We start from the raw sequence: 72089 nt of genomic DNA on the forward strand, positions 1-72089 counted from the left end.
TCCGATGATTTTTTCGCTCCCTATTTCATTCTTGTTCTTCGTTAAATTCTCTATGGAATCAGTGTGAAGATTCCCATGAATAATTCCTAGTGATTGAGTTCTCTGTAGAATTTTTTTTCTAGTTTGATTTTTAATTAACATAAATCACTATTATGAAAAATATTTAATTAATAATTATCTATCAAATTATTCATATACATAATTTAAATTTATTAGAATTCAAACATATAATTTTTTTACACTAATTCAAACATATTCATTACTTTGATCATTAAACAATAAATCTTGAAAGTTAGATATAATATTTATATAATAAAATAGATAAATAATATTAAATTATTATAATAAATATAAGAAAAAAAAGCCTAACAGAGCAGGGACAGGGAACAGGACAGAGGTAGGGACGGGGAATGTTCCTGTTCTCGTCCTCATTTAGCTTTCGGGGAATTTTTCTCCACCCAATTTCCCACCTCTCCCATTTTTCACCTAAACGGGGAATCTCTACCTCATTTAGGGCGGATCCCCATGGGGCACGGTCTTCGTTGAAAAAAAATAGACATCTCTCTCCGCTATTGTCGTTCCTCTTTCCCTTCTCTTTATTCTTTCTTTTTTCTTCATTTTCCCTCCCCCACCCTGCTCTTTGCATCTCCGTTGGCGTCGCCTTCCACTGCATTAGGTATTATATGTTTTTTTACTAAATTATTAGGGATTTGAATTCTTTGATTACTAGTTTTAGGGATTTGGAGTGACTTCACTACATATTTAATTTTAGTTACTAAAATGATTTTAAAGATTTGATGGTTTTAGTTACTACTTTTAAAATTTTCAAGTTCTTGACTACTAATTTTAGATACTTCAAGTTCTTGGTTTCTAATTTTAGGGATTTCAAAATTTTAAGTTACTATTTTTAGGGATTTGAAGTTTTTTGGTGGTTAAGTCTACGGATATAATTGTTATTTTAGTATTGAAATTAATTTGAGGTCAGTATAAACTTGATTTGTAGAGTGTAGTTTCTAAGTTTAGGTTTTTGTTAAATGGTGAATAAGCCAGAATTAGTTTTAGTTAAGTTTAATATTTTTATTTAAATACTATTGAAATTAAAAATTAAATTTGTTCTTTGTAGGTATTTCAATTTTCAACTCACATAATCTGAGAGCAAGTGAACAAGCAAACTTTTTTTTTTTTATTTGTAGAGATGTTACGTAATTTTATTTTTGCCTTAATTAATGTCATGAATAAAGTTTGGATTTATTTTTAATTTACTTTCACTTTATATTGATTGATTTTTACATGAATAATATTATAATTATATTAAACATATTAGTTGGTTTTGCACACAACTTTCTAATATTAATAATATAAAAGAAATAAAAACAAAAAGAGCGTTGGCTTGGCATCGGGAGAGGGTGGATTTTTCGACGTTTTTTTTTTTTTTTTTTTTTTTTTTTTTAAGAATTGAGCATTAGGAGATTCAGCCTCTCCCAATGCCATCCCAAAAATTTCATTTTGGTGTCGAGAGAATTCGATCTCCTGATGCTAGTCTATTTTGGAGTAGGTATAACCTTTTTCGATGAGACGTTTCAATCGAGGTTGAAATAGCACTGGAAAAAATTTTCCCAACACTTTTCAGGCCTACTTTTTCTTATAGTTTTTGTGGTTGGAAATGGTCAAATTTCTTGTAGTGAATTTTCATCTATATAGTAAATGTAAGAGCATTTTTTAATTTTTTTTATAGGTTAGGTAAGAATATTGATGCAATTGTTGAAAGTTTAGTGATATTTTTTAGAGATATTATCAAAGGCATTTTTTTTTTAGAGTATCAATGAAACTTTGAAAGTTTAAAATACTTTTGAACTGTGAGATAACGATTTCCATTAAAATTTATGGGTTGAGTAAGAGAATATGTATGAACATTATTTTAAAATTTAAAGATACTAATACCACTTTTGAAAACTTTGAAATATTTTTTTAAATAATTTAGCCTAAAATGAATGATTCCATTGCTTTAGACGATTCCTAAAGAACCACGACAATTTGTCTTTTGTGTATCCCAACGTTTCTCATGCATTTGTCCCTCTTCTCTTTTACCTTCTCTCTCTTCCCATTTCTTTATATTGAAAAAAAAAATCTTATAAATATTTATATTTTATAGCAAAAAGTTTCAAAAATATTTCGTACTTTTTAAATTTTTTACTATAAAATGTAAAGATTTTTAAATATTTTTTATATTTAAAAAGGTTAAAAAAATCCTTCTCTAAATACTATAAACTTAAAAGAAAGATAATGACAAATTGTTATGAGAAAGATGATATGAAGAAAAAAAATATTGATGAGAAAAAAAAACACAATAAATTATTGAAACGAGTTGTTGCTGAAAAAGAGTAACAATGTACTGATCTTTCACATGTGGACAAGAGAGGATAATCTTTCATGATCTTCATTGTTTCTTTCCAAGAAAACAATAATATAATATACAGTCCATTGAAAAATTGAAATGTGGTCCTATTAAGTAGTTTAATAATTCAAAATGAAGATTTCTTAAGCGTCGTTTGACAATCATTTCGTTTTTTTGTTTTCGATTTTTTAAAAATAAGTTTTCTTTCTCCCTATTTTTTACAATGATTTGCATCTTTCTTAAATATAATGGTTGAATTCTTAGACATATTTAAAAAATAAAAACCACTTTTTTTTAATTTTCAAATTTTGGCTTGATTTTTAAACCATTAATAAAAAATAGGTAATAAAAGAAAAAAATTGGAGGTAAAAATAATGTCTATATACTTAATTTTTAAAAAGAAAAAATTAAAAATCAAATCGTTACCATACAAATGTTAATTAAATTATTATTAACATGTTGTAAGATAAAAAAAAATAGTATAATTGAGTAACTATTAACGTGTCATCATTATAGATAGAAGATTTAAATCTTCAAACATTTTCATTCGTTGTATTGGAAAACAGTTAACGTGCGAAATAATATATATATATATATATAATACTTATCATCTACCCACCATTCATTTGATTCAAAATCATTTTTGTTTCTACGTGGCAGAATATGGTTGGTAAATTCTTTGTTTTTTTTTTTTTTCTCCTCTCTCATTTTTGCAATGTTTCTCACGTGTGGATAAGGTTTCACACTTTTATTTAAAGAGAAAAAAGGAAAAAAAAAAAACAAAAAAAACTTGCTCCTCATATAATATTTTAATTAACATTCATCTTTCACAATAAATAGGGGAGCTATCTAGAGGGAGGAATAGAAGCAAATAACTAAAGAGAAGAGCAAGAGAAGAAGAGAGCAAAAATGAGGGAAAGAAGCTAGCTTTGGTGGTGGTGTTGATGATGATGATATTTACGAGTTATTTAGCTCAATTCATCCCGAACGATGAATGTCGATTTGAGGAAAATGAAGACGATAACGATCTACTTCGCCTCTTCTCTGACGGTAGCAACGACACCCCGAGAAAAATGATGAAAGCGGCACCGCCGCGCCCCTCATGTTTTGGAAATTTCTGTGGTGGTGGACTACTCCCCTGTGCTGCACCTTGTGAATGCAACATTCCAATGGGTGCAACAAGGGGATATTGTGTTGACTTTTAATTCCTTCCATGTTACATTATTATGTAAGCTTAACTATTTGCTTTCATGTCATGAATCACTACAAATAATATAAATAAAGTGGAAGGGGTCAGTAAGAACTGATCTTTTGCTGGTTATCAAATATATAATTTTGTTTGATTTCCTTTCTCAAGCATTGTGTCGCGTGGGAATTCTTCCAAAGAGAAGTAATTGAATTTGAAATGACTTTCTAAATACTCATAAATAAATGTTTACGGGTAAAAGATATGTTTTAAACACTTAAAAAGACATTTTAAAATGACTCTAATATAAGTTTGTAGTTATAAAAATACACCGTTTCAAGTCCATTTGGGAATCATTTGGTTTCTTATTTTCGAAAATGAAGCTTCTAAATTCTATTTCACCTCTAAACTTCCTTAACATATTATTTACTTTCAACCAATCTTTTAAAAGCCTAAGCCAAAAACTAAAAAAAAAAAAAAAAAAATGATTTAAGATTTTTTTTTTTTTTTTTTTTAAAAATTTTGGCTCATGAACTCAAGTGTTTTCTTAAGAAAATTGAGAAAATCATAATAAGAAATCTGGGAGAAAAACAAACATAAATTTCTACTCATTTAAAAAAAAATTAAAAAATCTTAAAAGGTAAAAGAAAAATTTAAGAAATTTTGCCTTATTTCTAAAAAAAAAAAATTGCTATCAAACAAGGTCTTTAATTTTGGATAGAGGTGAGAAAGACAACCATATAGGGTTGGCAACAGGGTCGGGGCGGGGCGGGGGAGGGTCCCCCGTCCCCAGCCCCCTGCGGAAATTCCCCTCATCCCTGCCCCCGCCCCCGCCATTTGAAGGCGGGGACGGGGGGCAGGTGTTCCTCGGGGAAACGGGTCCCCGCGGGCCCATTCCCCATTTCCCCGTGGGGATTCCCCTACTAATTCCCTGTGGGGAATCCCCTATTAGATCCCCGCGGGGATTTTCTATTTTTTTTCTTTTAATTTTTTAAGTTTGGGCTCGACTTTTGGACTTAAATTTAGAATTTATATATTCAATATTGGGCTTACAACACTATAAGTCTATAGTATATATTATAAACATACATATAAATAAGTTATTTTATATATTATAAATATATATTTATAAAATATTAAAAATATAACTATATAAAATCAGGATTGGGGTCAGGGCGGGGATACCATCCCCGTCCCCGGACGGGGCCCCGAAAAAATTCTCCAGTTTGACCCCATCCCCGGTCAAACCGGGGATTCCCCGCCCCGGGGACCCGACCCCGCGGGGAATTTTGCCAACTCTACAGCCATATGGGTCTTGGTGAGGTAACTGAATTGATAGCACATTTTTGGAGGAAACGAAATTATTGAAGGAAATGGACACAAAGACAATAACGCCAAATTATACAAAGTACATATAAAATTTATATTTTATATCAAAAATATTCTCCAACTTTTAAAAAGTTTTACAAATATCTATTAACTTTCGAAATGAGTTAAAAAAATATAAATGATGCATGCATGCATATACTATAACATTTATATCATATGATGCATAAGCATGCTATAAAAATAAAATCATGCAACTATATATTATAACATTTATAATATAAATGACGCATGAATTATGCATAACCTATGGTGTGATTTTTACTATATGGCATACATTATGATATATAATAATAAATAAGAATAATATATTAAATGCTTAATTAAAAGTAATAATTATTGGACCGGGATTGGACACCTAAACAATTAATTAAATTAATATATCACTTATATTAATTTAATTAATTAAAATAGCTAACTATTATAAATTAATATACAAACCGTGAAACAAGTGAACCGAGTCTTGAACCGCACGAATCGGACTGCCCAGCACCCGAACCGCTCGAACCAACCAAATCGGACACAAACCAACTGAGCTACGAACCGAACTGGACGTGAATAAAAAAAAATTCCATCTCGAAGCGTTGTAACGTTGTGACCTAGTGTTGCAATGCTACAAAAATTTTGTTTGCCTGCCTATGCCTATTCACAGTGTTACAAAAGTATTATACAGTAGGCACTATACAGTTGCGATCTTGTTCAAATTTCCTCCGTTTTTTGCCTCGTTTTCTCCAGATTTTCACCGAAACAATCACGAACGACTCAAAAACAGTAAATTACAGACTCAAGTGCAAAAGTTATGCCCAAAACACGAGTCCTTACAAACCAATTTGTAAATCGAAAGCATTAAATCTAAATGGTCAATCCCAAAAATATCCAATAATTATAAACATTCACCAAAACATTCATCATATGAATAGAATTTTTATATAATGCAAATCCCACCATTAATTTGTAAATCAATTCTAGAAAAAAAAAAAAAATGGGACCAAAACCATGCTTTGATACCAATTGAAGGAACCTATGAAGCCCTGAGCGAAAACGTGGATCGTCCCAATTTTTGTTTTACAGAATTCAAAATTTTACAGAAGAAAATATGTATACAATCAACGATTTATAGTATGCAATAAAAGAAATTAGGGTTTGAAGAAACTCTCATCTTTGAAGAACATTTTCTTCTGAATTTTTCATTTCTCAAAAAATGGTCACGTATTGCCACATACTCGAAACCCTAATGGCCATCACCAATTGGAACCTCCTATATTCTCTATTGGGATGAGAATTACAAAGAGAGTTGTGGGCTTCTCTGATTTTTGGAAGAAGGGAAGAGAGAATTGAGAGGAGCGAAAGTTTGGGAGGAAAAAAATTATAGAGAGTGTTCTAGGTTCTATCTTCTGTGAAGAAGATGAGTACATGAAAAAAAAAAAAAAAAACTCACGTTCTTCCATCTCTAGGGAAAGGAGTTACAACTCCCCTCCTATAAATTAACTTCAAAAAAATTAAATTAAAATTAATTTAATTTAACAAATTATTTTAAAAAATTAATATATATATATATATGATAACTACCTTATCGTATAATATATTAAACTATATACAAATATAACATATAACCTATAATTTAATATTGTATCATATATAATATAATCTATAGTTTTAATTGTTTCATTAATGGTATTTAATATAAATTCAATTGTGTGAATCTAATTCACATAATTAACATTTGAATCACATTCAAACATCTATTTCCTTTCAAATAAATTTTATATTATAATGTACAAATACATTATATTAATTATATCATATATACTTAAATTAAATTAATTATATAACATATAATTAATTCCCTCATTGAATTTGAACAATTCAAATTAATCCAAAATTGATAACAAAACCCGAGCTAAAGAGGGGACCTCATGGACCTATAGATTGAAGCTCCAATGATACTTGAATAATTAATTAAACCTCTTTAATTAAATTATTCAACATCTATTAATTGTTGGAAACTCCCTAAAGACTGATATCTGAACTCTTCGCACTATAGATATATTTCTATGTCCATTGGATATAACTAGTCAACTATGCAATGACCTTTCACAAATTACTCGCAAGTACAGCTAGACCAAAATTACCATTTTGCCTTTGTAACTACATCTAACTCCTCAAGTACCACTGATCCCTCTAATGAACAATAAGATATAGTCTAACTATGATCAAACCATTCTCGGGTTAAGAAAGAGTGTGATACCACATTGTTCGGAATTAGCCCTTAAGGGAGCAATTTATCTACTTACCTCGATGTTGGGGAAGGAGTGAATTCCATTTTGTGTAACTGTGTTCCTAGCTCCCTAATCAAATGAATCCCCAAAATGGTAACTTATTGAGTTGGCGATCTAGCCACTCTCATCCACACAAATCAAAGGATCGCCTTCATAAACAAGAGCTCACAACTCACTCAGGATTCAGGTCATATCACCTACGGTCATCCTGGTGAAATGTAAGTTTCAATTATGAACGGTGTTATATAATGAGACTAGTCATTTCATGGTCCGGTCTTATACAAACTCTTTTGAATAGAATACCCCTACTCACATGCCACTTGAATGATTAGAATTAAATCATTTGTAGCACTTTACAACGATTGTAACATCTACAAAACGAGTTGTATTCGTAGTGTCACCATGATAAGGTATCCGACCTTATCCATCTACTACAGAACATTTAGGTTATCACTTACACATGATCCACCTGTATGTCTCTACATACATGTTTAAGCTACAGATGATAGCCTTGAATGTTAGTTTATTGGTTTGTGGGTTTAATACTACTAAATGTCAAATAAAACAATTCATATTTTATTAAATAAATCAAATGTTTGTACAATACAATTACAAACTACAGGGCTCTACGAGATTTATGGCATCAACCTCAACAAATACAATATTTATATTAATTTAATTAATTAAAAAAGGAATAAATTACATAGAAAATCAAAATATAGGTACAAAACTGCTTCAAGAGGGTTGAACCCACAATCTGGAGGCAACTGATGCGTGCGCGAGTCACGTTCGGAGCGTCGCTATGCTAGACTGGAGTGTAGCAACGCTGGCTCCAATTCCGCTAGTGTTATTAGGCTTGATAGCAACGTAGCTATGCTGTTTTGGGAAAAAGTCCATAGTTACACTTGGCTGGAACATAGCAACATTTCCCCTTTTGTATGTTAGCATAAAGAGTAGTATAATTACACTTTCCCATTACGTTGTAGTACACGATGCAATTTCAGTATGATCCTCAGCTCGTTCTTGCTCCATGGCACCAAACTCTTCAGTAATACTCGTAAATCGAGTGATACGAACTTACAGACTCAATAGCATAATTTAAATGCTCAAAACACCGGGCCTTACAACTTTAAACACTTTAAAGCGATAAAACTAATGCCAATTTTTGTAAACATCCAAGTACAAATCATACATTCAAAATGCAGCGAAACCACCCACAAAACTCTGAATTTAAGTTATGAAACAAAATTTAGAGACACGATTTAAATTCTTCTCATTTCCTCTCCAATAAATAATCACAAATAGTGAGATTTTCTCCACTTCTTACGAACTCAGAAACACAGTAAGGCCTCCAAAAGAACACTACCACAATGACTACCTTGTTATTCTCATGGTGAGAATCGAGAAGAGTTGTGGGCTTCGTTGATTAAATTTGGTGAAAGAGAGGGATTATGTTTTGGAGAGAAAATGCAGAGGAAGGAGAAGATAAAGATCAAGGAAGTTTTTCGGGGAAAAAAAAGAAACTTGTTTAACCTTAAGTGATCTCTTCCACTCCTCTATCTTAGGCCTTTTGAGAGATGTGAGGGAGTTATCCCTCAATTACTTGAAAACAACTCCTTAGAGTTAATTTTCAATTTTAATTTTAATAATATTAACTAACTTAATATAATTAAAATTAAATCATATATCCCATATAATATATGACCTATAGTTTATATTATAGCACATATAATATAATTTATAGCTTATATTCTTTCATATAATATGTAGTTCTAATATGAATCAAAATCACATTAATTTTAACCTATGAATCATATTCATATAAATAATATTTGAATCATATTCAAATATTTATTTCTCTCATTAAACTTCATAATATAATGTATTACATACATTATATTAATTATATCTTATACAATTGATTATCTTTAATTAATTTGAATAATTCAAATTAATTCAAAATTAATTTCATTCTTATAAATTTTTATTGAGCTAATAAGGGGACCTTATGGACCTATATTTTAGAAGCTCCAATGATACGAGATTAATTAATTAAATTCTTAAATTAAATTAATCCACATTCATGAACTGTCAGTCACTTTACTAAAGATCGCTAGTTGTACTTTTCGCATTGTAGATATATTTATGTGTCCATTGGATATAACCAATTAATAATGCGTTGACCCTTCACAAATTGCTCGTAATTACAGCTGGATCAAAATTATCATTTTGCCCCTGTAGTTACATCTAACTGCTTAAGTACCACTAATCTATTTAATGAACAATTAGTTATAGTCCCACTATAATTTGACCCCTCTCCGGCTAGTGAGAGGGTGGGGCGCCTCATTGTTCAAGATCCGAAATTAGTCCTTAAGAAAGCAATTTATCTACTTACCATAACTATGGGAAATGGTGAATTCCTTATTGTGTAGCTGTGTTCTCAAATCCCCAAAATGGTAGGCATATTGAGTTGGCGAATCTGACAACTCGCACGTATGCAGACCAAAAGAACCGTCCTCATAGGCAGGAGTTCACAACTCACTCAGGATTAAGGTCAAGTCACTATGGTCATCCTGGTGAAATGTAAATCTGTTCAAGTAACGATGTCACCAAAATAGACTAATCATTTCGTGATCTGGTCTTATACAAACTTTTTGTATAGGATACCTCTACTCACATGTCTCTACATGATTGATCAGAATCAAATCTTTTGTAACACTTTACAACAATTATAACAATTACAAAGTGGGTCATATCTATAGTATTACCAGGACAAGGTACCTAGTCTTACCCATCTACTATAAATCATTCAGGTTATTACTTAAACATGATCCACCTGTATGTCTCCACATACTTGTTTAAGCTACATGAAATAACCTTAGATATTTGTTTATTGATTTTGGATTAATGCAACTAAATGTCAAATAAAAGAACAAATTATTTTATTAAATAAATAATCTGTTTGTACAAATAAATTTACAAACTACGAAACCACGAGATTAAGGGCATCAATCCCAATAGTTATCACCAAGGTGGAGTTAATTTTAAAGTATTATCTAGTATTGCTTATTCTGATTTTTTACAGGACTTTAATCACTAATGAAGCAGCAATGCTGGCCACATGTGAAGTACAAAACAAAGACGTTACTTAGAAAATATTGCTTCTAACTTGTTTATGTACTCATCAATGGTCAAAAGTTCAAGAATTATCAAAAGAGATTTAGATTATTAACAGGTCATGACTACAAATTTGCTCTACAAGGTGAAAATTTAGATTTAAGGACGAATCCTTTCAAAGGATGAAATGATGATATGAATTGCCTAGAGCTCCAAGTTATTATTACTATTTTCTTATCAACTTAAGTATACTTTTATTGTTTCCAATTTTATCCTTTCTAAACATGTTAAATAAGGTTAATTTTATCATTTTATTAAATCTATGATATCATACACATTAGGATTTTGGGAGGCTATTTAAAGCCTAGACATTAGGTTGTAAAATTCTTTATTATTATTATTATTATTATTATTATTATTTATGTTTTGAGTTTTTAGAGTTTTCTTTGAATGAAAATTCTCTAGTGGTTGACAGAACTTCTTCACCATGCTTTATAACTCTTGAATTCAAGGTTAAACCAAAAACATTCAGGTAAATCTGATCACCTTACTTGTGGAGTGTTCAAACTTATAATAAAGAATTAGTTCTCCTTATCTCTTGGTCCTTGATCAAAAGGTAATCTGAATCTAGTCATTCTCTTTGGATTGTTGTCAAATTAATTGAGGGTTTTAGAATATGATATTAAGGGTTTAGCAATTCCTAACTTCCAAATCCTAGGATTTTTCTTATCATTGTGGCTTAATCTAAAATGTAGTTGTATTTTTAGTACAAGGTGTTTGCATTACTAGTCTATGAAATTTAGATGTTACAATATAATTGGTGCTGCTCAGGTTAACGATGATTTAAGGTCATTTCTAGTACCAAGGTAATTTTCATGGCAAGTATGATAAATGTTTTAGCTAGTTTCAATACATTGTATTTTTGTTAGAATCTCTAACGAAGATTCTAGTTGTTTTTAAGTATAAAGTATTTGCAAGGCTCAAATTGACGAAAATTTTATCTTCTTTTTTAGTATAATTTTTTTATACAAAGTAATCGCTCTTCATGCTAGAGGAAAGATTACTAGAAAAATATTCGAAACACGTTGATGAAAATGTGACTGGTACTTTATATAACAATGAAGATTTGGGGTTGAAAGGAGGAAAACATGTTTGTATGAATACAAGAGACTTCCAAGGTAATAAAGGTGTGTTTGTAAGAATGTAGAGCTCTTGATTTTTTAGAAAAAGTTAAGACATATTTGGGAGTGATGCTAAAATAATTATTGTGTTTGATGTGACGATCACATAGGTGTAGATTAATAGTTTAAATGATAATGGAATAACAATTGTCTGGGGAGATATAATTTGATATTTTTCTAACCTAAGTTATTTGTCTATCCAATGCCTTATATTTGAGTAATTATAGTTATATATTATTTTTTTTCTTTGAGGTATTGATGATTACAATTTGAGTTCATAGATTTCACAAGTTATTTGATTTTAATAGTCAATATACCTCTTTATTATTTTATTTCAACAATGTTTGATAACATTATTCGATTTCATTTGTGCGTGTATGTAAATAAAGTTATAAGTGAATGTAGTATTTATAAGCTTAACTAAATAATAATAATAATAGAAATAATATCAAACGAGACTTCACAATTTGTTGATTTAATTGATTTGAAACGGAGTATATTATAGGTTTTTTTTTATCAAACACACATAATAATAAAATCGTTTTATGCTTATATGAGCATAATTTAGCTGTAATTAACATGTAATACCTCCTTTAAAGTTGGAGGTTAAAATCACATATTCCATATTACTAAAACGATCATTTTGTCTTTCATCAAAAGATCTAGTTAAATATGAACATATCGACAATTTCTCTCTCTATTCTTAGGGACAGTTGCAAATGTAGCAATCAGACTAAAAAACTAGCATATCTAGTACAATAAAATTTTTTGTATTATAATAAAATTTAGATTCAGCTCTCAAAATCTATCAGTGATATAGTCTAGTCTATCACTAATAGATTTTATTATTTGTAGTAATAATCTTTTATCATCGATAGATTCATATCTCAAAATCTATCAGTGATATAGTCTAGTCTATCACTAATAGATTTTATTATTTGTAGTAATAATCTTTTATCATCGATAGATTCATATCAGCAGTAGACTTCAATAATCGATTGCAAAATCCATAACTGATACAATATCATGAGTAGACTCTATCAATAGTATGATGTATTACTGATAAATCTTATCAATAATATGAGGTATCACCGATTAGACTTATATGATTTGAAATCTATCAATGATAGCCAAAGAGAGGTTTCATATAACATAAAAAAAAAATCTCACTTATAAAGAAGGCTATGACTTATAGACTTATTTGAAATCTATCAACGATAGCCAATAATAGATTGCACATAACATACAAAAATCTATCATTTACAAAAAAGGCTACTTATAGACTATTATTTTGTACTTTTAAACTTCAATCAAACATAGTTTAGATGCAGTTTAGTTGTTTATAGTTCTTACAATTGTTTTGAGTAAAGATTGCATCAAATTACTTTGAATATTTTGTCGAATCATCCATGAAAGAGATGGAGAAAAACAAATGGGAGGAAGAAAGTGTGAAATGAGAAAGAAAACGAAAAATATTTGTCTGAAATTCGTCATAATAGTCTATCGTTTGTAGATTTAGGTAGAAGGTAAGAAACTGACCCGGACCGGTTCGATTTCGTTTTGTTCAATTTGAAGTAAACCGACCGACTGGTTCGGTCTGCGGTTCACCCAATCCATAATTGCGTTTCGTTTCATCTTCCATTCCGAAATCGCAAATCCCACCTCTCCCTCAGTCATCGAGTGCCGTCAGTCTCTCCTCACCGGCCACCACCGTTCGCGCCGTCACTATTCCCTCTCTCTCAGTTGTTGGTCATCGTTCGTCGTGGAACAGGTTTGCGTCGCTCTCTCTTCCCATTATTTGATTTTTTCCAGTCGTGTTTCAATTAATTAGAATCATCGTAGTTTTTGTCAGTTTTCATCGATAGAAACTTCTTTAAGGTTCTGTAATCCGTTGACCAGCCAATCACAATAATACCTAAGAATTTAAGATGTCATTTAATGGAATGATTTGAACTTTCTTCTTTAAGGTTTTAAGGATCGGGTAGCTAGCTTTGGGGATGTTTATTTCGATACTTGTTCAAAACTCTTAGATACGTTCTGTAGGATTTGAAGAATTGCTTAGTTTTGAGTATTTGCTGCAATACTTACTTGCTTTCTCACCTGCTGATAAATCCCATCTGTGAAGTTTCTCTTGCAAACTAGTGATACACTTTCCTAGCAAATAGACATTCTTTATTTGTACAAGTGAAAGGGATTAGTTTGAAGTATTTTTGGATTTGGAAATTTCAAAATAGTCTTCTCAGTTCAAAATAGTATTTGGATTTGGTAATTTCAAATTTGACTGTTCCTCAAAAAAAAAAAAAAAAAAAAAAACAAAAACAAAAACATAAAACACACACACACACACAAAAAAAAGGAGAATTTACTGATTGACGACGGAAAACATAGTGGGAATATGTTTATATATGTAATGGGAGGAAGAGGAGTGAAAACTGGAAATTTCAAGATAATGAGAAGTTTAAATATATATATATATATATTGGGAGAAATCAATATGAAATTCAGCATTTGGGTAGCTTGCTTTTGGATAGATTGGAAGAATGCCGTGGTTTAGCTTAGCTTCTTTTTATTAAAATTCTATTGTTTGGCTCAATTAAGGGTTCTTAAAAACTTGTCCAACATGATGTCCAGTAGCTGCTGTGTTCTCCATTGTTCTTTTTTTTCTTTTTTTTGGATAAGAAACATTTCATTGATGAATGAAATATCCAAAGCAATACATAGTGAGAATCATGATAGATACAAAGATACCCCAAAATAAAGAGGAGAAGACAACCCTAATGATAAAAATAGAAGAACATAAGAGGAGGGAGAGTCCATACAAAAAGGTCAAGAAATATTTAAAAGATACTCTAAATACAAAAGCAGAAGAAAGAGCAACATTGAGATGAAACGTCCAAAAAAGAAGAAGATTTGTCTTTGAAGAAACCCCGTGGCCAAAAGATGTAGAATCAAGCTGATGTAAAATCTTCTCTAAGCAGAGCTTTTGCTTTTTTGTCATATGAAATAGAACTTTCTAGATTCCAAAGCTCTCTCATTCCTTTTTTCCTCTTTGATGATAACCGGTTGGATCGTCTTCTAGCAGGAATCGCCTTTATGCAGAGGCCTAATTCATTAAACCAAGGAGCCAAGGCCATCAAGTGGGGTGCTGGGTCGAAAGATCGAAAACCATTTTGTGGGTTATAACCAGACCATTCTTCTCCTATGTGGTATGAAGGAGAGGAGGGCATTGGGCTAGATAGAAAAACATCTGAATCAGCATCTCGGGGCGAAAAATGGTGCGCTTGGGAAAGGAAGAGGGGTCGAAATCGATGTTCCTTTTTGACGAGTGGTTCAGTTTGGCATCTATTGTGGGGGTTGGTAGGGGAGGGATCAAGGTGGTTAAAGGTTTTTTTGGGGCTGGTGGTGTAGGGAGATGGGGAGGGGATGGTTTGGATGTCTGTGGAGGTGAGCAAGAAAGAAGGGGAGGTGATGGAAGGTAAATCGGTGAAAGATAAGGAAAAAAGATGGGGGAGGGTTGTTGAGTTGTCTGGGCGAGAAGGAATGACTTGGTTTATCAAAAGAGGGTTAGTAAAAGCTGAAAAGACAACTTGCATAAGGGAGGCAACTTGTTCTGATGGGACAACAACTAATGAGAGTTGAGCTAGGTCTATGGCAGCACATAGGACAGAGGAAAGATTAGAATTTTCCACAGTGAGCAGAGAGGGTAATAGTTCATTGGTCAAAGAGAGCTTATGTGTATTAGAAAGCAAGACTGATGGCTCTGTCTCACGCAAATTTGAGTTGGTAAAAGAGATAGGGGAGTGGGTAAAAGGACAACTGATGAGGAAGGGTTGGTTTCTCGATGGATGTCAATGTCAACCTTTTCTTCAGTAGAAGAGAGTGGTTGTATCCGCTATATAATTGGGTCTTCCAAGCTTTGTATCTCACGTGCCGATGAAGATAGGACTCCATGTTTTTCTTTCTGGTATCTAACGTGAAGAAAAGCTTAAAAAAAGGGTCTATGTTCACTGTAATTGCCTTTGTGGATGAAGAAGGGAGATGAACAGTAGTAGGCAAGAAACCAAAGGTTTTCACTTTTATGAAAACCTCCATCATGTCCATACGAGATAAAGTTTTTTTGGCTACGTCCATGAACCCTCCTTAAAGGTCACCAATGTATTTAAAAGATTCAAAGGACCATCTATCAATTGGTAGATTTCTAACCTTGATCCATCCTCCATAAGAGGGCACCTTTTGATCCTTGTAGAAAGTCTCAATGCTCCAAGGGTGGAATTTCACCATAAAAGAACCAACCTTGTACCAATAGCTAATCTTGCATAAAATCTCGCCTTTTTCTTTGTTTCTAACAGCTGATAAGGTTTTCTTTGGTTGTATAGGGCTGATGGAACCGAAATCGAATACCTCCTTTGTAAAGCTCTATGGATGTCGTGCCAATTGTCATGGACATTTTGTCTAATGAGAATGACAGCTTTTTCAGGGTAAAATGGCACAAATTCACTGGAAAGGGAGGGAAGAGAATGAAGTGAGATAACTTCTGTATCACGTGGAGGGGTTGTTTGTTGGTCGGAGGGGTTCTGGATTTTGTGGAGTGCATCCTTGTATGACTGAGTTTTTGAGCTATAGAGGGTGTGTTGTTTTTTGTTAGGTAGCGATTGTGGGGTACTAAGCAATTTGTGGAAACCTTTCCATCCATATTTGTCGATACCACTTGGCAATATCACCTTGTTTAGACCACCATTGATGCCAAGCTTAGTGATCTCTGCAAAACGGCCTCTACAATTAGAGGTTTTTTCCACCCACAGGTCATATTCATCCAAACGAGACTGGGTGAAGAACTTTTGATTCAAAGGAGCTCCAATCAAGGACGAGAAGGTTGAGTGTAGCCAAGAGAGGGAATCTTTCTTAAGAGAGAGAGTGAAAGACTTATCCTTAGAAGATTCAGTGATCTTAATTCCATGAGAGATTTCCAAAGAAAAGGTTTTCCGGTCAATGGTGAAGGAAGAAAGGAGTGGAGAGTGAAGCCAAGTCATCCCTCCAATCTGACCTAATTGGTCAGTGAAAGAACCATGATGGCTGAAAGTGGTGGGGAGGGGGGAAGACAGAGTCCTCCATTGTTCAATTAACTTGTCCAACCTGAGTTATTTTTAAAAAGCTCATGCTTATTATATTCTACAAGGTTGAGGAGTGGTGGAGGGCATTTTGGGAAGAAAAACGAAGCTGATGGGAAGGAGATGTGAACAGAAATCTAGAACTCCTAGTTGATAAAATAAATGGAGATCCCATGATAGAGCATTCTATATCATTTCTGGCTCATATATTGGTAAGATTTCTAAATTACCAAAATAATCAATTTTAGTTTATTTATTTTGAATGAAAGAAACATTGCGAAATAACACCTATATAATAGTTTCAAAATTGAAGCCCACAAAGAAACCTGAAAACAAATGAAGGACCTAATCTCACTAGGGTCCCTATCCACATATCTAAAGACCTTACTATTCTGCTCGCGCCACAAAACCCAAAAATAGCACACACCCCTGCAAGCCATAAAAGGTGACCCTTCTCCCTTCGAGGTGGATTGAGAAGGGACTCCTTGATTATCGCACTAACATCTCTGTGACGAGTAACCACGATGTTAAACGTCTGGTAGAAAGAATCTCATATCGAACTAGAAAATTCTCACCACCAAAGAATATGGTATATGTCTTCCTCTACCATCCGACAAAGAAAACAACAAAAAGGACCAAGTGAGGGCAACTTCGTCTTAAGCCGATCCATCATGTTAGCACGGCGGTGTAAAACTTGCTAAGTAAAGAACCTCACTTTCCTTGGGATCTTAATCCTCTAAAGCACCTAAAAGTCCGATAGACCTAGGGGAGAAGGATCAACCAAACTAAGAAAGAAAGACTTACATGAGAACCTTTTCAAAGGATCGGGGCTCAAAATCCCTGCATCTCTTATCTCATGCCTAAAAGGGTAACTCTCAGGTAAGGAAATAAGTGGGACCACATCCACCAGTGCTCTATTGGAAGGAGTGCAACGAAACCTAAAAGAAAAATAACAATAGCTCTCAAACGACACAAGAAAGTCGAAAACAAAATGATTTTTTATGGAAGACAAATGATACAGGCAAGGGAACAATGTGAACGGAGAGGTCTCTTCTCCACCCAATAGTCTTTCCAAAAATACAAGTCTCTCCCCTCCCCCACCACACAGCAAACCAAATGAATAAAAGAAGAGAGCTCATTTGAAATATTCTTCCACAAGTTTCGATGAGTACTTTTAACCCCCTTAAACATCAACATGAAAGGATCGGGGCCATGCTTACTAATAATAATCCTACGCCAAAGGGAACTAGACTCAGAGAAGAAACAACGTAGCCATTTAATCAAGTACGATCCCTTCCCTTTCCCTTCCTCTCCAGAGAAGAAACAACTTAGCCATTTAATCAAGTGTGATCCCATCCCTTTCCCTTCCTCTCCAGAGAAGAAACAACGTAGCCATTTAATCAAGTGTGATTTCTTCCCTTTCCCTTCCTCTCCAGAGAAATCATTTTTTATATCGATCTAAAAATTGAATCAAAGAGTGAAAGCGAGTTTCACAACCTGAGGTATTGCACAAGAGGAAGGGAGGGAACATTTGAAACAAGCGTAAGTAATAATCCCACAAGCTGCAGAATCTAGCGAAATGAGTATCATTGCCACACAACACCATAGGTTGATGATATTAAGTCACGGATTGATTGTTAGATATCTCATCAACATCATCAACCATGGGATGAGTGTTTTTTATTTTTTTATTTGTTTTTTAGTCTAAACCGTGGGATGAGTGTCAATTTTTTTTTTTTTTTTTTTTAGAGTCAACTTTCATTGAGAATAAATGAAAGAATACAAGGGCATACAAAAACAAGCCAACCATAACACGCCTACTAAAAGGAAGGGGTTCCAGCTAAGTAAAATGTTATCATGAGAATAATTACAAAAAAAAGCTGCAAAACCAAAGGCCAAAGAGACATATGAGACCTCGCGAGGACCAAACCTCATAAGGGTCCCTATTCCTACCTCTGAACACTCTATTGTTCCGCTCCCCCCAAATATCCCATAGAACCGCGCATGCTCCAACAAACCACAAAAAATGACCTCTCTCTGAAAGGTGGATGGAGGAACTCCCGGTCATCGCACGAACATCCCTTTGGCCGAAAATCCGAACGTCAAACTCCTGTAAGAAGCAACTCCAAACAGCCCGTGCATACTGACAGTCCCAAAGGAGATGATCAAAGTCTTCCTCCACCTTCCGTCGAAGAATACAGCTGAAAGGCCCCATCAGTGAAGTCATCTTCCTAACAAGCCTATCTAAGGTGTTCACTTGGCCAAGCAGAACTTGCCAAGTTAAGAACTTGGTTTTCTAAGGTATCTTCATCCTCCAAATCACGTAAAAAACTTGCTAAACCATGGGATGAGTGTTAAATTTAATTAAAATAGGATCCAGAGATAAATTTCTAAATATCATAATCTAGTGTAAGAAGTCCTCTCTGCAAACACAATCCCGTTTCAAACTTTATGGAGGGAGCAAAGAATAACAAAACAAGGACTAGAAACTTCCCTTAGAACATCGAGTATACTTTTGACCATCATGTTCACATCTTGAGCTCTTTCCATTGATAGCAAGACATACTTGACAAGGTTACAAAACCAGTAAGCATTACCTATCCATATCTTTTTCACAAGTATTAAATGTTTAGGAATATTTCAATATTTAGCACTTGAACCTGAAGCAATTTAGTCTTATGCGTCAATAGGTTTGGTTGACCAGGAACCAGAAGCAAAATACACGCACCAACCATTGCTGCACTGAAAACCATGTTCCCCCGATCATGAATACATGATCACAAGTATAAGAAATATTTCATTCATTGTAATTGAACCGAACCGGTCTGGTTTAGTTTGGTTTCTTACACTCCTACGTAACTATTAGCTCTAAGAGTGCTATCCATTGCAATTACCCCTATTTTTAGTCCATTCCTTTTCAGTAATGGGGCCATATGTAGCTATATAAAGCACTGACACGCCAGCTGGCGTGTCCATTATTTTATTATTATTTTTTGCTTTTTGACATGCCTAGTACACGCTAAGGACACTCCATATGCAAATATAGAAAAAAAAAAATAATGAACCAAGACTCGATATCAGCAACCCATTTAAGGGACATTGTAAGCCGATTAAAATTAACTGTTCAGCCCAACTTTTTCAAAGTTCTAGAGTTTTTACACATTTTCTCCATACTAACGCACTTTACCCTCAAGAACTTAACCCACAATCTTGTTCAAAAAAATGAAGAACCCACTATTCTACTCGATTCTTCTTTCTAACTTCATCGATAGTGGTGACTTCAACTTGAAGACCCACGACCGCCGATAACTTATGTGACTTCTCTTACTGTTTTTTTTTTCCTTTCCTCATTTCTGTTTTTTTATCTTTCCTTTTCTCCATTTCTATTTTTCTTACTTTTTGTTAAATATACGTGTGCATATTTCACAATATGTCAAATTATGTGCACGTATATTTATTTTTGTTAAAAATAAAAAATAAAAAACGTGTCCCCAACGTGTTGTGTCCTGCTTTTTTGTAAATTGACGCGTCGCCGTGTCATTGTCATGTTGTATTCGTATGGTGTGTGAGGTACTTCTTTTGGTTTGAAAAGGGGTCATCATTTTTTTGGTTGAAACGTGAACATTTACCCATAATCCATTGAAGTAGCACTAGCAACAAAGGTACAGGTTCCTTCAGTGGCAAAGGAAGTTGACTTCGGTCCTTCGTGAACGGGATTGAAAGGAGGTAGGATGAGCAGTTGGCTAGATCTAGTATGGATCGTACATGAACAGTAGTTGGAGTTGGCAGCTCTCTTAGGGTTCCCTCATCTGGGATCCCTGGGAAGAGGATCAAGTTGGCCCTTGCGAACAACTTGACGTCAGTGTTTGTGCTTCTTAGATATGCACTCAGATACCTTACAAGTCACAATGGTCCATTTGATTGGGTTAACCGAGGATGGTGATAGAACCCAAATTTATTGAGATATAATTGGCAACCAAAATATAAGATAAACCAAGTAATTTGAGGAACTTGGACCCTCCTAATCTTGAGATAACACTCAAGCCCTAATTCACTCACTGAATATTGCTTGTCTTTCTCCTTCCCTATTCACTCTATTTATAACCAAACTTCCTTAACAAACTACTTATCTAATTACTAATATACCCCTAATCCCCTAATAACCCCTAATATCGGATCCCGTCAGATCGTTTTCTTGATGTGTCTATATTTCCATTTTTCTCGTTTATCTGGATGAAGTTTCACAACAATTTCCTATTGTAACACAAATTTGGAGCAGCAAATGCATGGAATGGTGTAATATAAGTGAGCAAATCTCTTGTAGGAATGAAGGTGAGGATCGTTTTGAGGAAGGTTTATGATTACATTCGGTATGATTTGAAGGAAATTGCATTTCCTTCGTCGTTGCCAGATCCTCCACATGTAAAGAAGCGTCGAAAGCTTACATGGCACGAACGATTCTTGGTGAATTCTTAATCTCTTGATGTTCTCGTTTTCTTCTGTAGGTTTTGCTATTGTTCTGTTTTCTTTTGCAATTATTTAGGTATGAATTGATAAGTTCCAATCTTTGATTGAGAGTAAAAGTTAGTAGAGACAGGATTGACTTACATACGTATAGTTCACTTGATTGCTAATTGAATATATGCTCATTATTTAATAGATCATCATTGAAAATTTGGTTTTGTTAAGCTCTTATTTATGTGTTTTTTCTATGTCTTCTACTGGTTCATAAGTATGCTTGTATTCGAATGGTGATTTTAGGTGTTGAAGGAGGCTTCTAGGTTATATGCTGCAAGCTGGGTGCGGGACATTGGCCCTGACCTGCGACCAAATGACTATAAGGTGCAAGAAAGCGAAAACAAAACAAATTCTGGAAAAAGTGCGCCTAAGGAGAAAGTACCTTCAACACTTGAAGACCTGGGTAACTGACCTTTGTGTTATTGTTTGATCCAGATACTTCATATTGAAATGGAATATTTTCTTATACTTGTGGTCATGTATTCATGATATGGAGAGGTTGATGCACGGTTTTCTTTGGGAAGGGGTTGAGGAAGGGAAAGGGAAGCGATCACACTTGATTAGATCAAGATGGGAGGCTGTCGAGAGGCTTGTTTGGGCAAGGGCCTTAGAAATAAGGAATCCAAGGAATCACAAGCTCCTCTCACAGCATATATTGCCCTTTGTAATTTCATACGATCAATGAAATTATGATTGAATGTTTCTCATATAAAAAAAGGAATCGCAACAAAGCTTTTTTAGTCAAATGGCTATGACGTTTTTTCTCTAGGTCCACTTTCCTTTGGCATAGAATTATTGTTAGTAAACATGGCCCCCATCCTTTCGAATGATGGTCTCAGGGGGTTAAAGGTACTCACCGGGCCTTGTGGAGGAATATTTTGAACAAGCTCCCTTCTTTTGTTCATTTGATTTGTCGTGTGGCGGGGGAGGGGATATATATGTATTTTTGGAAAGAGACCATTGGGGATGGAGAGACCTCTTTGTTTATTGTTTCCTCACTTGTATCATTTGTCTTCCCTAAAAAAATTATTTTGCTGTTGACTTGTGTGGTCTGATAGCTCCTTTTCTTTTTCTTTTTGGTTCTGTTGCGCTCTTTCTAGTAGGAAAGTGATGTATGTGGCCCCTCTTCTTTTCTTACTTGAGAGGCACCCATTTAGGTGTGAGGATTTGGAGCCCCAATCCTTTGAAGGAGTTCTCGTGTAAGTCTTTCTTTCATAGTTTGGTTGATCTTTCTCCCCTAGGTTTATCGGTCTTTTTAGTGCTTTAAAGGATTGAGGTCCTTAGGTAAATGAGGTCCTTCACTTGACAAGTTTACACAGCTGTGCTAACACGATGATTAGAGGAAGTTGCCCTCACTAGTTGGTCCTTTCCATTGTATTTATTGTCGGAAGGCGGAAGAAGACATAGACCATATTCTTTGGTGTTGTGAGTTTGCCAACTCAATCTGAGATTCTTTCTACTAGATGTTTAGCATCGTGGTTGCTTGTCATAGAGATGTTATTGCGATGATCGAGGAGTCCCTTCTTAATGCACCTTGTGGGGAGAAGGGTCGCTTTTTATGGCTTGCAGGGTTGTGTGCTAGGGTTTTGTGGGGCGAGCAAAATAGTAGGGTCTTTAGAGGTGTGACCCTAGTAAGATTTTGTCTCTCCTTCGTTTTCATGTTTCTTTGTGAGCTTTGATTTCAAAAACTTTTTGTAACTGTTCTATAGGTGTTGTTTGCATAGTTGGAGCCCCTTTTATAGAACGGTTTGCTGCTTTTTTCCCCTCTCCTCAATTAAAGTTGTTTTCATTAGAAAAGAAAGAGAGAGAGAGAAAGAGGGAAAAAAATGATTGTCTGTGGTAATTTAGAAATCTTACCATAATCTGCTATCAGATGGGGCAAAAATGTTATAGGATGCTCTGTTCTGGGATTTCCATTTATTTTATCAAGTAGTAGTTGTAGATTGCTGTTCACATTCCTACTTGTCGATGCTCATCATTTATTATATCAAAAGTTATTTAGATTTCAAAAGAGAGGTCAAACAAAGAAAGGAACAAAAAGGAGCTAGCATTGAATAAATGGGAAATAGAATAATAAAGAATATTACAAAAGAGAGGTCCTGAGACAGTGACAGAGTATTTTCTTTAACACTTAATTAATATTGCATGTTTATTAGAAATAAAAAAGGGGGTGTATCTCAGAAAAGAAAAGACTCCATGTCCAAAGTGAGGTATAGAAGTATGCAACACTCGTAAGTCTCCTCCTACAGCCTCAAAGATCCTCTTATTCTTCTAGTGTTAAATACTTCACATGTTATGAAAGAAGCAAGTAGAGGCTAAACTTGAAGTTCACTAGAATCTATTTTAATTTGTGTCAACAAAATAATGCCAATAAAATGATTCCAATCCTCAGGAAAGCGAAAAGAATCAGACAATTAGATAGCGTCAGTGTGAGTGGTGTCAATTCCTCCCAGAGCCACTAATGAAGCAAAAAAATCTCTTACGGAATGTCTACATCTCAAAGCTTAGTAAAGATCTGGGAGCTTGTTATTAAAGAGTTTCTCAGAAAATTCTCAGCACAATTTTCAGCGCAATTTTTAGGGACCGCCATTTATAAAATGTTGGGTTCAGTATGAAAATATGGTTTAATTGTATAAATTGAGCACCAAATGGGACAAATGAAGTTCAGTTTTGAGGATTGGACGTGTAATGGAGATTCAAAGTTTAAACTACAAACTCGGTTGAGTTGAGTTGAGATGGATGATAGGTGGTTTAGAGCATAATAGTGTGTTAGACTTTATTGTGTGTGGTCTTTAATGTATTAAAGTTTGCTCTTTACCTGAATATTGAGGTCTAATCATGACAAACACCACTCACGTAGGATAGCCATTGTTTTCTTGATTTTAGTTAAACATGAATTTTAGGTTTTCTTATTCTGTTATCTCTTATTTATCTTCCAGGACATTGATTTGGGTGCATCTTCTGTTGCAATTGGATTTTCTTATACATTTTCTACTTTTAACCTTTTTTACGATTTTTCTGGTATTTATTGAATTGGATTATTCCTGATTAGATTGCCATTTTTCTTTTGTTGCAAAAATAAAAATCCAGCCGTGGCTGCAAGAGGAGGAATGGAGACATTAAAACCAGCTTTGCAGCGGGTGTATATGACTAGAGCTTCTGCATATAGAGATGCTCTAAAAAATTTTATAGATGGGTATCAAGAAGGTATTCAGCATGTCCTGGAGAAAAAGGACGTATCTGATTCCCAAAAGGGAAGTGATAAAATCTAATAAAATTTCTGATAGTTTTTTATGCTTTATGTAAAAGTTGCAGAACTGTGAATAAAATTGTTTAGAGGATTGGGCAGTTCAGTTTCCATTTGTAAAAATTGGTTCAGTTGAGATTTTGTGTTGTTTTTGCCAGTGCATTTTGAAACATATAGTCTTGAGCGTCTTCTAAATATGCACACAAGCACACAGTCGAGAAAAGATAGCAAATTAAACCTTTATGTTTTCTGCATAAGAACTATTCCCATGCTTATTTTCCCCTGCCATTGTCGATTATTTTAGAGTTCTTAGTGACCGTTTAATATTTGCTTACAAGAAGCCATGGAAAGATTAGTGTGGAGGAAGCTGCTTTTGGCTGCTAAATGAATGATTCAGTTGTTGTTTTTCTTGTTTCTGCCTATGTGGTCTTCCTCTTTGGGACTCTCAAGGCTTTTTACCTTTGGTCTTTTTGAGAACTGGATTGTTGATTCAAGATTACTCTCGCAAATTTGTGAACATGTGTGAAATTAGCGAAGATTACAGGAAAATAACTTCTGGTCCTGTAAGGTTTGGTTTACCATTTGTCTCAAGTTGGATAATTTTTCAACACTTCAGATGTAAATTCTAGATTGCAGCTGGCCCCTGCGTTCACATTAAGATCGTTCTGGCTTTTCAATCATGTCTTGAGGTATCTGCATGGTGGATTGAATTTCCAATACAGCCATAACTCTATGATTTGACAACAAAGAGCTGGACGCTGATTTTGCAAATTGAGATTGAAATGTTGTGGCAGAGTTGGGTCATAAGATGCTGTGGAGATGCTCAAGTACACTTTATTATGGTGAGAAGGAAGGTTGAAAATGACTGGGCATTATGGGGTTTGAAGGGCCCATTTAGAATTGGGTCCTTGCTTTTAGCAGATTAGCTCCCAATGTTCGAGCTACTACCATTTGGCTTTTCCCAGCGAAGCCTGAATTGTTGTAAGCGAATGAGGTACCGATTGCTCCATATTTTTTATGCTCTTTTTGGGACTGCAATTATAAAAAGGAATCAACAGTGAAGTTGCTCAATATCATGCCTACTGTTTAGTCTCATGCTTGGTGTTGCTTCTATTCTTTTCAGTTTTAAAGCTGATGGTTCTTGCTTTCAAGTCTTGTTGTGTTAATTGGTTAAAAATCCTATTTTAGAGAGAATAACCAGGTGATTTCCCTAAAAGATAGCATGAGAAGACCAGAGATTGATTTCGTTTGAATCGAATCATTGGTTAAGGTAGCATGAGCTGAACTCTCTTATTGTCTAGGCTTATCTCAATTTATAATCTGAAAGAGATTTGTCCAAGTACTTTTCAACTATTTAAAAAAAAAAAAAAAAAAAAAAGACTTGTACAAGTATAATAAGTACTAAAGATCCTGACAAAGAATCAAGTGACCAATCTCTTTATTGATAAACTAATGATTGTTTGATGCGATTCACCATAACTTATGCAGCCATTGAAATGTCTAATTTTCAGTTACCTTTGGGTTAGTACAAATATTGACTATGCTAATTTTGGTATTTTTGCTTGTTTCTGTGTTCCAAAGTATTCTGGAATCACAAATGAACGGATCGATGAAAAGATAAGTGGAATGGACCATGGACGAATTATCACTTGCTATTACTATATGTGTACTGTACTTAGTCATGCATAATAGAGTGTTGCTTTCCAAGCATATCCCCTAAGTAGGAGTCCTTTCATTCCTTTGATTAGCCATTTCTTCAATGCCAATGATAGCTTGCACACATATCTGGGGACCCCCCCACTTTCAAAGCCACTGATGAGGAAAAACATCAACCAGGGAGGTCAATGGCTATCTCTCGTTTGAACATTTACGGGCCCCGCTAGCAAGATTTCCTAACTCATCTTTTCATCATTCGCACAGGTAAATAATATGCTGATATTCTGTTTAATTCAGCCACTAGTTGATGATATGTTTATTTATAATTATGCAAGTTGTACTGAACATTTGCACCACATTTGATGCCTGACACAGAACACAATACCATGCTAATCATCAATGCATGATCTCATTACTTGCTTTTTCCAGAAAAGTAATTAAGTGGACAAAAAAAAAAAAAAAAGGAGACTACAATTTGTCTAACCAATTCATAGACACCTCATCTTTTACTGTGGTGGTTTTCATTTGTTCCTAGGCTACACTACAAATACAGAGACAAAATGTAACAAATAATATGTCAGCATACTATTTATACAGTTAATAGTCCTTCTGATAGGTACTGTGTTGATTTGCAAATGGGATAGGTATAATTGGTTCCGAAGTTTGCATAAGGTGTTGAAAAAAAACATATTATCTGTTTGAGAGTGTGACGATAGGACTGATAAATGGACTTTATAATCACAGTGGAGTGAATTGGAAGGGAACTACAATTTTTTTCCCCTTCTCTTTCTTCCTTGTATTATTCGTACTTAATCCAAATCCAACGTGAAATCTGATATGTTTCTTCCTTGCTGTAAACTTTCTAAAATATAGCCTTGCTCTAGCATTTCAAAGTGTAGTCTTAAAATTATTAACATACTCCCTTGATATATTTTATCTTTGTATTCACATCTTGATGCCAATTACTATGATCATGTTCGATACTCTCTTGATGTGTTTTACAACAAATTGGCTACGCATTGATGAGTACAAAGTGTGTGTGTGTGTGTTTTTTTTTTCTATACTTCATCCATAGTATTATTTGATTAATAGCATGTTTGTTACAAAGTTAGAGATGTATGGTGAGAAACACATGGATTTTCTTTAAATGTCCTTTCATCCAAAATTAATCTAAATTTCCCCCTCATTATTGAATGTGCAGGGGCAGACATAGCATGAAAAATTAACATCCGCCTCTCGAGCAGATCAGATCAGATGGATTCACAGAAAAGGGTTGAAAGGACACGACAACTGAGAAGGTAAATCTTTATATAGATGAGTTGAGAAAAGAAAGGTTAGATTTTGCTAAAACTTTTAAAATAGCAAGAGTAGAGGGCAGGCTAGTACGACGGGACTGTCACCGATCCATCTAATCCTCACCCACTCAAATAAAGCACTAAACACAGCCCCATACCCTCTCCTCCCCTTTTTCCACTACTCATATTTTTCGAGCCTCTCTCAAAAAATCTTCACCCAGAATCTCAACAGTAGTCAAATACATTCCTCATTCCTGACCTTCAACGGTCCTAGTCTCCCATTTGCATGTATGACGTCAGCCCTAGCTACCTTCCTTCTTGGACCCCACTTTTTTCCCCTCTTCACACCACATCCTTATCCATGATCTCTGTTTACACCCTCCACCCATAACCTTGGGAAGTTGGCCAGAAAATCTGGGATTTCCTTTTTTTTCTTTTTTCTTTTTCTTTCTTTTTTTTTTTTTTTTTGCCCTCTGTTTTCCCCTTCTTTAATGGGGCGACTTTTTGAACTGAAGTGGTGGGGATTTTGATTAAATAATTGTTTTTTTTTTTTTTTAAAAAAAAGTGGGTTTTGCAGTACAGGGACGTCACATCCACCCATCTCTATCCTTGATATTTCGTCTGCTTGACATCTTGTGAGAAAGTGAAATCCTGTTTACAACCACATTTTAGAACCCATGAAATGGCCTGTTAGTCTATAAATAAACAAAAAAAATTCATATATGTACATAATCAAGTAGAATTTGTTAGTTTTGGGAGACAGAGAGGGTTTTGCAGAATAGTTTTAGGCACACTTAGTTGTTGTTAAGAATTTTAAGATGGAAAGAGAAAAGAAAACATCAAAAATGGAAAATTTTAGAAAAAGCTCCAGAAAAAGGGCAGTAAAAACTGAATAGGTTTGGTCTGTATTTATTGTGTAGGTTTACTAAGAAGGGAAGGTTTTGAATTTTTTGTGGAAGTGATTTCTGAAAGTTAAGGCAGAGAGTGACCTTCAAGTTTCAGAGATTTGGTTTATTTGTGCAGAGTTTTTTGGTCCGATATCATTTCCCTCTTGCTGTCTAAGTACGATGTCCCCCTTACAATCTGGAAACCTACCCTTTTCTCTCTCTTTTTCTTTTGCCTTCTGTTTTCTTCTCTCCTTTTCTTTTCTTCTCCACCCCCCCCCCCCCCCCCCCCCCCCACCAATCTCTCTCAAAAAAAAGAAAAAAAAAAAAAAAACTGAATTTTTAGCAATTTGAGATATTTAAGGGTGATGGTAATGGATAACACTTTCAAGACTAATAATTGAGTAACATTTTTAAAGAATTACAAATATAGCCAAATCTATTAGTGATAGATTATATTATAGATAGATTCGAGATGGACAAATTTTGTTGTATCTGCAAATTATTTTGAGGCTAATTGCTATATTTGCAACTACCTCTAACAAAATGGAATACTGGTTGACCTTGAATTGATACACGATTGCTATGATGTTTGAAGCCTAAATCGTATTTTGTGATTTTTAAACGCTCATGTTTATTTAATCTTCGAAAATATTGACCCTACTTGTTTTTCTTAACGAAGAATTTTTTTTCTCTTTTTTCCTTGAATGTTTAAGATTGTGCTCCAAGGTTTATTTATTTAGTGTTTAGATTGAAAATTGGTGGCTAAGATGGATATTAAACACAATACAAAACCTTAAAAGCTAGAACCAAAATAAAATATTAATGAAAGCTAGGAGACTTTAGAGACCTAAAGTAGAGTGTTCTAAAAGTACAACAAAGAAAATAGAATTATGATTTAAACTAAATTTTAATTACAAAATTAATGTATGGTTTTAAGTGAATGGGTGAGCATATGACATTGAATCATCATTAATAATGGGCAATACTTGCAGCTAGCTACAATTTTAGATTACTTCACAGATTTTGTTGGCAAAAGAGGAGACCGTTATGTTTTCTTACTTAATTAATGCAATAAGCCATTTTCATCACTAATTTTCTCTCTTATTTTTTCAAAACTTCTCCTTTTTTTTGCCACTTTGACTCTCCTCTGTCTGATTAGAGGAAACAATTAAAAGAGGAATCAGAGATGCAACGTTTATATTTATATATGTGTGTATGTATATAAGTAGTAGTAGTAATAATAATAATAATAATAATAATATGAAGTTGAGTTGTCATACCATGTGATGAGGAAGAGGAGAAGAATAATGTGTATAGAAGGTGTGGCGGGTTGGATCTCGAACCGATAAACTTAAATTTGACCCGACATTGAGCGTCGACGGTGGTTCGGGTTCGGACATGTCGGTTTGGCACTCCAAGTCCACTCCGAACAGCCGCAGTATCTTTGAATTCCCAACCGACATTGTTTGACTCTGAACAGAGGACTCTGAAAACAATGCACATTAATCAAGTTTTTTTTTATAATTAAGAAATATAAATACCAAATATCATTATTAATTTCTGGGTTCTTTTCTTAAAAAAGAAAATAAATAAATTCTAGGCATGATTTGTGGGTGTTGAAATACATGAACATGGAAATCCCAAAAACTTATAAATTTAGAAAATCAATGGCATTCTTCATGCGTTCTATTGACTATAATTAATTATTAATTTTCGTTTTTCAAAATTATACTCGTTCGTTAGCCCTATTTTCTGGTTAAGAAATTCCACCTCTCCCCAAACAAAAGAAATTAAACCATGAGAAACCAAACAAGATTTTTCAAAACCAATGATTTTTTATTTAAAAAGGAAAAAGAAGAAAAAGTCATTTATAATCCCTATACAATTGGATAAAGTTAAACATTTAGGTATGCTTAGAATGATGGAATGGAATAGGTTTGTAATACATTTTAATTCAATACTTATGAATTGAACGTTGTGATTCGATTGGTAATATCAAATTTATTAGTTCTACAATTTTAAATTTAACCCTCTTTTTACCGTTTTGACACTCTATGATTCCATTTCGTTCTGCTGCGATTTTCAACTCATTTCCATGCTTCTTATTTACATTCCAATCTCTCAAATTTATTTTTAAAAGTCCAATTTCAAAAGATTGAGAAGGGAAAAGGAGCAAAGCTAATTTTAGGTGGAAAAAATGTTGGGCTTCTCAAATTTATTTAGAACAATAGAAAAACGTGAATAGATTTAGGATTTTAAAGGGGAAAAAAACCTGCATGAGGAGAATCAGAAGAAGATTGGTATGGCGGAGAAGGAAAATGATGATGATGATGATGATGAGAAGAAGAATATGGATTTGCAGAACAGAACATTTTAGTCCAACCTCCACCACCGCCAACACCGCCACTCGCAGCAGCCTGGGCAGTGTCTGCTGGAGACGGCGCCGACCTCTTCTTCCACCCAATAAACAACCTATCACCATCACGGCGGTGGCGTTCAAAAACGACGACATCTCCGGCGTCAAGGCGCTTCTCTTTGACAAATCGGCTCCACCCCTTCGTCAGCACATAGCTCTGACTACTATTCCAATAAGAGTAACGGAACCGCCATATCTTGCCGGACTCATCTTCGAAGCTGAGGAGTAACCCTTTATCGGCAGAGTCGCCGGCGGCTGCGGCGACGACCGCGGCGGAGGGGGAGAGGGGGAAGTATTTTTCGGCGTATTGCTTGGGGATGACGAGACGGTTGAGCTTGCCAACGTCGCTGGGTGTTAAGGGTTTTTCAAACATGGGGAGGTGGTCGGCGGCGGCGGCGGCGGCGACGGAGAGGGAGGACTTTTGGTTAAGCATGATGGGAAGTTGGGGAGTAGAGAAGAGAGGTTGATGGAAGTCAGGAGAGATGTTTTTTATGGACATTTTTCTTTTTCTTTTTTATTTAGAAGAAGTGAGTGAGGATTTTATGTACACCAACTACGCTTAATTCTTTGCTTTTCTTTACAATTTTTTTTTTTTTAATTCTTTTTCTTTTCTTTTTAACTGAAGCAAATCTACACGGCACTTCCCAACTTATTACTGCATTTTGTATTGTCCTTTCACTGTATAATCACACAACAATGCAAATTTTCAATTTTTAATTCAAAAAAAAATTGCATCCATCTTTAAGTTCATAAACAACTATTAGAAAAAAGAAATTTATCACCTAATAATTAAATGGATTGAACAAAGATAGAATTTATCATTCTTAAACACTCATTAGATAATTTAGGGTTGCACCATTTCAAAAATAACATTTTCTCATAAATTATAGTCATACAATTATATGGATTATGCCAAACTCGTATTTATATATAAAGAACATAAAGTTGAGGTGGTTCAAAGTGATCGAAATAGTCTAATTAGTTGAAGAAAAGACATATTTTTTTAAATAATATTTTAATTTAAAGGAAAAAAAGGTCCCAAAAGACATGACAGTGAGAGAGAGAGAAAGGGCGTTTATGAAAAATAGGAGATAGTACGAAAAGGAGAGAGAGAAGGAATTGAGGTTTTCGCGTGATCGAATGCATCAATCATTAATTTCAGTGAACAATATATATAAATAAATATATAATCCCAAATAACATACACCTTTCTTTTTTCCCTTTATTTTATTTTACGCTAAATTATTCAAACTATTCCCGAATTTCTATTTTTTGGGTAAAAAATATTCATGAATTTTCAAGTCTTTAAAAAATATCTTAAATTTTCAAAAAAAGAAAAGTTAGAAAATACATTTATTTTTTGTTTTGGATGAAAATCGTTAGTATTTTATGTAAAAAATGCTTTTAGACTTTACAAAGTTTAAAAAATATCCTTAAACTTAAAGAAAAGTTCAAAAATACACTTATGGTATTAAGAAACTATTAATACCTTTTACCTACAAACTTACAACTTCATTAAAAAGGTGAGTTTTGTTTCAATTTGATCCCTATGTTTCAATTTTATTTTCTTATATTTAACCCATCCTTACAACTCTAAAACGACTCATCTTAAAAGTTTTTGAGAAAAATATAATGAAGTTGAAAGTTAAGAGATAAAGTGAAATTTAAAACTTAGTTTTATTTCTAAAAAGAAATTCTTAGTCGGACATTGTATAGTTTTATTTCTAAAAAGAAATTCTTAGTCGGACATTGTATAATGGTTAAGTAATATGAGTATACCTTAGTGACAATAAGTAGATAAAACATTCGTTATTATTTCAAAGGTCGATGGAATTCAATCCCTCGGAATAATTGTTAAATAAAAATATAATGAGATAAACTAAGGTTTAAAATGATGTCCGCGTCTCACTTTTATATAAATCTTGATGGAAATATCAACATCAATAAATATTTTTGAAATAGTTATTAAAAAAAGTTAAAAATCCATTTAAATTAATAAAAAAATATATTTGGTCTTATTATATATTAACATGTTTTTTACTTATATCATAATTAAATCAAGAGGTATTTTCAAAAATAGAAAAATAAGGAAAATTACACAAAATAACAAAATTTAATATTATTTGATAAAGATTAATAGAGACTAATAGAAGTCTATTATTGATACTATCCATTATAGACATAAAAATCTATAAGTATCTATCACAGTATTTTTTTTTTTAACTATTTATATAAATAGTTTGACATTTTTTTTTATATGTATTGCGTTGTTTATATTTTATATTTCGTTAATTTTTTTTTCAATATAAATAGAAATAACGATTCATCCACTAAATCGATAAAAAATCTATAGAAATTTAAGAATGCCCATAAAAATATTAACATATGGATCGAATGGGGAAAAGGAAGACAATTAAATTAATTAATAAAAATATAAAATATTGAATGTTAGTGAGGAAACAAATGAGATAGTTGGAGGGTTTTCACTTGACGTAATGATTGTGATCTATTTCCATTATCAGTCCAATGCTATTACGCTTTGCACTGATTCTTATGCCATTTGACCTTTTTTTTTTTTTCCATTCAATTATAAAAATTATCCTAATTTGTTATTATTATTTTTTTCAATATGGAGCACAAAAAGATAATTAATTCACGTTTAAAATTAAATTGGCTTATTATGTTAAAGTTTAAATTAGGTAAAATTAGCTTTTAACTTTTTTATATAGGGTATGTTTTATAAATTATTTTTAGGACTTATTTATTGCTAGTTTTGACATTAAATTGATTGTTTTTACATAAATATTTGTTAATTGAGTATAAATTGAGCAATTGAAACAAAATGAAACAATTAAAAAGGTGAGGAAAATTGAGTCTAACTTGGAAAGAAAAATGGAACCAACAAATCCAAAGAGGTAGTGTCGCAATATTGCTAAAACTTTTTATCTAAAAAAATAGCACAGTCTTGCGATACTACAACAACTTACATAAATGAGCATTGCACACATTGTGTATTTATATAATGTTATGATCTTAGATAATCTTTTAGAGATACAAATACAATCTTATACTAAACATCAACTTTATCGTTCCTCTACTACATTAAGAATAGAACACATTACATGAGAAAATTATTAACAATCCGATAACAAAAAGTTTGTTTTGAGAAATTTAACTAAATGGTAGAATCTATGGCAAAATATGGAATGTCATGATGACCCATAAAGTATTGATGGAGATATTGGTAAGAGTTATAAAGTTAGTAATATCAAGTTAAGGGAAGATACATATCAATGTAAGAGCGAATATCATAAAGTTGATTGAAAGAAATGTGTGAATTGTTACAACTTGTAAGTGACTTAGCATAGTATATATGAATACAATAGATGGGTAAAGTATATTATCACAAGGGCCGTTTTCAAGTCAAGTTTGATCCGTTAAACATTTAAGATAAGTTATTAATAAGTAAATTACAAAAATTAAATCATCGTGAAAAAAAAAATTCAATAATCAATATAGGAGTAAAGAATCAAATTATCAACCTTTAAAATGATATAGTAACTTATGTACGTAACTATATTCGATAATAGAACCGAGACTAATGTTACAATGAGATGAAAGAGAAAAGTATAGAAGGGGAGAGTGGTCCTTGTTTCGAATTTGGGAAGAAAAAAATTGAGTCACGTGCATGACAACATTATTGCTCTTTTCTTTCTGCCATTTCCACACACATTTTGACATAATTTTCAAAACTATATATTAAATCCCATTTTTTCTGTTTTAACAGACAAATATAAATATATTAAAAATTAATTATAATAAATGGGAAACAAATCCCAATCTGTTGTTATATTTCCATTTCCAATAAAACCCACCAGAGATGAGAAGAGATAAGATTTTATTGTCCAGTTACATATAATATATATATAAATAAATAAATAAATAAATAAATGTAATATGTAAAATTAAAATTATGTATAGTATAGTCGTGTTTGAATTCTGTCCTTTCGATAATATTTCCATGTCTTTCATTCTTTCAGGCAAAGACAACAATTGCCTTCTTCTTGCCTCTCTGTCTCTTTCTTTTTCCCCCTCTCACTTTATTAATCATTCCAAATTCTATCTTCTTCTTTTCTTTTTTTTTTTTAATTATTTATAAATATAGCAAAACGTGTAGTTTTTTATTTTTATTTTTATAATTTTATCATTTAAATTAATTACGTTTTTTAATTTAAATATATGTTATAATCACTATATCGTTGGAATCCTTTATTTAATTTTATATTATAAAAAAGAACTAGTTTTATCCTAGTTGTATAAAATAATGGATAAAGGTTATGTGTATATATAGATAGTTGTATGTGTCTCTATTTAATATCTAGACATTTATAATTTAATCTATAATTAAAAATTCTAATATTTTTAATTAATCTCTTTGAATATTAAAATTGGTTGGATAACAAACTTATATAGTATATTACTTTACAAATTAGTAAAAGAATAGACTGTAAAAAATTGTAATAAAATAACTTTTTTCGAAATTTGGAGGAGAATTTGGAAACTCTTTTAGGTGAGTTTTCCCTTCTGCTAAGTTCCTTCCAATTTACTTACTTTTATCTCATGTAATTAATATATCTATCCATATTATCGGTCAATTTTAATATTTACTACTAGGACTAACTGAAAAATATTTAAAAGATGGATCAAGCGACAATATTATATTTAGATTAGTGATATTACGTGATTTGTTTTATATGTTTTATGAATACTTTTACAATATAACGAAAATTTTGATTCAACTTGGAAGTGAATATGAAATGAATAAAAATATTGATAAAAAATATTAGAGATGTGAAGTAAAATCCAATACTGTGTTCTCATATTAAGGTTTTGATCTCAACATCATGTGTCTGATTGGACAAGTCCCGGAATTCCATCCAAGAAAACGAGAGTAACTGGTAAAGGGAAACTAATTAATTTCTTTTTTTTTTTTTCTTCTTCAATTGGAGATCTTTGCAAATGATGGGATGGGACTTCCTTAAAAAAAAAAAAAAAAAAAAAAAAAAAAATCTATTTATATCCTTGGTATCATTTTAAACCAATGAGTATATTAATTAACACCTTCCTTTAAATGTAGCTCGAAAATTTCATGTGAAACGTATAATTGTTTTAATAAAACTTCTAAATTGTTACGAGTGAATCGATTTAGATCATATTTATTAAGATTACACTTAAAAGTCATCTATGTGTTCAATTTTTATACGTGTGTAGGCTTATTAAAATGTTGGATTAATAAAATGGACAATTAATTATAATTGATGTATGAATAATTTTCAAAGGAAATCTTAATTGATAATCTATATTTTTTTCGAGAAAGATACAAATGGGTCAATAGATGCACCGGAACATCCCAACTAGACTGAAACCCTCTTAGTACCTTTATTATCTGTCAGCTTCATTTATAGACAAAAGATTGGTACAGATAATATAGACATAGGGATAAAGCTTATATAAAAGATAAGGTTGGAGAGAACCCAAACAAAAAGAGAGAAAATATTATACAAAAGCATTCAAGTGTGAATCTATATAAATGGATTCGTTTACAAAGTTTAGCGGTTAATGTTATTGAAGGTGTTAAATTGATACACTTATAAAAATGTTAAATTTAAATCGATATATAATTATGAGTTTAAAGGTTTAAATCAATGTATATAAGAAATTTATTTTTCCTTAATTATTTAGTTGAAATTTGAAGGTGAAAAACCTGAAATTATATATATATATATATATATATATATTGTTAGCGATGGTGTGTTGGCCAAGTGGGAGAGTCCTTGACCACAAGGAAATTGAAAATTATTTAAGGTTAGGGTTAAGGGAGAATCTGCCATGTTGCTTCTTGGGCTTCAAAAATATTCTTAAATAACATATATTATTTATTATTTTACAATATGAGTTTACATACTTTCTTTTAAAATACTCAGATTTTTTCTTTAAAAATATCCAGAGAGTTCATAAATAATTAAAAAATGATTACTTCATTTGTTTCCTGAAATATATTAGAAGATAACAGACAACTTTCTTCATGGGTAGGGGCTTCTTTAATTTGTACTTTTTTTATTAAAAAAAAATTACTTTCTTTTACTTAACTATTTTATGTTTAAGGAAATTTCCATTAATGGAGTGATGTTCTAAAAAAAAATAATAATAATAAAACAATAGTTTCTAAGGTCCATTTAATAACAATTTGATTTTTTGTTTTTATTTTTCAAAATTAAGCATATTTCATTAACATTTCTTACAAAGATTTACATGTTTCTTAAGTATAATGGTTGAATTCTTAGCCAAATTTCAAAAATAAAAACAACTTTTTGAAAGTTACTTTTTTTTAATTATCAAAATTTGACTTATTTTTTAAACCATTGATAAAAAGTAAATAAAAACGAAGAAATTTAGAGGTGGAAGTAGTGTCCATAGACTTGATTTTCAAAAACAAAATATTTCTATATTCCAAAAAATCAAACAAAATATTTCTATATTCCAAAAGTCAAACTCACACACCTGGCCCTTCTCGATTTTAGGGTTATGTCATGTGATTTTTCCAATTGAATCATTTTGAAAATTGTTGTTATTAGAAAATGAATTAGAAAAAAAATGCTAAATATACAATTTTCAGAAAGATATTTAAGCAACTCTAAGTGTCTTCTTCTAGTTAATTCAAGGGCTAGTTTCAAAATATTGGAAAGTTTCCAAGCACACTAGAAACTTCTACTTTGAATGTTTTGATGTAATTAGTATCTGAAAAAAGTTGACATATTGTTCAAAGCTTTGCATTTTATATAATACACAAATGGAAAAGCAAACAATGTTGAACTAGATTAATGATCATATGCTAATTAATTATCAATGAGAATTAATATATATATATATATATATATTGAGTTCAAGAAATCAATTATTGATCATTTTTCAATCACATTTACATAAAATATATGATTAATTAATCAACAAGTTAACATCATCTTTATTTAATGTGTGCCCTATACATTAGTATCTTGTTAAAAGGATAAACAATAATCAAGGTAGAAATCATAATAAATAGTGGGTTGGTTCATTAATTTCTAAAACCACAAATTATTTTTTCAAACCTAATTTAGGGTTTTTATAAATATATATAATGTTTATTAATTTATTTAGTTCACTAACAATTGTCAAAGTCAGTTAACTCAATGGTAATTGACATGATTTTTCTCCTTAGAAATTAGAGATTCGATCTTTCATCCCACAGTTGTTGTACTAAAAAATTCATAAACATTTCAAGTAAATTTAAATTTCAAAGCAAAATGATACACACAAAGTTTACTCATTTATTCATTAGTCAATATTGAGAAACAACCCAATAATATTGTAGTACATACTACCATAATTCATTATTTGATATGTCATGAATGATTTATTAATTTATTATTAATTTATTTCGTAGATCCTAGGTAATTCTTTTAAGTACTACTTTAATACGAATAAATGACTATTATACTACAATTTCTAGTCGATATTTATAAAAAATATAAAATGCAACTTTCAAGAAATGATGTCATGGAAGCATTCGAGAGACACCTACAAATTTGTGACCGTAGTTTCATTTAATGCATTATTTATTATAACATCTGATGACTTCCATGCCCAAATATCACAGCAAACCGCAGAGATAGAGAGATTGTTGCTGCTGTCAGTCACATCGTGATAATCTCTTTGAATAATTTCTTGTCTTTTAAGATTTTCGAAAAAAAATAAAATATATCGATATTACTAAACTTTGACAAATATTTGTTTATCCTCATCAATTTTCGGAACTGTATCAATTTAAACTTTAAACTTTTATAAATATATTAATTTAAACCTTAAACTTTCATAAGTTTTTCCAAATAAAACATAATGGAGGGTTTATATCATTAAAATTATAAAAGTTCAGGGTTTAAATTGATACACTAATAAAAGCTTAGGGTTTAATTTAATACAATTATTAGTTTGAGGTCTAAATTGATACAACCCCAAAAGTTCAAGGATTAAATTGATACAATTATTAGTTTAAAATTTAAATGATACAACCTTCAAAATTAAGGAGTATAAATTGATATTTGCCTATAATTTTTTAAAAAAAATATTATTTCACAACCCGTCACAATATGAACGTGGATGTGGATTCATACAAATTCGAAATCTCGTTGCAATTTCTCTTTCTTATATCAAACTGTACATGCATAATTATCAATCCTATTTGTGATGATCTCTTCGAATAATTTCTCGTTTTTAAAAATACAGAGGGTGAAATTAGGGTTTTTTTTTTTGTTTTTTTGTTTTTTTGGGTGTTAATAAGAGATTGGTGGCATTAAGAGTGTTGAGATTTGTTAAGTTCAATGAAACAAGACAAAGGTAGATTATTGTGTTCTAAGGGTAATGTATCAAAATCCAATGGCGATTCGAATTTTTCTGTTTGTTCCCCAACTCTACTCTACGAATCAAACATTTGGAATATTAAATTTAACACAACTGGTTTTCATTTCATTAATAAACAAATAACTTTGATACAACCCGTCTTAGTGCATTGTTGATTTTATAGTTATTAAAATAATTATAAGATTCTTATCTCATGTTTTGACTCAATGAATATACATACAAACTTGTTTAAATAAACATATATCAATCTAATCTTATTAACACAGGGTTTAAATCAGATGTCGTGGGATCACAATACATTTTTTTAAGGTCCAAGTTAACATTATTTTCATCCTCTAATTTTGAGTTTATACTTTCAAATCAGCTTATGCGTTTTTCATATAAATCTTTAAATTAATCCTTTAATGTTAAAAGTTTCTATAGAGAAAATTTATAATAATTTTTCCTTCCTATATTTTAGTAAAATAATCCTATTATATGTTATTTCTTGCATGAAAGTTATTATAACTATTTAATCAGAATCAAAATAAAAATTATGACTAAATTAAGACCGTTTGGGAAGTACAAGGATCAAAATAGAATGAAACTTTAAAAGGGGACTAAAATAATATTTTAACAATTTTCAAAATTGTGTTTTCTACTTTTATTTTTGGAATTAGAATCAAAATGAAAATTATAAATATGTGATATATTTAAACTCATGTTGAGTATGAGATGAGAATTAAGTTAAATATACATGGAATAGAAAAAAGAGAGAAGGTATAGTAATATCATGTAAAATTTTTCTCAAGTGATTAAAATATTACATAATCAACTAAAAAAAGAGAGATGAACCAACCAAATATAAAATTATTTAAACTAATACATTAGACACAAAAGTGATAAAAGAGAATCTAATTAATTAAATTAGTAATCAAACCATTGGTCGTTTTGTATTGAGAGAAGGAATATCATACACATGTTGAAACATGTATTTAACTTTTTTTAATTATTGATTATCAGATAATTAGTAAATGCAGGTGGTCATCCCAACTAAATTGATATAACTTTTAGAATCCTAAGTATATTAAGTTATCTCAAAACATTATTAAATAAGTTAATTGGACTTAAAAAGAAGGGGTCCCATCTAAGGATAAGGCCTAAATTTAAAGAACTATATAGAAACTTAGATAAAACTAACTACAACTTTAAGAAAAACAATTTTGAATAATAAAAATATTTTTTGGAAACACGAAATGTCTCCACGAATCTCATAAATTCATATGAATTTTAATCAATTCAATAGAATTTGAGAACATTTAGAAATTTTGTATGGCTTGTATAATATGGGCAATACCAAAGATTTAAACCAAATTAGAGAGAATAATTAATAAATATTAAACTCTATAAATGTGATTAAAAAGCAATGGTGGGTGGTTGAAGCAAACAAATAAGTGTGGTTTTTGTGCAACATTCAGTTTTTTTTCTCCTTCAATTTCACATGAGTGGTCACATACAAACACAAGTGTTTCTTCTAACAGAACAAAACTCTGACGTGGATGCCACGTGGCCCTTATGATTCTTTTTTTAAAAAAATAAAAGGTGGTAAATAGTTGTAGGAAAAAGAAATAGTGAAATAAATAAATAAAGATATTTTAAACCCTTCTTTTCAAATATTTTTAGCTTTGATTCATTTTGGTATTTTGTTTTTTCTAATTTAAAAAAGTGACCATTTTGACCTATTCATTTTCATTAAAAATATTTTCTTTTAAGTTTAAGAATAAAAATGAATCGAAGTTAAAAATAAATATTTTAAAAATATCGAGATTAAAATAAATAAAGTTAGGACTAAAAAATAAATAAATAAAGGCGGAGTATGGAACAAATAGTATTTTTGTTTCCTAAAAAAAAAGAAAAAGAAAAAAGAAAAAAGAAGAAAGTAATATTTTTAGGGCATAACTACATAAAGTAGAAATGGGGAGGTGAAGTGTAATTGAGGGCCTGCAGTTTGGCCCGAAATGGCTTCTTCCAGTTCCCACCCGATCCGCATGCGAGATACCGGCCACTTCTGGGCCCACTCTTTAATGCACACCGGGCCCACCAGATCTTTCCAAACAATAATAATTTATATATATATATATTTTATAGAAAATGCGAGTTTATGCGTTTGAACAATGTTTGTGTTAGCTAAAAATATATATTTAGGTCTCATTTAATAATCATTTCGTTTTTTATTTTTTTTTTGAAAATTAAATCTAAAAACATCATTTTCATCTTTAAATTTCTTCTTTTGTTATCTACTTTTTACCGATGATTTAAAAAATTAAGCTAAATTTTGAAAACTAAAAAAAATATATAGTTTTTAAAAATTTGTTTTTGTTTTTGAAATTTGACTAAAAATTCAACTATTGTACCTAAAAAAGATGCAAACCATAGTAAGAAATGAAAAGAAAATAGATTTGATTTAAAAAAAAAAAAAAAACAAAATGATTATCAAATGAATCCTTAACTATTTGATTCCTATATTTTTTTTTACATTTGTGAGGATTTAGTCCAAAGTATGTAACAATTTAATTATACTTTATATATGTTGCAAATTAATCTTTCTTTTTAAGGTAAAGCATTGACTTTTATTATATAATGACTTAGTCCATATTAAAATTATTAGTGCAATACAATTACATATAAACTAATGCAAGATTTTAACGATTGATTTATGAACGATACTATGGAAGTGTGTATGTTAATAAAAATGTGGATAAGAAAATTAAAAACAGTTTTCATTGATTTCTTCAAAAAAGAAATCATCGAAGTGTTTTTAAAACTAAAAAAGGGTCGGTTTCGTTCGTCAAAAAAGTAGGGGAGGATGGGCAATTGGACAAGTGACACGTGGTGAACAGTGGATCGGTAAGTGTTTTAAGATGTAGGGTTGTGATTAAGTGGGACCATTTGTGGTAAAAGAAAGGAAAGTAATAAAATGGTCCCTTTGCGTGTGCCGAATTGACATTGTTTTTTTTCCATTTTTGTCAATTCTCAATATATTTAGAATAAATATATACAATATGATTCCATTAGATATTTGAATTTATGTAATTTCATCTATTTTATATCAAAATCTTTCCATCAAATCTTCATTTCAATAATGCATATAGAATCATTATGTGGTAGGAAAATGACATGACATTCCAAGCATCTCTCCGCACATAACTCTTAATAATTTTTGTTTGTTTAAACATGTATAGAAATGTAAATCTTCTATTTCAAAATACATAATATATGTCAATTATAAAATATAAAACGAGTTGGCTATTTAACTTTTTTTTTTTTTAAAAAAAAGAAATAGAAGCAACTCAACCAAAAACTATACTCATTTCATAAATAGTTGAGGTAAACCGTTCAGACTCAAAAAGACTCATCCTCCATCTTCTTTAGAGAAGGTCGAAGAGAAATTTCCAAAATAACACAAAAAATTTTCAAACTCATTCTCCGCATGCGCTAGGTAGTGGACAATTTTGTTCTCTGATCTCAAACACAAAACAACAAACCCAACCTGGACCACCTCATACAAGGAGATAATCTCCTCAGTAAATCTAGATAACTCCAAAATATCACCCCCACTCGATTAACTATGTTTATCGTATCAATACAATCAAATTCTACAATCAAAGAAGATGATTCATACAAACTAATTCGAAAAGGAAAGCTAGACAAGCTTTTAACAACAACTAGAGCTTCAAGGTTTTTGAGTAGATAAGATATAAAATTTAAGTGATGATATCTCACCAACAGAGTTATAAATTCAAGAAACACGAGTGAATTTTTAAAATTAGGCATAAATATTTGACAAGAAAAAAAAAAGCATGAGCTCATATAAAAAGTTTAGGTAATTAAAGTTCCAAGAAGGACATTCTACTATGTTATTTATTTATTTTTAATATTGAGATAAACTATTTATTTTCTTATCCAAAAACTCACGTGTCATTTTACTTTCTCCAATTTTTTATGCAAGATGGTTATGGTGTAGATTTGAACTTCCTACTTTGATGAAAGAAGTCTATTTCAATCACGGTTGAGATATGTTCATTTTGACCTTCGAATCTTACTTCAAATTTTAATATAATCAACTAGTTTAATACTCACTAATAACTTTATATCACATCACACATCTTTCCTCAATTTTGTCCTAAAAAACAGAAAAATTGTTAAACATAATTTTTGAATGTTGAATTAGATTATGAGAATCAAACTAAAAATTTTTAGGTGAACATAAAAATTTAAATGACAATTTAAATAAGATGATATATTTTATTATTTTTTATTTTTAATTTAACATGTGAGATAGATTTAAACTTTTAATATTTTGATCAAAGATATATATATCTTAATTAATTGAACAATGTTTGAAATTCAAGTAGGTATATTATATCAATGAAAGGATGAATTGTCATAAAATCATATTGGGTAAGATGAGATTGTTTGGATTGAGACCAAGTGTGAGTGGAAGAGAATAAAGGGAAGGTAAGAACAAAAAGCCCACAAAGTTGGACTTTATTTTTATTTTTATTTTTATTTTTATTTTTATTTTATGATTATTTTAAAGTAGAAAAAGAAGAAGAAGGAAAGGGGTTGTCTTAATCTCTTGTGCCTAACTTGGCAGAAGGAGGTGAGGAGTGATCAAAGTGATCAAAGTGATGACCACCTGAAAGCTAAGTCACTTTCACCGAAATAATAACAACAATAATAAATAAATTATAAATTATAAAAATTGTGGGTCATTTTCTTCCGACTCAAATTCACCCAAATTTAGTTTCTATCATTCCCCTTCTATTAGGAAATGTGTAACGATCTAAGAGTAAAAGAGATACATAAATAAATCAAGATCACATTCGAATGATAGGGATCCCAAAGACACGAAAACATGGTTAAAAAAGACTTAAATGAATTGAAAGTTACTATTTATTACAACAATGTGCACTTTCTTTTTTGATGACTCAATCATAAGAACTTCAAAGTTAAGCGTGTTTAGCTTAGGTCAATCTTATATTAGATAACCTTCTAGGAATTTTCCTAAGATAATGTGGGTGAGGACAAAACATCCTGAAAGGACCCATGTTGAGGATAGTCTTCACTTTAACAAGAAGTTCAAGACAAGCAAGGAGTGCCAGATTGCAGGGGATCTAGGAGAATGCCAGGACCATGAGGTGTCAAATTTGGATTTCGAATCCTGATCTGAATCTTGGATTTGGGGTGTTACAAAATGATTTTCTTACCGGCTTATAAATGAAAGACCATATTTAAAAGGGCTTCATTTATGTTTTGATATTTTTAATATGTTTATTTAATAGTTTTTTAGTTTAATAATTAATGATAGAGATAATAATCAAACTATCAACCTTATAAATGAATAATACTCTCATTTTACAAAACTCATTAAAGTTTGAATTAGATTAGAAATAAGATATATAATTCAATTTTACATATTTCTCCTAAATGAAATATCCAATAATTGTTTTTTCAAAAAAAAAAAAAAAAAAGAAAGAAAGAAAGAAAAGTACATATAGAATAAATTTTGGGGTCATACTTCTAGATGACTAATATTTTAGTCTTGAAATATGGTGAGGATTAGTGAGAAAATGTTAAACCTTTTCATGAACTAACAATTTAAAGAACAAAATCTTATATTCGTAGATTTGATTAAAAAAAAGATAAGAGGTTTAATGATTGCAATCTAAAAGTACCTCTAAAATGGGATTGACATAGTTGACCAATCCATCATTATGAAATAAAAAGCTATTTGACATAGAGCATAGGTGCTTCATGACACCTCTTTCCTTAGGAATCTATAACAATCTTATGAACCATTCAATTTTTCTTTTCATTTACTACAAAAATATTGTTTCTATAATCATCTTAAATTAGGAATGACAAATGGATAGGACTATGATAACTAAATTATAATGGAATGAAGAATCTTTAATTGGATCGAAGAAGAAAAATGTTATGATCTTTGTATCAATTTTTCTACTGTTTATGTGTAATAAATTACAGAGAAAGTCAAAATTTGATACTAAGTAAATGATTGAAACATGTTTTATGACAAGTATGTCAATTGTACCCTTCAAATGTCACAAGAAGATGCTATATTATGGTACCAATGTCAAAGAAGACTTGCTATATTCCATGGAGAGTTGCTACATTCTTGCTTTGTACAAATTTGAAGAAGCCCAAGCTACTTCTCCAAGCATTTCTTTTCTTTGGTGGAAATGCTTTTTGGAAACTAAAGGCTCCCAAACAAAGTATAAGTGATTTTTTTTTTTTTTTTTTGAAAAAAAATGAAATTTGTCTCAAATGCTTTGCTGACATACATAATTGTTACAAAATGAAAAAGACAACTTTCTCCAAGTCAATTATAATCTATAACTCACAATTCAATTAGAACACGAAATCTATGCTATATATAAAACGAGATATGATGGGAGAATCTTTACATCTTCATTTTGTCCTTGCATCTTTTAATAATTCTTATCAAGGTGTTTATATGTGAAACGATGTTAATATAAATGAAACTTTTACGATCAAACTGCTGAGATATGTCTAAACGAACAGTCACATCATTTGTTCTATTACAATTGTTTGGGTCAAATTGGTTATATGACGGAGTGATTTGTGATCTAAACCGTAGATATGAACCATCACCATCTAATTGAGAACATATGTTTGAAATGATGGTAACATTGTTTGCCTCCTTACAACTATTTCGATTGAAGTGGTGTATCATTATATATATGGGTGTGATTTAGACTATAGATATGAAACATCACGATTTAATGGTGTAGACTTCCAATTTCATGTCCAATAAACCTATGAATAGGCCAAAGACTTATTAGACACAAAATTGAAATTAAGAGATTTATTAGATACAAAAAGCTTAAGGACATGTTAAATATTTTAAAAGTTTAGGAACCTACCTAACATAAAATTGAAAGTTAAAAAATTTATTAGACATTTTAGAAAGGTTAGAGACAAACAAACACAAACCTCAAAAGAAAGGACCAAATTTAAAATTTTATCCACCCAAAAAAAAAAAAAAAACATATAAGCTTAGTTTGGAAGAAGATAACATCTCACCATTGTGGAAATATATGATGAGAATTGTTATTATACCATTAAGTAATAAAATTACAAACTTAATATCTCATTATTCAAAACATTCAAATATTGAAGAATTCAAGTAAATTATGTACAAAATTATGAGAGAATCATTTGGTGGCTTACCTGAATGGCTTGAATAATCCTTTTGGAAAACCATAAAGTAGAAAGAACCTTCTTCTTCTTTCATCTTATGAGTGGGCTATGTGTTTGGGCCTTTTATATAAACATGGGCCGGATTAATATTGGGCCAAGTCCAAGTAATATTGTGAAAGCCAATCCTGAATGATATTGAGCTCCTGCTTTCTCACATCTTTCAGCCATTTTGGATCTTCAGGATTAGAGAATCTCAAGTCTACATGATGAGCTCCTGTTTCATTCCAAATATAAAAATTTAAAGGTAATTTCATTGGATAACACTTTTAGGGATAATAATTAAAGGTATAATAACATGTTTAAAGAATTGATAGACTCTTAGTAATATGGTCTATTATTGATAAACCCCTACTAGTGATATGGACTATCACTTATATATTTCGAAAGCAAAATCTAAATTTTGTTATATTTACAAATTCTTCTGCATTGTTCTATATTTACAAATACTTTGGGTCTAATTACTGTATTCGCAACGAAACTTAACTTTAAATGGTTTGTGTTTGTTTCTAAGTTAGCAATAAAGTGAAATAATTATGGTCTCAATAGATTCATCAAAAAAAAAGAGAGAGAGATAACATATCAATACTATGACAGCCAAACTAAGTTTATATATATATATATATATATATATATATATTGATGTGATGAATGCTAACCTTCCTTTGCCACAATGGCTATTATAGTTGAGGATATGTTTTTCAGCACTCTGAAGACAAAGCATCAAAAGAAAATGACTAAAATGTTAACATTAAGAGCCAATTGTAAGCAATTAAATAAGAATTGCCATAAAGATATGTATAGAAGGGAAAGAGAGATAAAGAGTTACCCTCCACCACTCCAAGGATCTCTCAAGCCATTGAAGAAGATTATGTTGCTTCCAAACCTTTTCAGAACTCTCTCAATATTCTGCATCAATCTCACTTACAACTTACTTTTCTGCCCATGTTTAGATTCTAATTAAATTTCCATAATTTAGTGAAACATTTAGGTCTCGTTAAGTAACCATTTCGTTTTTTGTTTTTATTTTTAAAAATCTTTGAAAGCAAAATTCAAATCAAATGAATGATCATATATCGTCAAGTTTCAATTTTGCCACCAACAATTTGAAATTACCAACCAAATCCATATATATATATATATATTTTAATTCTCCCTCTTAGACATTATAATAAAGGTTCTTAAGTAACAAAGCAGAAGAAATTTAGGAAAAATAATGAAACAATATGTATACATAAGTAGTGTGTTTGGGTTTAACTTGTCAAATGTTAAATGTGGTGTATTTTAAAAAAAGAATTTAAATAAAAATGATTTTTTTTAAAAACAATTTTTTCTATAGTCATTCCAAACAAACTCACAGAGGTGGAGAATTGAATCACTAACTTTTTATTAAAAGAAATTAAAAGTTAAACCTTTCTCTAGTCCTGTACTCTTTAATTTGTGATAGTTTATGTCTCGTTTGTTAATTATTTAGTTTTTAGTTTATGTCTCTTTAATTTTCAAAATTTAACTTGGTTTTTTAAACAATTGGTAAAAGATAAATAGCAAATGAAGAAATTTAGAATTAGAAATAATGTTTATAGCCTTAATTTTCAAAAACAAAAACAAAAAAACAAAATAGTTACCAAACGGGACTTTAATTTTTGAACCTTAGTTAATCCATACCAATGAAAAACTTTTTAATCCATACCAATGAAAAACTTGTTATAATGGAGCAACCTAATCTTTATAGTTTATAAACAAATTTAGCCCCTAATTAGTTTAGATCTAACATATAATAACTTCTTTTCATGATAGAAACTAAATAAACCTTGTTTAAATTTTTTGAAGTATAAATACTAAATTTAGCTTGTTATAAAGTAAAGTATGGTGACTAATTAAATTGAATAACTTTAGTATACTTCATCATTCCTAGGGGGACCCCGGTTCACAAACAAGGATTTCTTGACCCTGGTCCCAACTGATAGACAAGATAGCAAATAATGGGGTAGAGACAAAGAAGAATGATGGTTGGTAATCCATGTCTAAGCTAAGAAGTAAATGGATGGGAAAGAAACTTACATGGCCCCCATAGTGTGTGGGGATCCAAATACGACGAGGCTCCACGTTATAGAAGCGTTTGCAGAAATGAAGTCGATCTGCAAAGTGCCATGTTGAAGCTGGAAATATGCTTTCTTCTGTGTTACCACCCGTTGGCAATATCATCTCCGTACATGCCTGCACTCATTCATACACATAATTCAGATTTGGATTATCCAATTCTTTCCAAAATCTGCCGAACTTTGCTAATTTCAATATGGCCCTTCTTCTAATATCACTCCACTCAACGGTCTTTCTTCCCGTCTTTGTCATATTGCCTCCAAGTTGTAACACAATTTTATGTCAGTTGAATTGTACTCATGTTAGTCATTCATTTTGAGATTTATAAAAATGATGAAAACTAAATTTATATAGGTAGGAAAGTCCATGACTTATTTTTGGAAGTCTAAAAGAGATCAACCCAACTTTTTGAAAATCTGTCTTTTTTTCACATTTTGCTTATAACATCATCGGATAAAATTTTACTAAAATAACAAAAAATGCAAGCGTGATGGGCTTTGCTCCTTAATTCTCACTCCTCACTCCAAGTCTTACCTTCTTCCTCTTTCAATCTATAACTTTTTTTAAGAAGGAAAGAGATTGGCAAGAACCAAGAAGTGAAAAAAATTATGGTCAAAGAAAGGAGAGCGATTGTGAATTGAGGAGTGGGAGTGAGATAGGGGAGCAAAATTCATCATATGTGCATGTGGTAGATAATTTCTTTAAGCTTAGAAATTTTCACCTGACGCAGGTAGAAGGTAAAAAAACAACTTCGATGATCAAAAGTTGGGTCAAATCTCTTTAAACTTAGAACTTCAATGAATGTGGTAAATAATTTCCTATTTCATGTACCTTATGTTATATCAAGAAAATCTTAGTCAAGCAAATCCTTTAAAATGAAATGAAAATCAATAAGATTGGGGAAGAAATAAATAAAAGATTTCCTTCCATTTCAAAGAAAGTGTAGTCTTATTTTTTTATTTAGAGTAGAAAAGGGAAAAGAAAGTGGAGTGTAAAGTTTTCTCTTCACATGAAAAATGTTGGCAATAGGTTGCGTAAAATCTCATATTCAATCAATATTTTGACCCATTTATAGCACTTTTTTGACATTGGATACACCAAACATCACATCATTTTCCATCATGTATTTGTCTTTATCACTGCCAAATCCTTATTTTACCTCTCTAAATTACTTCATTTGCTTAAGCATATCAAATCTTAAATGTACATTTACTCCTTTTCCGACTTCAATATTTTCAATATTTTCAAATTTATTTTCCTCCGCATCATCAATTTTTCAAAACAACCATCATTCATATGGATGTCATGTAATAATCATAATATTAAATTTATGAGACAGGTTAATATTTATACATTTTGAAAGTTTATATCAAAAGAGGTAAATCGTCATTTCAATTATATCATATAAAAAAAAACATAGAATGCTACTAGAGTAAAATGTTCATTTATTAATTTAACTTTTTTTCATATCGACATGGATATTTTCGTTGACATTTTTTTATAAAAGTTTAGTTCTCCACATTTTTGCCAAAAACAACATTTTAAACCTAAGTGATAATTCCTTTTTTCATTAGTAATTTAAACTCCAATGGTTGACATTTAGAATCAGATCTTATATGACAAGTGTTTGAATATATAACCTCTTGAACTAACTTGTTCTGATACCATCTTAAATCGTCGATTGACTCAAAAGGTTAAGCTAGTAGGTAAAGAAAAAATTAATCTTATACCATCTAATAAAGGATTTGAGGAAGATATTCAACCTTAAAAAATGTTAATTAAACGATGACTTTACTTAGCTATACCATTAAAATATAAGATGAAAATTTTACTAAACTTTGAAAACACACAATAGAAAAGAAAAAAAAAAGTTGAAAAAACAATATATATAATAAAAAGAAGGGAATGATATCTTTTTGATCCCTAAGTTTTGGCTTAGTTTCTATTTGGTCCATAGGTTTTAAAATGTTACAAATTTAGTCCTTAAGTTTTGGAATTTGTTTCACTTTAATTCCTAAGTTTCATAATATTACAATTTTACCTTCAAGGTTTGAGTTTTGTTTCAATTTGGTCACTAGGTTTCAAGATTTTACATTTTTAACCTTAATTTTTCATTTAATACTCAATTTCAATCATTGACAATATTTTTTTATTAATTAATAATAGTTATAAAGTGAAATTTTAAATTTAATTTAAGAGTGATAAAAATAGTAAAACTTAAATTAATTATAATTCTTTTAACGATTTTAAATTATCAATATAAATTAACTCTAAAGACGAAAAGTGAGTATTTAGTTAAAAATTGAGGTTAAAAATGTAAATCTTGAAATATAATGACCATATTAAAGCAAAATTCAAATGTCAAAAGTAAAATTGTAGCATTTTAAAATTTAGAAACTAAATTGAAATCAAACTCAAAATTTAAATATTAAATATATAATATTTTAAAATATATAAATTAAATAGAAATTAGACCCAAAAATTCGAGAACCAAAAAAAAAAAGGAGAAGGAAGAGAAAAAAGAGAGGTGAAAATAAAAAGAACCTGCCAAGTCCAATCTCCAAGATCGTGAGGATCAGAATCATCGTCGAGATCAAAACACGTGGCGGTCCCAGTGTAGTTATAATAGACGTTAGCCGCACCATACAACTTCGCAAACGTGTCGTTCCCAGTCGTTGGATCGTCAATCGCCTTGCACATCTGCACCATTCATTCCCACAACATTTTTTCTCTTTCATTTTATTTTTATTCATTTTCCTTAATGCAAATATTATTATCATACTTTTAGTTTTAAAAAAGGGCTGTTCTTAAATATAAATATTTTCATGGAATATTTTTAAAATTTCGTTGTCCATCAATGTAATAAATAGTGATTTGAAAAGTTATTTCCAACAATTTTGTCGTTTAAAATAGTCACCCTCTAAAAAATAGTTAAATAAAAGAAAGAGTAAGAAAGAATGTTATACCTGTTTAACTGGATAAGCTGGCAGGGGATTTAAGAAATTAGAGGGCGTGGGATAATCGGTCATTGCTGTGTACAAAATTGCAGTATACAACCAATTTTTAATCGATTCTGACTCCGCCTCTCTGAATTAATACACTCATTGCATATTATTTTTTTCCCACACATATATATTTAAAATAAGTACGTTATATTATAAATAATAACAATAGTCAAATAAAGCACTTACATAACAAATAGATAAAATTATTAGGAAATAAGTGTGCATTTCTTTTAACATGGAAAATAAATTCTAATTAAATTAATCTTTTAATAGTTGTTAGTACGAGAGAAATTTAATTGGTTAAGATTTTATAGTTTTGATTAAAAGATTAAGGATTCAAATCTTTACGATTATTAGATTTAAGAAAAATTGCTCTTTGAAATCATCCTTAGCTACAATTTCAGAAGAACTTTCTATATTTAAGAAGAAAAAGAGATGGTACAACATGAGAACTTCATTTTTATTCCAAACATTTCTATAATAGTTTTTTAGAAAGAAACAATATTTTATTATTTTTATATATTTCCTTTAAAAGCAACTCTGTAAGGAATGATTCATGTGTTTTCTAATATCTATCACTTTATCACTTTAATTAAAATAAACAAAAAGGTTATACAATACATTGTCTCTAGAATACTTTTATTTCTCTAGTTTCTAAATTTCATAAAACTTCACATTTAAACTTTTAAATCATTTCCTTTTGTATTTAGTATTGTCAACACTATAACGAGTCAAACATAATTTGACTAGCCTAAATTTATTCTAATTTTCATTGTAATTAATTGTTTGGAGTATATGTTACAATAGTACTAAAATTTTCTTTGACATATCATTAATAATACTAAATATTAATAACTAAAATTAAATACGAACATTATTCAATATTAAAAAAATGTAGTTAAAATAATATAAAAAATTTCACAGATAAAAAAAAATGTCAAATTATTTACAAAAATACAAGAAAAAAAACATTAATAAACATTTATATACTTCTATCAGTGTATCACATAATATCAATGATAAGTTTCTATCAGTTTCTATCATCGGTAGACACTAATAGACTTCTATCAGACTCTATCAAATAAGATTAAATTTTACTATTTTGTGTAAATAATTTTTTTTTTAATTTTTGAAAATTCATTTAAAATTTAAGGATTAAATGAATACTAAGCTTAAAAATAAGTAGAAAGTAAATTTATAATGGTAACTTTTTTTAAAAAAAAAAAAAAAAAGAAAAGAAATAATGGAAATATAAAAGCATTGAAGAAATGATATTGAAAAGAGAGGGAAAGAGAAAAAGGATACATCTAGTAAAAAAAAAAAAAGAAGTAAAAGTAAAATAAACTTACTTGCAAAATTTGAATGAGTTACGAAGCAACTGGGGGCCTCCTGGCTGGTTTGAAGTAATATCAATCTGCTGCCATGACCCTTTAATCACTCTGTAACAGTTCTGACTTTCACTCTGTACAAATTTCCCCCACACGCAATCACTTTCATATTATCTATTTTTTCGTTCATTAAATTAACCTAGTTTAGTTCATAAATTTTTAAGGAGAGACGGTTATTAAGTATGAATTTAATAAGTTTGAGTTTTTGAGATATAAAATTATAGGATAAAGTTTCTCAATAATTATGAAAAATAATTAAGAGGAGAAGATGAAGTCGTCCATAAATGTGAAAAGTAGAGATAGAGAAGAAGATGAAATTACCAGTTAAATATGTAGAAAAAAATGGAAAGATGGAGTTAATCGATCAATATATAAACTTTAATGGTATTTACTATTTAAATTGAGTTATTTATACCAACTTAAAAAGTTGGTGGGCAAAATGACTCTATAAAAACTCCGCCATGAACTAAAAAAAAAAAAGAATTATCAAGTCTAATAGATTTCTATTTTGTGTTTATGATCTATAAATCATTTGAAAAATTAAAAATAAAAAATCACTATAAACTCATGATGTTAAATCAATTTAGACCATAGATTTTCAATTAATCTCTATTCAATTTTGCTAATTTACTTACTAATTTTAATAAAAAAATAATGTTAAAATCTTCGTAAACTCGTTCATTTCAATAAAATAAAATTTTAAATAAAGTAAGTTTGATCAATGCACAAATTAACTATTTAATAACTTTGCTAAAGATCATAACTTTCAACAATTTTTTTTTAGTTTTATTGTTGTTTTTTCTTTCAAACTTAATCAATTTCGTATCGTACCTACGTTTTATAATTCATTGAACAGATAAAAGTAAACTTAACGACATTTGAAGCAAGAACTTATTAGAGAGTTAAAATTACAATACTTTCTAAAGTTTAAATCTAAGATTGCAATACTTATACAAGTATATGGTCCAATTTGATCCAATCGAAATTTAGGTAAAAATTGCTTTTTTCTTAAATATTTTAAAAAATTCACAACTCTAGTAGACACAAAATGGAAAGAGTTTCTTAGACATAAAATTCAAATTTATATATAATAGATCATTACCTTTTAAACATAAAATTAAAAGCTGGAGACTTTTTAACCACTTTTCAAAGTTTAAAAATACAAATTCCAAGGTTTAGGGAATAGATTTGTAATTTAATAATTTTTTAAATACGTCTCTATAAAGAGGGTTTTTTTTGGTTATATAATTAGCATTGTTGTCGTTTTAGTTGTTTTGTTATTTGTGTCGCAATGTTGATTGGCATATTCGTTAATAATTTGTTGCTATATACAAAGACACAAAGCATGTGAGGTTGTTCTTAATTGAATGTAAGATGATTTTTAATTATATTTATAGCTCTTAGCTTTCAACCTCAACCCCAATGTTACATCATCATATTATTACGGGACCACATTTCATTTTTTATTGTTTACATTATTCTTTTCTTTCTCAATTCACATTAATTCATTTTATTTTCTATATTTACTGTCAATTTGTTTCAACATCTTTTATCTCCTTTTCATCCAGTTTTCAAAATTATTCTCTTACATTTAGCTAATTACATCATGTCACTTTTTTTTTTTTTTAATAGTTTTTTGAGGAAAAAAAATTGTATTAGCAACATAATAGCTTGTAAAGTTCTTTAAAGTTGAAGGGTAAAAGTTTGGATTTCTCCATCTACCTATGCAGTTAAAATTAGCCTAAAATATAAACTTTAGTCCCTAATATTTTGACAGTTTTTTTTAATCTCTTATGCTTTGACTCATTTTTTAAAGTTCAACAACAAGTGAAAACAGTCGAAGCTTAGATTTTTGGGATGGTTGAAAATATCGCAATCAAACTCAGAATATTTATAAATATAGTACGATGCAAAAAAATTTGCATATATAACAAAATTTAGGTTTTGTTTTCGAAGTCTATCAGTAATAGATCATATCACAAGTGAGAGTTTGTCAGCAATAGAGTTTATCACTAATTGATTTTGCTATATTTACAATTTTTTAAAAATAATATCATTACACTTAATTATTATTCCTAAAAAGTGCCACCCAATTTAATTATCTTAAATCCTTTTTTTTTTTTTATCAAAGACACAAGTATTGACCAATTGAATTATACTTAAGTTAATTGATAATTTCTATGACATGTTTTTTCTTAGACTATTTTCAAATATAAGAATATGAACAAAAATATTTATAAATATAGCAAAATATCACTAACTGTTTGCGATAGACTACGATAAACTATTATTTGTGTCTATCTATGTCATGATAGACATAAATAGTAGTCTATCGCGGTCTATAAAAAATATAATATACTATTTTACTATTATTTATCAATATTTTTAGCAGTTTTATCATTTAAAATAATTTCTCATTTTTGATGTAGCATTATGCCAGGTCAATTTTAACATTCATTGTTGAAAAAGTATTCCAAATTGAAAAGGAAAAGTAAAGAAGAGAGGGCAATTTGCCAAAAAGAAAAGTAAAGAGGGGAGAGACCTTGAAATCTTGGGTGATGATGTTGGTGAAGGCATAAGGAGAAGTAATGTTTTCAAGCTGAAGAATGGGAGCAGATGATGCTAAAGCTCCAATGGCAACGTGAGGGTATTTCAGTCTAAACCATGCTGCCAGCACTACATTACCCACCAAAGCAAGAGTAGATGTAATAGGGTTAAAAAAATACACTTTTTTACCTTAGTTACTCCATATCTTTTAAATTTGTAACAATTTAATGTCTAAAATTTTATAATAGAGGTAGTTGCAAATATAATCGTTAGTCCCAAAATATTTGTAAATATAGTACAATACAAAAAAATTTTACAGATATAGCAAAATTTAGATTTTGCTTTCAAAGTCTATCAGTAATAGACTTTATTGCGAGTAGGAATTTATCATATCATATCACTGGTAGGAGTCAATCAACGATAGAATCTATCACTATTAGATTTTGTTATATTTGCAATTCTTTAAAAATGTTGCTATATACTCAATTCTTATCCTTAAAAGTACTACCCAATAAAATTACTCTTAATAGTATGTAAGGATTTAGTTCCTATCGCAAAAAGATATTTTTAAGATTTTGTTAAATATCATTTACATAGTACCAATTGATTAGGAATCAAATTAGTTTATAAACTACAAAGACTAAATGTTATGTAATGAAAATTGACAAGTAAGTTTAATGAGTTTTTTTATGGTAAGGATTAGATTATTACATATTTAAAAGTATAAGAACTAGATTGCTACAAACTAAAGTTCAATGACTATATTATTATTATGTGAAAGTTCGAGGACAAAAATGTTTTTTCAATCATGTAATATATAATGATAAATGATAAATATTAAATAATATGTACAATGATCAATAGAACAAGAAATGTCTAAAAGATGATTGTTTAATTATTTTTAAGTAAATAAATAATTTAAGCATCATTCAATTACTTAAGATAGATGTTAGATGTTTGAATCTTCGGTACAAGAAGTTAAAAACTCCCTTTGTTAATCACCTTTTTTTTTTTTTTGTTTAAACATTTAAATTCAAATTGAAGGATGATACTATATGCTAATAAATTGTTGATGACTCAGGCTATGGCAAGGATGCATGACAAATTTTAGTAAATATACATCTATATAGATTAAAATAACAACAATATTAACGATAATAAATTAATTTTAATTTTTTTTTTTTTAAAAAAAGCTCAAAATTAAGAACTTGAATTTAAATTTATTTCAAATTAAATAGTTTATAATAGATTAAAATTAAAATTAAGAACTCCATGGCAATTCAAACAATGGTCTCCTAAGAATTTACCCATAGAAATTAAACAAAGAAAAAAAGAATTCAATGGCGTGATGAAATCAAGAAAGTGGAAAGTAAATCGAGAATGGCGATTGACTTACTTCCTCCGTAAGAGCCGCCAAAGACCAGAACCGGCGAATCAATCGCCGACAAATTCTTCTTCAAATCGGTGATCAGAGTTGCATAATCGGCCAACGCTTGTGTGGAGCTCAGAAATCCAAGCGTACTCGAATTACTATTAGCCACATCTTCATCTCCCCCAAACGGAATCGATTTCCCGTAAAATCTATGCTGCAACACAAAATCGGTAGAGTTTGCAGATGAACAGAGAAGAAATTAAGGCAAAAGGAAAAGGAAAAAAGAAGAAGAAGAAGAATAGAAATTGGATCGTGTATACCTCGATGAAAACGACGAGGGCACGGAAATGAGGAGCGGATTGGAGAAGAAAACCGGTGTTCTGTGCAAACCATTCGATATTACCTTCGTTGCCGGTGTAAACGAAGATGGGAGCATTCTCGGCGGCGCCGCCCCAATAGGTGTGGTTGATGAGATACCTTTGCTGAAAGGATTGGTAGCTTATGGGATTGAAGTTAAAGTGGTCGAGGATCTGAGTGAAGAAGTTGGTGCGGTAATGGCGGAGGGAATCGATTGGGGGATTTTGAGGGCGGAGAAGGAGGGAAGAAGAGAAGGGAAGGGGGATCTTGGAGAAGGAAGAAGAGAAATGGAAGGAAAGGAAGAGGAAAAAGGAAAGGGAGAGGGAAATGGATGGAGCGGCCATGGTTGCAGAAGATCAGTGAAGTTTGTGCCAATTGCCATGTGCGGGCAAACAGTTAGATAAGTGGGAGACTCGGGAGTCAGAGCACAAAAGTCCATTTCTCTTGGGTGTACTTATCTAATCATTGCTCTACGTGGTGTGTGGCTTAAACCTGGGTTTAAAAGAGGTTCGTAGGGATATTTAAAAAAAAAGGATTAACAAAAACTCAAATGGTGCAGTTCAGATTGAGCCATCAAATCATTCGGGTTTAAATAAATAAAAATTTTATGAGTTGGACTCGTTTATTGATTCACCTAATATAATCCAAACCAATACGAATTTATTATTAACTTTAATATATATATTTTTTATTACTTATAACACAAATATTTATAAATATATTGATTTTAATTTTATTTAATTCTAATATTTTTTTGAATAATTTATTCTTCAACAACTTTTAAAAAGTCATTATATAAATTGAAATTGAACTATTAATCTTGATTTAATATATGAAAATAATTAAATTATATTTTTATATATTTATGTTTTGCTTCTTTTTAGAATAAAATTTTAAATAAATGACCTGATTAACTCGAACTAACCAAACCCAAATATTTCATAATTGGGTTGAATTAAGTTTATTTTTCTAATAGGGGTTATTTGAAACCGAATAATTGGGTTGGGTATAAAAAGTCTTTCAACCCAACCCAACTCATGAACACCCTAATTAGGCTGAAAGACAGATTTATCACTGAATTAATTAATGATATTGATACTATGTCAATTATATATATATTATAAAGAGTATAAAGTTGAGGAGGCTCGAATCCACTTAGATTTATACTAAATCCACCAATTACTCTTACAGAAATTACTAACCATCTATCTCAATTTGACTCACAATTTTATTAATATCTATATCTATACTATATACAAATATGGATGAAGAAAAAAGTTTCTTTTGACAATTTTATTTTTGTATTTTTATTGTTTGGACAGTAATATTATTGTGCTTTCATGAATATGCTAATGATATGTTTGGGAATAATTCTGAAATAGTTAAAAAACTTAAAATCACTTTTTTTTTTTTCATTTTTAAATTCACTCCAAAATATGCTTTTAATCATTAAAATTTAATTTCGATGATACGAAAATTCCATTTAAAAGTGTGACATTAAATATTAAATTTATGTTGCGTGATTAAGGGCATGTTTTCTAATGATTTTAAACATGATAAAAGTGATTCTAACCATTTCAAAATCACTCCCAAACATGCACTTAACCATCCTTATTATGAGGTATTTGGGAGGCAAGGAGAAGAGTTGTATACTTTTGAGGCTCACACGATAAGGAGTTAATAAGATAAAATTAAGTAATAGTTGCAAATAGCAATCTGACCTACAATATTAAAAGATATAGCACAATAAGAAATTGTAGACATAGCAAAATTTAGATCAACTCTCGGAGTCTATCAGTTATAGATTATATCACTGCTAAAAGTTTATTAGTGATAGGCATGAGTCAAAAAATTATTCTAAACTTGTCAAGTTATATCAATTTTAGTTTGAATCCTACACCTTTATTGTATATAAAATAATCAATTATTATTAATTTTTTTGAAAGGCATTGTAATTAAAGTGTGGGGTGAGAGAATCGAACCTCAAACCTCGAGGTCGATAATATGAAGTATGAATACTATATCAGTTGAACTATACTCTTGTTGGCAATAATCAATTATTTTCATTTATCTATTAATATTGCTATTATTAAAAACCTAACCGACAGGATTGCCTTTTTAAGCTTTAATTTTAATTAGTATTTTTGTGCATTTAATTAATGTTATTTACTTCTAGAAAATTCTTATATGATAAGCATAACTTAAAAAGACACAAGTATTTAATTTGTGACTAAAATCAACCTGACTCAATTTGCATAATATTTATATCATCGACTTTAAAATTAAAGGTTTGATTTCTCCACTCTACATATTATAAAAAAAATATTTAATTAGTGTCTTATACGGATGTTCAAAAAAACTGATGATCCGAAAAAATTGATCAACCCAACCCAATCCATACCGTTTGGGTTGGGTTGGGTTCAAATAAATAAAAATCTTATGAATTGAGTTAGTTCATGAGACACTTAAAATAACCCAAACCAACCCAAACGTCTTATATATTAACTTTTAAATGTATATTTTTTTTTAATTATACAATTATATATACATATATTTATTTTAGTTTTATTTAATTTAGTTATTTTTTTTGGATAATTTATTTTTCAACAACCCTTAAAAATAGTTTCTTTAGCAAGTTGGAAAGAAAACTTTTGATAAATAAATTGAAGTTGAGTTTATTCTTAAATCAATATATGAACATAATTAAATCAAATTTTTACGTATTAATATTTTACTTCTTTTTAGAATAAAAATTTCAATAAATGACGCGAGTAACTGGAACCAACCCAACTCAAATGTTTCATGGTTGGGTTGGGTTATATTTATTTTTTAATAGAAGTTATTTGGGTTGAAGAAATTTACAACTAGAACCGCTAGGTTGGGTCTAAAAAGTCCTTCAACCCAGTCTAACCCAACCCACGAACAATCCTGATGTCTTACATCTATACAATTCTTATAAAATAAGCATATTAAGTTGGGGTTATAAAATAGAAAGGAGAGAAGAACAAACATAAGAACATAAGAACATAAGAGAGTAACAGAGACAAGAAAGTAGAAAACATATATATTATGCTCAATTGAGGTGTCTATACAATGATCTCTATAACTTCTATTTATAGGGTTGTGAGAATAATGGTTGTAAAACCAAATATAAGGAGGAGACAAGAAAGTTAGGAAGATTAATGGGGAGGTTTGTGGATGAATTTGTAACCTAAGGATGTTATGGACATCTAATATTTATAATATTCAAATATAATTTAGAATATTCATAATACTCTCCCTTTATATGTCCATTGTATATAGAATATATATCTCGTTAAAACGTTACTAAGAAAAATGCATTGAAAAAAAATCCTAGTGAAGGAAAAAGATTACATTATCCATATATTTTAAAAACTGTCTCATTAAAAACTTTGCTAAGAAAACCCAATTGGATAAAAACCATAGTCGATGAAAAAAAAGTACAACACATTTACTCCTCTTCATGAAAGCATCACTTGATAACTCTTGGTTGTCACGTACAAATGTTGTGTTAACTTCTCAAATGTTGTTATAGGGTAGCACCTTCATCAATAAGTCTTTCAAGTCATATTTTGAAGAAATTTGTTGAATAGTGATGTTGTCATATGATGCTTTATTGTTTTCATATAAGAACACTATTTGCTAGCCTCATGAATCATCGGGATTTCAGCATGAATTAAAGTAGATGTTATTATATTCTGCTTCATAAACTGTCATAATATAAAAATTATTCTCCACGTACTAAGTAACCTGTTAAAGATCTAGTTCTTATGGGTTAGATAAGTAACTTGCATCTTCACAACCAACTCGATTACAATTAAATATGAGAATAAAATAAATTCATATAAACTAATTTTCAAATAAAAAAATAACATATGTTTAACTTTACTCCAATATATTTATTTGTAGAAATATTATATTTATGTAACAAAGTTAGTAAAAATACTACAACAGGTAGTGTATAAACTAGTAAAGATATAAGTGCACTTATTTCTCAAAATTATGTTCTTCAAGACCTAAAATTCTTCATTATCTTTCTGATATAACTTTTTCCACACTAAGTGAATGAACCACCATGGTAATGTAACTAGTCCATATAAGATCTTTTATATATAAATTGATATAATTTCATTTACTTTATGCTTTATTTGCAAGTTAAGATAAAATTTACCATCTCAATTTATTTCTTAAGAAACTCTATTGTCTTTGAAATCTCTTCAAGAGTTGTTGCTCAAATCATCAACACATATATATAAATAATGTATAGTAAATCTCATGTTGTGATTTCTTTATAAAATCATATGGACAAATAGAATTATTTTTATATCCTCATATCATCAAATATTTAATAAGATGATTATTTTACATTCATTAGGAATGTTTTATAAAAATCTATATGATAGATATATCAATCTTTAATATTTTGCTTATATGATTTTAGTACCTTTAACCCTTTAGGGATATACTATTAAGAGATTTATATAAATGTAAAATAACTACAGTCATAAAATGCATGTTAAGCTTTTCATTCACAGTTAGATAAATTAAATATCTCATGGTATTGTATCCATCATAAGATAATATGTTTCATCATAATCAATACCAATTCTTTGCAAGAATTATTGTGGAACTTGTCTCGCTTTATATATTGCGACCCTATTCTATTTATTTTTCATACAAATACTAACTTGTATCCCACATATTTGATATTCTCTAATGCCTGAACTATTGTTCTCACGATTTGGAAAATGAATTTATTTCTATTGGATTGTTTCTTTCCACATAAGTCAATTCTTTCTATGTCGCGACATTTTTCAATATATCTGAGTATATAATGCTCATTTTCATAAATAATATCGTGAGCAATATTGTATGAAAATACGTTGTTACATTATTTAAGTATTGTTCCATTTTTTTCTTGTCATGACATAAAATTTATCGAGATCTCTTTATTATCCTAATTTACTTCAAGATTCTTATGAGTGCTCATATTTGGGATTTCTTCGAGAATATCCATATTCTCAACTGAGTCATTAATTAACTACTTCTTTTTCGAGGATTTTTATTTTGGAACTCATTGTTCTATCATGCTTCAGACGTGTTACAAACTCATTAGTATTGACAGCTTGTTTCATTAGGATATAACTCCGTCACTTTCTTGCAATTGTAAATGTTCTGTAAATACATCTAGCATTAATTTGTAATATTTTGCAAATGAATTGTCTTTTAAACTTTTGGTTCAAAGTGATCTATATGATAATAAAAATGAGACAATACTTATGTATTTTATTCAATTTATTTTTCCAACTTTTCCTTAATTCCTCCTCCTAATGTTGAAAATTTTGTCTCATTAATAATAATTAAATTGTGTAGTAAATAATCCACCCGTTGGGGGTTCAAAGTAATTAATTAATATAAAATAAATTTCAACATAGATTTTAACTGTTCCATCATCTAAATTGTTGTTATGGAACAATTACATTTACTGCATACCTTGATGAAATATATTTGACTTTTGGCCATAAGCTCATTAGTCATTGGTCCCGCATACACAATAACATGATCTGATAATTTTTGCTATTTGAACGTAAGCTACAGGATGTTCAACACTTTCCCAATCATTTATCAAACATTTGGGACGTAGATTCACTAGCATTATCAAAATAAAATAATAAGTATATATGTGACCATCAACTGGATGCACCAACAAAAATCATAAACCATGAGTCTATTCCAAAAGTAAGACATGTTCAATTTCAATTTTAGCTAGTGAGAGTTTGATCATTAATCTCTTGAGAATATGTCTTCTAGTTCTTCAATGGATGTCAATGTATATTTTCAATACTATTGACCCAACATGACTCATCATGTCAAAGGAAAATATATTTGGATCAATGAACTTCAGGTTCATTGTTACATATATTTCAACTACACAAATATGTGTATACAATTTAGAAGGAAAAACATAATTTTTCTATATGCACTTCACATAGAAGACAATAGATATAGTATATAAATACCATATATTATTCTTATTATCAATCTTTCTAGATGATTTCTATTAAACGTACACCTTCCAAATTTACTAAATTCTCTTTGATTTACAAGAGAATAAAGTATACCAATTGTCAATTTTGTTCATTTGGCAAAATATTGTTTTTTTCTTTTCAAAATCTTTAATCAAGTCTACATGACTTAATATCATATTTGATTTTTCGCTTCAAGCATATGAATTTTTTAAAATTACTTTTAATTATAATATGCATAGATGTACTATATGCAGAACATAAATATTATTTTTTCTTATTTTCTTCATGAGATTTAGAAGAAATTCAAATATCTCATATACAAGTTTTGAAAAACAATAATACTCTCTTCAAGAGATTCTAAGAAACTTGTAACATAATATCATATTTAAGTGTTAAAAAGATAAGTTATGATCTCTTCGGGAGATTCAAATAAATTCTCAAAGTTTGCTTCTACACTTGTTTTTTTTTTCAATAATAAGGATTTTATTTCTTATGGTACGACAGGTACTATTTTGTATCACATTTGAAAAATGAAATTTTCTTTCAAAACATTATATATATGTGTGGTTTTAGTTAAAATAATTACTTCTTTCTTTATTAACATGATTCCGACCTCAATGATTAAATATTAGAACATTCACTTCAGGGAATGATATTATATTATTTGGTCAAAATTTATTATTTTTCATAAAAACATCTACTTGTATGTTTTATTCAATCTCAAAAGATATTAGATAAATATTCATCACAATGTCTCAAACTTTCTTTCTCAAACTGCTAATACTAGAGCATAACATGTTCGATATATGTTTATTAGTTTATAAGCATTTATTAATTTAATATGTGCAACTACAGGTGCATGACAAAAACAATGAACATTAATTGATTTATGCAGCTTATTAAATCAAAATTAGCTTTAGGAAGAGTAATGAGCTATTATACATAACTTTTAAACTCTGCCATAAAGAAATTCAATCATATATATATCTAAGCTCACAAATTTATCGATATAAGAATAATTTAAATATTCAACAATCAGATAAATTTCAATTCTAGCATAGCAAACAAAAATTGACTAATTAAACTCCCAGATTAGTTCCCAGATAGAGGTGTTTCTTATGGTCAGCTTAAATACATCAGCCTTGAACAATTCTTAGACAGAGTTCTCTTAGTTAATTACTTTCTCTAATTCATTAATCTTTTAATTAAGAGTTAATTAATAAATTAATGAATCTAAGTGCATTGTTAATCTTATTAAAACAAATTCACTTTAAGAAATAATTTTTAATATCTTGAATCTTTGCAAATAAAATTGAAGATAATTTTAAATATTTATTCTCATATTTGAAAGATAAAATAATATTATTAGAAGAGAATCTTAACGAATAAAAGATAATGTTATTATGAGATAATTTTACCGTTATGTAAAAGAAACTCAAATTTTATCTAGAAGTATGCAATCCAATTAAGAAAATAAATATTCTAATTTAATTTTTTATATATAATAATCACATTCAAAGATATAGAAATATGAATTGATTCGGAAAGCATCTCAGTTAAATCTTTCAAAAATAAGAATTATATTTAAAAATAAGATGTATGATTTGCAGTCTAGGATAAATTTTAATCTAATTGACATATTTTATACAACCATTTTAAACATACACATAAAACTATATAGCATATTTGACATATCCATATAAAATTTAACTTAATTTAAAGTCAAGAAATATTGGATTTTCAATATCCTTTCTATTTTGGACCACTCAAAATAAAGGTTATTTAAGTTTCACAAATCTAAATTTTATTACTTAACAATTTAACTTTTACCCATAACTCATGAAATACTCATCATCAACGCAAAAAGATTGTGTTGAAGACTCATACATATATATAGTGTGTGAATGAATTTGATTAAAAAATGAATTTTCGAGGAGTGGGGTTTGAAGTCCAACAAGTATATGTCTAAACAAATTCAATATGCTTGAGAAACATGGAGACAAACGACCTAATTTGCTTAAATACAAAGTAATTAATAGTTGTAAAAGATTTTCCTTTAATTTTATAATAAGCCAATAAAGAATGCCAAGTCCCAAATTAGCCAACAAATGATGTAAAACCCAATTGCAAATGAGGCTGAAAAAAAAACTCAAAAATGCTTCAAGCTACTACTAAAGGTTTTAGTTTTAATGCTCACATAAAACTTTGTATAAGTCTGATTAGATCAAATGTAAAAACTAATATAAAATATATTTTAAAATCCAACAAACACATAAATCACATATATGATTAAAATAAAGTACTTGTCTACTTTGAACTTTAGTTTTAAATACCTTGAAAATAGGTAGATAATTCAAGTGGGTCTTAACGTTCTTGGTGTTCTAGTGAACCAACTCCAACCTCTACAAATATTTTAGTAGTAGAAACTCGTGCTGATAACTTGTTATAAAATAGAAATGAGAGAAGAACAAACATAAGAACATAAGAGAGAAATGGAGAGAAGAAAGTAGAGAATATATGCATTATGTTCAATTGTGGTGTCTATACAGTGATCTCTATCACCTTTGTTTACAAGGTTGGGAGAATAATGGTTACAAGACCAAATATAAAGAGGGGACAAAAAAGTCATGAAGATTGAAGAGGTTTGTGTATAAATTTGTAACTAAAGATGCTATGAACATCTAATATTAATAATATTCAAATATAATTTAGAATATTCATAATAGAGGGTTTTTTTTTTTTTTTTCCTTTTTTTTTTTTCCTTTTTCCTTTCAATATAGCCATATTAAATTTCAAGATAAATGGTGCATTTTTGCTCAAAAAGAATAAAGGAATTCACTTCTTCAAAAGCCACCATTTACTCTGACGATGGTTATGCCAAACTGATGATTGGAGAGAGTACTTAAAATTTCTTTAAAATACTTTTAAAAGACATTTAAATTATTCAAAACGATTAAATAAATAAAAGACCAATAGAATTTTAAAAACTAAACCATCTGATCACTCGTCTCTTCAATTATTGGACTAAACAAAGTTATATAGTCAAATATGACGTAATGTGTGTATATATATAATCATTTTTATTGGACATCTTAATATATATATTTAAACCATGTTATTTATTAATAGAATGACGATATATATATATATATATATATATATATATATATTAGTTTTTACTTCAAACCTAAAATGAAATAGATTTAAAAGTTTAGAGTCCAATACGATATTTAAACTTATTTATATATGATTAACGTGATTTATGATATAACTAATATTTTATTGTCACATTTACATCATATTCACATAATTTGGTAATGAATTTATTCACGAGGTTAAATCAATAAAGAGTGCAGTAAAAAATGTATAATTTATTAATGAAAATGTAAGATAATTAATCACTTTTATCTTTAGCTTGTCGATTATAAATCTCCCAAAGTAACTAATTTTTAATAACAATGATTTTTCTACAAAATTAAATTAGATCAATAATTGTTAGATTTTTGTTATTAACGATATTTGTTTAAGGTTTGTTTATGTCGACCTTCTTTAGTAGGTGTCTTTCAAAATGTCTTGAAATGTGTGGTTTCTAATAACCTAGTATTCGCGTCAAGATACAGATTCTAGAGATTAATAATTTCCTTATCGAGAAGATTATGACAACTTATTCTCTTTGATTTTGTTTTCCTACCTATTGGGCTTAGAATATTTTGATCGGATTTTCTTTTATGTTATGTTGTGCATATTTAAGGGTTGTCTTTGTGTTTGCTAGGGTTGACGATTATTTTGAAAAGAGAACATTGTTGCCGCCTTCTTGTGAGTTCAACAAGAATTGCAAGTGTGCGACCTCCTTGGAGAAGGTTGTGTGTTCTGAATCTTGATGGTTCTTATATAGAGATTACTGATCGAGTGCATAAAAGAAGAGAGAGATTCTCTAACTTAGGGGCATTCTAAGTTCATAGAGTGGATGAGCTTCATTGGAAGAAAGAAAGATAAACTACTTGGTGAGAAGACGTCTTACGCTTAGGGGGAGCCTGAGTGTTTATCTAGTAATCTACCTATACTTAGAGGGATCCTAAGATGTCTTGAGAGGAAGTCTCACATTTAGTGGAGCCTAGGGGTTAATTCAAGAAGTCAAACTTTTTATGTGTCACTATTATAGTATTGTCTTTGTAGATAAGTACAACGTTGTAATTGCTTTACTTTACATTAGTAGATTTATCATTCTTGGGCACATTACCACTAGACGTAAGTGTAATTCACCAAACTATGAGCTACCAATTTCTATATTGGATCTGTGTTATTACTCTTTGCCTTTATTTGTATTGTTCTGCAAAGTGTTATAGCATTCTTCTTTAACATTCGTGACCATAAGCTAGATTATCTTCTTATTCTCAATAATAATTAAAATAATTCTTTTAAAACTTAAAACCAACTTTAATGATGTCATTTTTGTGTAAAATCTCCTTAATTCCGTGCTAGACATAGAATCTAAAATTTATTATGAAAAATATTTAGGTGTTGACTGAACTAGACTTATTTATGTATAGTCCAAACCAATTACTCAATTAAAAATTTTCATTTCACAAATATCTTTTTATTAAAAAATTGAAGTATTTTTTTTTTTTTTTACTATTTTATAAAAGAGGACATATAACTACAACCGAGGCTGCACCTATTAATAAATAGCTATTGGAATCTTTTCTTCTAAACAATTTCTTTAAAGGAAATTGTGATGACTGCAAATGGCTTTCGGCTTTCAGAGCCGATGGGTTCCTCACCATACTGGCAATCTTCTTTAAAGGAACTTATTATTTTAGTGGATAAAATTATGACATTTATTTAAGTTTAAGATAAAGGATTACAATACTTATCTACGTTTAAACTCTAGTTTAATAAAATTGAAAGTTTAGGTAAAAAAAAGTTATATGTCATCCCTTAATTTCATGTGTTTTCTAATATCTATCACTTTATCACTTTAATTAAAATAAATAAAAAGGTTATATAATACATTGTCACTAGAATACTTTTATTTCTCCAGTTTCTAAATTACATAAAACTTCACATTTAAACTTTTAAATCATTTCTTTTTGTATTTAGTATTGTCGACTCTATAACACACCAATAATGAACATAATTCAACTGGCCTAAATTTATTCTAATTTTTATTTTAATTAATTATTTGGAGTATGTGCTACTATAGTACTAAAATTTTCTTTAACATATCATTAATAATACCAAATATTAATAACTAAAATTAAGTAAGAACATTATTCAAGATTAAAAAATGTAGTTAAAATAATTTAGAATTTTTTTCACAAATATAAAAAAGGAAAATTGTTTCAAATGGTAAAAATTGTTTCAAATAATTAGTCTTGAGTGTTGTCTTGGAGCATTAACCTAAATGAAATTTATCACCTTCGGCGACTGGGATATCTCTTGGTGTACAATCTTTCATGCCAAATCTACTCAAAATATTTTTAATGTAGTTTGTTTGTGAAACTCTCAAAATACCTTGAAAATGATCTTGCAGTATTTCAATTCCTAATACAAAAGAAGCATCATCAAGATCCTTCATCTCAAAATTCTTTTTTAGAAATCTCTTAGAGTCATGCAATAAACCTACATCATTACTTGCTATGAGTATGTCATTGACATATAACACTAGAAAGATTGATTTACTCCAACTAAACTTGTGATATACACAATTTTCTATTATATTTACCTCAAAACCATAGGAGGTTATCACTTCATGAAATTCGTGATACATTGACGAGAAGCTTGCTTGAGACCGTAGATGAATTTCTTCAATTTATACACCACAGACTTTGAATTACCAGACACAAAGTTTTCTAGTTGCACCATATAAATAATTTCATCAATGTTCCCATTGAGAAACACAATTTTTACATTCATCTAGTGCAACTCTAAATCAAAGTGAGCCACTAGTACCATGATTACCCTAAAAGAGTCTTTCGATGAAACCGGAGAGAAAGTATCTTTGTAATCAATGCCTTTCTTTTGAGTAAAACTCTTTACAACAAGACGAGTCTTATATCTTTCGATATTGCTATGTGAGTCTCTTTTGGTTTTAAATATCCATTTATAACCTATGAGTTTCACTTCTGGTGGTAATTCGATAAGTTCCTAAACGTCATTTTTTGTCTCAAACAATGATCTAAAAGAGGGATCAACCCAAGAGCGCTAAGAATACCCCAAAAAAATAGTAACTAATAGTTATTGAGTCCAATTTTCTTTCATTAGGCCTATAAGGCCTAACCTCAGCTGGACAACCCTAAATGTGAAGGTGCCTAATACTAGGCTTCTTTCCCTCCACAGCTCATAAGAGGTTTTAGCTACTGCTTTACTAGGTACTCTATTAAGGATATATGCTGTAGTCTTTAGTGCCTCACCCAGAGAGATTCTGGTAAAGAAGAACGACTAATCATACTTCTTACCATATCCTTAAGTGTACTATTTCTCCTTTCTGCTACACCATTCATGTTAGGTTTTCCCGGCATAGTGTATTGCAGGACGATTCCACATTCCTCTAGGTATTTGGCAAAGGGCACTAGATGTTGTTCACCTAATCTATCATATCTACCGTAGTATTTATCACCACGATCAGATTTGACAACTTTAATTTTCTTTCCAAGTTGAAGTTCAACTTCAACTTTGAAAGACTTGAAAACGTCCAAAGATTGAGACTTCTCATGAATTAAATATAGGTACTCCTATCTTGAATAGTCGTTTATGAACGTAATAAAATATTGTTGTCTATTCCAAGAAGTCGTAGGGAATGGACCACAAATGTCTGTATGTATTAGTTTTAAGACGTCTGAGCATCTGTTGGCACCTAATTTTCTTATGTTTGTCTGTTTTCCCTTAATACATTCCACACAAACGTTGAAGCTACTTAAATCAAGGGAATCAAGAATTCCATCTGACACAAGTCTCTGAAGTCTCTATTTAGAGACGTGACCTAAATGCTTGTGCCATAATATACCGAAATTCTCATTTAGTTTATGCCTTATACCACATGAATTAGATAACAGGATCTTGTTAAATGAAGCAAAAGAATCAAGCATATATAGATTATCAATTAAAGAACCGAGCTTGGAATCTTGAAAAGACTAACTATATTATTTCCAAAAGAACAAGAAAGACAAAATTTGTCCAAACTGGAAATAGAAACTAAATTTTGTCTAAATGATAGTATAATAAAGGTCTCATTCACATCCAAATACACAACCAATTTTTAAATGTAATCTAAAATTCCAAATAGCTTCAACTGGAACTACTTTGCCATCACCCACATAGATGAATCTTTCAACATCACTTGGCTGTCGGCTCCACAGGCAACCCTGCATTGATATACTTATGTGAGTAATAACACCAGAATCTACCCGCCAAGTATCTGTAGGTACAAAAGCTAAATTAACATAAGAATAAACGAAAGTATGAAGTTTACCCTTATTTACACACCATTTGGTGTACTTGGGACAATCCTCCTTGAAGTGACCTTTCTTTTTGTAGAAAAACAAGGATTTTAAGTAGCCAATTTCTTGCTCTTATTTTGCTGAGATGTCTCTTCTGCAGCACCTATAGATTTCCTTTTCTTCTTATCACGAGAGTCAGTTGCCAAATGAGCACTTTCTATTCTTTTTCTCTTAATCCTATCTTCTTCTTGCTCACATTGTAAGATAAGCTCATTAATACTCCAATTATCCTTCTGAGTATTATAACTTATCTTAAATTGAGTGAATTTTGCAGGAAGAGGGATAAGTACCAAATGTATGAGTAAATTTTCATTTATCTCGATATCAAGTGCCTTTAATTTACTTGCGAGATTATACATTTCTATAATGTACTCCCTTATGTTCCCATTACCCTTAAACCTCATGGAAGTTAAAGAAGTCAAAAGACTACTTGCTCCCCTTTTTTCATTTTTAGCAAAATATTTCTCAATGCAAGAAACTTATTGGCATTTTTACTTTTCGTGATAGAGCCATGAAAAGACTCTGGAATGGAGTTTCTAATGATCATCAGACACATGCGATTTGATCGTTCCCATTTCTTTATATTAGTCGTATTTTGTTGTTCCTCAGTAGAAGTAGGTTTATCGGTCCTTAATGCAAGGTCTAGATCCATTCAACTTAGGGATTAAACTCAGATTTTCAGATATTTGAGTAAGACTAACTGAAAAAATACACAACAAAATATATACTCACAATTAAAATATAAACAAATAATTTCACATATGTGGTAGGTCCCTTTAACAAGATACCTAACACAACATTGATGTCTAACCTTTGAGCAAAAACATCAACTGTAAATGGTACTCTCAATGCAATAATGAAAGTATTAGCAATAAACTCTGTAAAAAAATAGTCTTTTTTTAGACCGTCTATTTTTCACATGAGTAACCCTTATAATTATCACATACTCATTACCACATGCCTATACACAATTTGGCCAAATGTTTATATTCCTTTAGGCTGATGATTATCCGCATAAATCCATGAAGATGCACATTTTATATTTTAGATTAAAAATAATCTAGATAATAGAAGTTACTTTGATAACATATTACTTTGACCAATTCAATCTAAAATATATTTAACGACCTGATCCCCTATGACTTAAGTTAGGCCGTTACTAAATACATGCATGCATGGAACTCAAAATGACACTCGGTTATGGCGAAATAAATGCTAATTAAATAAGGTAAGTTCAAAAGTCTTTCATTAAATTCTAATACTAAATCAATAGTAGGGTACCCATAAATCATAATGGATAATAAATAAGTCTGAAAAACGATTCTTAAATGTAAGTTTTAAACATCAAAACTAAAAATTAAG

At 30.1% G+C, this 72089-nt stretch overlaps 3 protein-coding genes, 2 long non-coding RNA genes and 1 pseudogene across 8 annotated transcripts; 3 read left to right on the forward strand and 3 right to left on the reverse strand.

The window, feature by feature from the left end:
* The first annotated feature begins 512 nt into the window (after nucleotides 1–512).
* Nucleotides 513–3721, forward strand: LOC120091836 (uncharacterized). Its single transcript, XR_005485847.2, has 2 exons — nucleotides 513–676; nucleotides 3236–3721. It is a non-coding gene; the product is annotated as an uncharacterized LOC120091836 (long non-coding RNA).
* A 9131-nt stretch (nucleotides 3722–12852) lies between these two features.
* Nucleotides 12853–24589, forward strand: EMB2735 (embryo defective 2735). 2 transcript variants are annotated; one of them, XM_090307222.1, is made up of 5 exons: nucleotides 13173–13315; nucleotides 14627–16864; nucleotides 20977–21116; nucleotides 21414–21573; nucleotides 24261–24589. In XM_090307222.1, the coding sequence occupies exons 3-5, from the start codon at nucleotides 20979–20981 to the stop codon at nucleotides 24440–24442; spliced, it is 480 nt and encodes a 159-aa protein (XP_090163348.1). In that variant the 5' UTR covers nucleotides 13173–13315; nucleotides 14627–16864; nucleotides 20977–20978; the 3' UTR covers nucleotides 24443–24589. The 2 variants fall into 2 exon arrangements, with proteins under 2 accessions (XP_038905860.1, XP_090163348.1); XM_039049932.2 differs by lacking the exon at nucleotides 14627–16864 and having other exon boundaries at nucleotides 12853–13315.
* Nucleotides 24590–27275: 2686 nt separating this feature from the next.
* On the forward strand, nucleotides 27276–28825 carry LOC150032866 (uncharacterized). Its single transcript, XR_016524587.1, has 2 exons — nucleotides 27276–27371; nucleotides 28289–28825. It is a non-coding gene; the product is annotated as an uncharacterized LOC150032866 (long non-coding RNA).
* LOC120091802 (B3 domain-containing protein At2g36080-like) lies at nucleotides 27347–31170 on the reverse strand. The gene is made up of 3 exons (XM_039049931.2): nucleotides 30528–31170; nucleotides 29536–29741; nucleotides 27347–28019 (listed from the first exon to the last, which is right to left on the reverse strand). The coding sequence occupies exons 1-3, from the start codon at nucleotides 31168–31170 to the stop codon at nucleotides 27972–27974; spliced, it is 897 nt and encodes a 298-aa protein (XP_038905859.1). The 3' UTR covers nucleotides 27347–27971.
* A 15042-nt stretch (nucleotides 31171–46212) lies between these two features.
* Nucleotides 46213–57672, reverse strand: LOC120090439 (uncharacterized). 3 transcript variants are annotated; one of them, XR_005485541.2, is made up of 10 exons: nucleotides 57142–57672; nucleotides 56846–57035; nucleotides 55445–55578; nucleotides 52864–52976; nucleotides 51476–51596; nucleotides 51054–51209; nucleotides 48471–48626; nucleotides 47239–47348; nucleotides 47069–47118; nucleotides 46213–46626 (listed from the first exon to the last, which is right to left on the reverse strand). XR_005485541.2 is itself a non-coding variant. In XM_039048105.2 (10 exons), the coding sequence occupies exons 1-10, from the start codon at nucleotides 57255–57257 to the stop codon at nucleotides 46496–46498; spliced, it is 1242 nt and encodes a 413-aa protein (XP_038904033.1). In that variant the 5' UTR covers nucleotides 57258–57672; the 3' UTR covers nucleotides 46213–46495. The 3 variants fall into 3 exon arrangements, 2 of the variants coding, with proteins under 2 accessions (XP_038904033.1, XP_038904032.1); XM_039048105.2 differs by having other exon boundaries at nucleotides 47239–47318; nucleotides 56846–57030; XM_039048104.2 differs by having other exon boundaries at nucleotides 47239–47318.
* A 12891-nt stretch (nucleotides 57673–70563) lies between these two features.
* LOC150032867 (uncharacterized) overlaps nucleotides 70564–72089 on the reverse strand; it is a 1767-nt pseudogene continuing 241 nt past the window's right edge.

Source organism: Benincasa hispida, chromosome 11 (assembly GCF_027475165.1).
Source record: "Benincasa hispida cultivar pf3 chromosome 11, pf3_genome.v1.1, whole genome shotgun sequence".
In the NCBI taxonomy this organism is placed as follows: Eukaryota; Viridiplantae; Streptophyta; class Magnoliopsida; order Cucurbitales; family Cucurbitaceae; genus Benincasa; species Benincasa hispida.

Bases quoted from the DNA above. Each gene is read 5' to 3' on its own strand.
- LOC120091802 (XM_039049931.2), bottom strand. From the start codon at position 31,170: ATGTCCATAAAAAACATCTCTCCTGACTTCCATCAACCTCTCTTCTCT. The intron at 29,742-30,527 runs GTTTTTTTCCCC...CATTGTTTTCAG, and splicing joins TTCTGATTCTCCTCATGCAG to AGTCCTCTGTTCAGAGTCAA. The intron at 28,020-29,535 runs GTATGACAACTC...GGTTGTAAACAG, and splicing joins CTCCTCTTCCTCATCACATG to GATTTCACTTTCTCACAAGA.
- EMB2735 (XM_039049932.2), top strand. From the start codon at position 20,979: ATGAAGGTGAGGATCGTTTTGAGGAAGGTTTATGATTACATTCGGTAT. The intron at 21,117-21,413 runs GTGAATTCTTAA...TGGTGATTTTAG, and splicing joins CATGGCACGAACGATTCTTG to GTGTTGAAGGAGGCTTCTAG. The intron at 21,574-24,260 runs GTAACTGACCTT...ATAAAAATCCAG, and splicing joins TTCAACACTTGAAGACCTGG to CCGTGGCTGCAAGAGGAGGA.
- LOC120090439 (XM_039048104.2), bottom strand. From the start codon at position 57,522: ATGGCCGCTCCATCCATTTCCCTCTCCCTTTCCTTTTTCCTCTTCCTT. The intron at 57,036-57,141 runs GTATACACGATC...TTTGTGTTGCAG, and splicing joins CCCTCGTCGTTTTCATCGAG to CATAGATTTTACGGGAAATC. The intron at 46,627-47,068 runs GTTAGCATTCAT...GGAATGAAACAG, and splicing joins AGCCATTGTGGCAAAGGAAG to GAGCTCATCATGTAGACTTG.